At 45.9% G+C, this 72089-nt stretch overlaps 2 protein-coding genes, 1 non-coding gene and 1 pseudogene across 3 annotated transcripts; all 4 read right to left on the bottom strand.

Moving 5' to 3' along the window:
* Positions 1–49302: 49302 nt before the first annotated feature.
* Positions 49303–50214, bottom strand: LOC133372765 (E3 ubiquitin-protein ligase RNF167-like). Its single transcript, XM_061601829.1, has one exon. It carries the CDS (start codon positions 50212–50214, stop codon positions 49303–49305), a length of 912 nt encoding a protein of 303 aa, XP_061457813.1.
* An 11532-nt stretch (positions 50215–61746) lies between these two features.
* LOC133373023 (5S ribosomal RNA) lies at positions 61747–61865 on the bottom strand (annotated as a pseudogene).
* Positions 61866–65179: 3314 nt separating this feature from the next.
* Positions 65180–65845, bottom strand: LOC133372764 (E3 ubiquitin-protein ligase ZNRF4-like). Its single transcript, XM_061601828.1, has one exon. The coding sequence runs from the start codon at positions 65843–65845 to the stop codon at positions 65180–65182; it is 666 nt and encodes a 221-aa protein (XP_061457812.1).
* Positions 65846–69281: 3436 nt separating this feature from the next.
* LOC133373030 (5S ribosomal RNA) lies at positions 69282–69400 on the bottom strand. The gene has a single exon (XR_009759608.1). It is a non-coding gene; the product is annotated as a 5S ribosomal RNA (ribosomal RNA).
* Between the last annotated feature and the right edge of the window lie 2689 nt (positions 69401–72089).

Below are 72089 nucleotides of genomic sequence, written 5' to 3'. Positions count from 1 at the left end.
AGTCAAAATTGTCTACAAAAATGTGTTTATTTGGAGAAATTTGTACTAAAATGCTGAGTATTTTCATGGGGATTTTTTTTTTTAAATAAAATTTAAAATTGCTGCAGACATGTGGAGTGTGGAATTTAAGACTGGAAAAATTAGAAACAGAACAAAAAATGAGCAGACCATTTCATCCCTAATTGCAGCATTAAGAGAAGAGTGAGAGCTGGTGGATAGCAGGTAAACGATGATCCCCACATTAATATGAGATGAGAGGCTTAGATTGTTCCACACAGGAATTTGCAAAGGTCAATACTTCAGATAAAGCATTCTCTCACAGCTGCAGTATGGGGAACACAACCCCAGCCTTCCTAAGTTGTTGTGAAGATTGTAGCAAAGTCAGGGACGCTGTGGCCTTGCAGGCGTTGCTGGACTACAGCCCCATTAACTCATGACCATTGATCCTGCTGGCTGCCAGGAATTGGAGTCCAACAACATTTGGGGGGCTGCAGAACCCCCATCTCTAGGTTAAAAGACAATGGGTTGTATTCACTTGAGTACCCATTGGAATTAACGAACCAAAGTTAGCCACGTCTATTCACTTCAACAGGTCTACTCCGGGTAGGACTGGCATCAAATACCATGTAATGTATGTGAAACAGTTTGACCACCTGAAAACTTTCATTAAGTATTGCTGAGATTTGCTTCCAAGTAAGTGTTTCTGGGATTGCATCTCTAGAACACCCCCCCAAGTGCAATGTTTCATATTCCCAACATTTCTATTTCTTTGAAGCATTTTCTACCTCCTAACATACTCGCATAAAGAGGGAAGGAATCCTGTTGAACTACTTAATTCATCCTTTAAAAAAAAAAAAAAAAAGGAACCAAGCCTTTTAATATTTCATAAACGGCTGTAATGAGCTGTTGGTCTTTTTTTGTTGGGTTGTTTACGTGTCCTTAAGTCAGGCAGGCTGGGAACAAGATATTTTAATTTAATAGGGTTGCCCTGAGAGAGAGAAAAAGTCCTGTTTAATAAGAAGCAACACAGGTTCAGAGAAACGGCCTAGGGAGCTGCCCTAACTATGGGAAGCCAGCATAGTTTATGCCATCTTAAGTTAAGACAGCATAAGGTACGCCAGATCCAAACTTTGTTCATGAGTGGGGGGTGATGCCAGCTGAGCTGGTCCAAGTCTAACAGAGGGAAAACAAGCCTTAAAACTAGAGTTTGACTTCCACCACCCTTCTTGCCGGTGTAAGTTCTGCTGGGTTGCCAAGTCCCATGACTGAGATGGAGTTAGGATTCAGCATCAACACTGCCATGCCCCACGAACACCCTTTTGGGGGACTTATGCCAGCCTTGGCTGAGCTGGGGTGAAGGCCTTAATGCCAGTTTCTCTTCCACTGAGCTGGGATTGAGGACTTACCCCCGCTGAGTCAGAGACCCACTAGATCCTAACTCACTTAACCTGGCAGATCTTGGGTTTGGATTACTCCCCAAAGCACTGAAGTGGCATTTTTTGAATTCCAGCCAAGGGGTACCTCTCCTGCTGCCTCCTGAACCTGCCCTTTTAATGGGTGCTCCGAGCTGAGTGCGAGTCAGCTGGCTCTGTGGGAGCTGCCATCTTCATTTCCCACTATGTCCCAGAAGGACAGTAAGGGATGGGTGAGAAACTAGACTGAGTTCGCGTTTCAAGCCGAATCGATCAAATTTGGACTTTCCCAAACAACACAAGAACATGAAAATTGCACTTACTCGGATTTTGCAATGCAGTTTGCCAACCAAACAATGTTCACAAAAAACGTGTATGTTAGGGGAAGCATGCATAAAAATGAAGATATGAGTGAAGATAACAGAAATGCATTCTGTGATAAGAAATTGCTTGCAAAAATGTGCACATTAGTAAAAACTGCCCACAAGACTGTATTGATTAGGAGAAATTCGCATTAAAATCGCTGCTGCAGAAATTTGGAGAACTGAATTTAAAATTTGAACAATGAAAATCTGAGAGAAGTGAAGTGGACAAAACTTTCCATCCCTAGAATATATCAGGGGGATTTTTGGAAATTAAATGGTGGTTGCATCCAAGCACGAGTGCCCATACTGGGTGCTATTGACACAGGAGGTGGCTGACCAGGGGGACTGATGTTTAAGATTAGCAGGGTGGACTTTATGGATTAGGGTGCAATCAAAACCCTGGTTGCTGCCGGGGAAGATTAGCGGAGCTCATCTGCAAGCCTGCTGAGCATGTCAGCCAGGTGGAAGGAGGGGTGAGGCAGACAGACTGAAGGGACACAGCCCAGTGGTTACAGCATCTGCTTTGCATGCAGAAGGTTCCAAGTTCAATCCCTAGTTGCATCTCTAGGTAGACCTGGGAGAGACTCCCCACCTGGAACCCTGGAGAGCAGCTTCCAGTCAGTGTAGACAATACTGAGCTACATGGATCAAAGGTGTCTCAGTATAAGACAGCTTTCTGGCTTTCTGTTTAAACCAGTCCTTTATTAATAATCATGAGGACCGGAGTCTCACTTCATTTTTTATGATAAGGACCATAGAGGTCTCAGGTTCAATCCCTGGCACCAGGGGTGTACTCGCCCAGGGCTTCAGGGGGCCTTACACCCTTTACTTTTTGGGAGGAGGGTCCTTATGTCTCCTGTATCCTGCAAACTAATCAGCACGAAAGGGGTGTGTGTTAGCCACTGAAAAGAGTCTTCTAACATGCTTCCTTGTCCTTTCTTGTGGATTGCAGCCAATCAGACTGAAAGGAGGCGAGCCAGCCACTGAGAAGACTCTTCTCAGTAGCTAACACTCTCCCCTTTCATGCCGATTGGCTCCTAGGGATGTCTGCAGTTGTGGAAGAAGGCATTAACAAGGATATTATTCTCACTTCAGCAGCAAAAAAGGGGGAGGTGGTGGCTGCGACTAACACGAAGAGACTCTGCTCTTCTGAACTTGCCACTACACTTGGCACCTCCGGGTAGGGATGGGAAAGGGCTTTCTGCCTGAAACCCTGGGGAGCCCCTCCCAGTCAGTGTAGCCAGTACTAAGGTAGGTGGACCAATGGTCTGACTTAAGGCAACTTCCTATCACCGTGCCAGCCTGGAGCTGGTACAGCAATCAAGCCCAGATTGGGCCCGATGCCGTCATGATGTCTGATGCCATTGAATCCCGGGCTGTCCTGTTTTGAGGCTTCCTGTTGCTGAGCTCCCCAGAGGCAGCCCTTTCACACACACCCCACATTCAGTCGGCAGAAGAGGGAGTTCCGCGTCAGTGGGGTGACACCAGCATCCCTGCTGGAAAGACCTGGGCAGAAGGACACCTTTGCCCAATGCAACCCTCCTTCCTTCCCTCCCCCCAAGCGCCAGATTTATCTGTTTGTTATTTATTTATTAGATTTATATCCTGCCTTTCCTCCCAGTAGGAGCCCAAGGTGGCAAACGGATGCAAGTGGGGGCCTGGATCTCCTGGCATATATATATATAACGCCTTTATTTTCGAGAAGCCACAGTATTGTTGTTCGTTTTACTTTTTAGGAAAAAGGTGTCTCGGAAAGAGGAAAGCAAGCTGAAGGCAGATTCATCCCCAAGAGATGGATTTATTAATTAATTTATTTATCGGCTCTGCCATTCCGAGAAAGCTTTTAAGCCTCAAAGATTGGCTTATCTCCAGTTTTTGAGAGGGGGAGAGAGAAAGTGAAAGAGGGATGGAAGGTTTAGCAACAGCATTGCAGGGGTGGAAGAGGTAAGGCAACACTATTTTCCGCTTGAATTATGCACCATCTCTACAAGATAAAGTGCAGTGGTGAGGAGCTGAACGCTACAGGACAGAGGCTTGTCATGGCGATCATTTTCTCTGAGAAACTGAAGCTCTTCTCCGAAAACTTATGGATGAGCCCCGTCATTTTTCAATTCCAGTCATCCTCCCTCGCATATAAAAAGGGAGGCTTTTGGCAAAAAAAGCAAGGAAAAAACCCAGAGAAGAACCTAAATTGAAAGCAAATCGCAAGTGGGGCTTTTCTGGGTGATAAAAACTCCCATTCCGTCGCTTCCTTGTACAATATTTATTTTATCCTCCTTGTAACTACCCAGGCTGTCTCTACACGTTATTAAAGTAATGCATTTGCTTAACCTCCACTTAAATTCTCCTCGCGGCCCTCCCTCGCCTGATTGTGCATCTCCCAGCTACACAGTTTCCAACTGCTCATACGCCGCACTTGGACAATTATATTAACAGCCTCTATCTGCAAGGACAGTGAATCATGCAGCAAGCCAAGGATGTGAAAAGCGTACCTCCATTGCACGGGAAGGTCTCCGGTCAGTGGGGAAATTATTGTTATTCATTGGATTTATTTGTCGCTTGTTATCTGAAGGTCTCTGAGCGACTCACAACATTGTCAAAAACAAGCATACCATAAAATAAAAGAGCAAATCAACGACCCCTGTACAGCCGCAGAAAGACATGGCAGGGCACTAGCAAAACATCATCTCAGCTTATCAGAAGCCTGGGAAGATAGATAAGCCTTTACTTGGTGCTGAAAAGATGTCAATGAAGGCGCCAGGTGGACCTCACCAGGGAGCACATTCCACAGATGGCAAGCCCCTAACATACAAGATAAGAAAAGCAGCCACAGAAGTACAATTACTAAAACAGTACAAAAGTTTAAACGCACTGCACTCGCTGTTCTTTACAGACAGACTGCGGACCAACTGAATGAAGTTCGCGGACCAGTGGTGGTCCACGGAGCACAGTTGGGAACCTTTGCAGGACACGGTGACAACTCACCGGGAAAGAGACCTTGAAGTCATGGTGGAGGGCCCAGTGAAAACCTACTGTGTGGGCAGCTGTGAAGAATGCAGATTCTACGCCAGGGGATGAAGGATTCAGGGGTGGGAAACCCATCCATTGTGTCATACTGCTGCACAAATCTAAGAGGCAGCTGCACTCTGATTGGCAGCAGCTCTCCTTTGGCCTGATCTAGCAGCCAGGTTCACTATACGCTCACAATATTCAGAGGCAGGGTTTGGAAGAGTGGCGGAGTGGGCTCCCTTCCTCAGTGGGGCTGTCACTTCCTCCTCTCTTCTGTCCCCTACATTAGAAGAGCCTGCTACATTAGTTGCTAGGAGATTCCCTAATGCCCCCACCCTCCAAGCTATAGTTTCCAGAATTGCCTGGGAAAAGGGACCAATTGTTTAACCACTCTGGGAATTGTAGCTCTGTGAGGGGAATAGGGAGTCTCCTACCAATTATCTGCACCGTTCACACACCACAGTTCCCAGGATGCTTTGGGGGGAACCATGACTGTTTAAACCGGTATAATACAGCTTTAAATTATACAAGGGGGAGTCTCTCTAGAGCCCCCATTTTCCCCCCTCCAACAACAGCCCTGTCAGCCACTTCATCGCAAAAAGGGTCCACTGAAGACAAATGCCAATTTTCTCCACAATTTCCTCTCACATCTTACTGCAAAGAGCAATGCTCCTTCCCAAGTGTGTCCTCTATCCTTCATGCCTAGCCTTCTTTGAAAGGGATGCAACGATTCCCTTTCTGAGCTCTTTAAAAAAAGTAAAAGAAAACTTAAAAATCTGTAGCCTTGGCTAATAAGAACAGATAAACCAGTACTTCCAGGCCCCAACACTCTCAAAAGCGTTCACTCCTAAGTCATTGTCATCCTATTTCTGCATTAATCAGAGAATTTTTTCTTTGAAAAACAATCTACACAAAAAAGCACCTTGAAGTGTGCTTTAAATAGGCATTTTCCGTCCTGAGACTCATTTCTAAAAATTCTCCCCTCATATTTCTAGAATTCCCACACACACACTTTGAATTCCAAATATTTTTTCCCTTCGCTACACACATTTCCAAACATTTTGCCCTCACAATACACATTTCTAAGCATTTTCATTCACAATACAGATTACCAGGACTTTTTCGTGACAGAATCAAGCTGACACCTTTTTTCGCTGCCTATGGCAGCCATTTTGTATTGGCATCCACAACACTTATCAACCAGCACCTCATTCCCCCCCAAAAGCACTGCACCTTAGTAAACATTTTCCCCTCATAATACACATTTCTATACTTTTCTTTCCCTCACAATAAACGTTTCTCAGCATTCCCCCCTCACAAGAATACACATTCATTTTTTCCCCTCACACACAAGAACACTTTGAAACATATTTTGACATAGTTCTTGAGCAGAGAAACATGTCGGAACATTTGGGAAGTGGGAAATCCAGTGGATAACTACATCCCAATTGGGGATGGGCAAGAAATTTGATTCTGTCCACATTTCAAGCCAAATCTATCAAATTTGCAATTTCCAAAGCATGAGAACGGAGACATAGCCATCCTCTGAAATTCACACTTACTCGAATTTTGCAACGCACTTCACCAGCCAGACAAATGTTCACAAAAATGGGAGAAAGAGCTTGCAAAAATGTGTATGTTTGTCAGAACTGCCTACAAGAACATGTTTTATCAGGAGAAATTCACACTAAAGAGCTGAAGAATTTTCAGGAGGACTTAAATAAAAAAATTACAAATTGCTGTAGAAGTTAGAACTGAATTTAAGATTGGAAATTGAGAAACTGACAGAACTGAAATGGACAGACCTTTCCATCCCTAACGTATAGTATTATGCTTTAACTGGCTCTTGATTGTAATTTATAGTTTGCAAACTAACTCAGCTTAGTTCTGTTTTTTTCTGTTAAATCAAATGGTTTATAAGCTTTGTTAAATAAATAAAGCCCTATCAGAAACAGTGAACCTTAAAATCAGCCTTAATTTTAGCCTGGGCTTAATGGTCTTCTAGGGTACTGTTCTTCATCCTTAGGTCCCCAGATGTTGGACTACAAGTCCCATCATCCCTGACCATTGGCTAAGCCAGCTGGGGTTGATGGGAGTTGTAGTCTATCGACATCTGGGGAAGACCAGTGTTCTGGGGAGACTTTGGTCTTTAGATGGTGACGTGTATCACTCCATTTCAAAACATCATCATGCAGGTCTGCTGGGTTTGGGGGCCCCTCTGGCCCGTTCTGCTGGGCAATTCCCTGAATTTGTGCCCTGACAGAACCACTCCCTAAACTTAACTGCTGCAGCTTGTTAGCACCATTTCCTTTCATCTCCTTTCCCCTTGCCCTCACTGTCCTTGCCATCAGTTGCCCACAGTACCATATAACCCAATCAACCGCGTTTTACTGACGAGACCATTCGTGACATCACTGCAAATTGCATTTCAATGACCGATGCCCACTGTTTTAAAATCAGTTTGATGCGCTATAGTATCAGCAGGATCAAAATGAGCTGCCATTTGTTTGGACTGCAATGCTATGTTTTGAAACGAATAGGTACCAGATCAGAGGTTCCTAAACTGTGGCTCAAGGACCACCAGTGGTCCGTGACTTTCATTCAGGTGGTCCACAGTCTGTCTATGAAGAGTGGCAGGTGCAGGACATTAAACATGCATACTGATCTTTAACTGGTATTACATCTTTCATTTCTTACATCGTATTTCATATGGCATTGCATGGAATTCACATTGCAATGCAATAAAATCCAATATAAGGAATAAAAGAAGGAAGAGAAATAGAATTAAAATCATACAACTCCTAGCAGAGCGCATGACAACGGCGACAATAGGCAGAAAAACAATGACGCAGTCTGCGAAGACAGTCAGCAATCTTTGGGAACCCCTGTACTGGACAGTGGATTGCAATGGCCCTTTGACATGCATGCCTGCTCTTGAACGCTTAGTCTTATGCTGTGCTCCATTTCAGACACATTTATGCAAGGATACTAAGACAACAAGAAGAGACAAAGTGGCACCTTAGAAATACAGGAGTGTCATCACTTACCACAGACAAGGACAGTGTTGGCAAAGGAGGCTGAGGGCAGTGGGAACAATGAAAGCCAGAAATGGCTGAGAGAACACAATTGAAACAAAACTCACTGGGTGACCTCAGGCCAGTTGCCACCTCCTAGTCTAACCTACCTCCCAGGGTTGTTGTTAGGAGAAAAAGGGTGGAAGAAGAACCACACATGCCCCCTTTGACTTCTTGGAGGAAAGGCAAGATATAGCCACCATGCACGTGCCAAAAAAAATAAATGGGAAGCAGTTTTTTGACACATCTGTAAATGAACTCACAATGAATTGTTTCTGTGCAGCCACACCCAACCTGGAGGGCGCACAGGAAGTGATGGTTTGGGTCCACCTTCCTACCCACTAGGCAGCAACCATAAGAACAACAATGAAAGCCAAGGAGAATGTCTGCAAAACGTAGAAGGAAACAGAGACAGCTGTCAGATTAGATCCAAAACGTCTGCTTGCAATCAGAGTCGGACAGGGCATGTCACTCACCCTGATTGATAGGCAGGCTGCCATGGGAAAAACATTTCTAAATTAGGCTAAATAAGTGCTGATTCCTTAATTAATTAGCATGGCTGGAAGCTAGAGGAGCAAGGGTGGTATAGAACAATAATGTGGCCTGGTGGTGGAAATGTTATGAGGGATGGGCTGCGTTCCAGGTCTTGGTCTTAAGTGCCTCGGTCAGTGGTAAGCAGGGAGGTGGTTTTGTTTTTCCCCAGAAGAGTTTGAAGTGGGAATTCTCCTGGGAAACCTTCCCTATGCAAATGAGCCTTATTTGCATAGGGTAATTTGCATGAGAAAATTTTCATTTTGCTCCACAACATTTTGGTGGAAATTTCATCTAATAAACACATTTTTAATGCAGTTTTGACTCATGCACATATTTTTGCAAGCAGTCTCCCTGAACAGAATACATTTTGTATGCTATTTTGACTACCACATTCATTTTTGTTAATACACACTTTCCTCTCATATATTTACTTTCATAAACGTTATTTGAGTGCAGAACTGCACCACGGCATTTGGATAAGTGCAGACTGCGGTTCAGTACTCTCTTTCAAATGTGGGAGGGACACACTGAGGTTACCGTGAGTTGCATGCAGGAATAGGCCCAAAAGTGAACAACCACTGGGAGTACAGTTTGAATTTATTGAGGGTTTAACACTTGCTACGGACTGGCACTCCCTTTCCCCAGGCACCACAAATCTAAACTCCCACATATAGTGTCACAGCAACAAATCCTTCTCAAGGCCTTCTGTCTGTACTTACACTTTACTGGGGTCCTCTCCTGAGACAGCAACTATAGAATCCCCAAGTTCCACCTGCTTCAGGTGTCCTGGGTGGGTTGGGGCTAGAGCCTTCTTTACGCCTGAGTCCTGTGCGCTCTGCAGTAGGCCCTTTCTCAGAGCGATGGGGCTTGGGAAGGGATAAGTCCAGAGGTCCACTGGCTGGCCCATTTGTAGGATTGCCCCCCGGGGGTGGGTTGGGTGGTCAGGGAAGCCTCATCCTCAAATCCCCTATACCTCCCAGTTAGTAGACAAAGAAGCACTAAGAGATCCCTGGGCTAGCAGCTCCTCCAGGCCCTTCTCCTCGAATTCTAACTCTAGGCTGTTTATGCCCATCGGCTCCAGGTGGTAGCAGTTGCTCTCTGCCCCATCCATCTCCTAGCTTAGCTGACTGAGATGCTGTCCTGGCCCCTACAGAAGTGGATCAGGGCCTTCTTAAAGGGGCCATGCTGGTATAGGAGCCCTTCGGCCCAAGGCAATCCCCCATGGACCTTCACAATTACCCTTGCACAGTAGACTGCATCTGTGCAGAGATTTCCAAATGCACATCTCTCCATCAATCTAGGCAAGCAAGAGGCTTCATAGCTGTTCAAGGTCACATTCCACCTGGGCAAAAACACCCAAGGAGGGTATGAAGACAGGCTAGTGAGAGGCCTGACCTGAGGATGGTCTACAGAGAGAGTCCCAAAGGCCAGATGGAGAGACCTGAAGGACCACCTATGTCCCCCTGCCCAGAGGTTCCCCACTCCACCAAACTGTACCACTGGCCAGTCTAATGGGTGATCACCAACCTCAGGAACCTATAAAATACTTGATTCAAAAGCGGAACCCAGGACTGACCTGAGCGCAGGGCTGAGGGACTGCAGAAGCCTGCAGAGAACGAGAATGTAGAGTGTTCATCGCCATCATCTTTCATTTAGTGAGGCTTAGAAGTGTGCAGGATTCTAGTTTTTGCAGTTTGGAACCCTGATTGTGCAGGATTCTAAAACTGTGATTTAGAACCCTGATTGTCCAGGATTTTAAAGATGTGATGCAGAACCCTGGTTGCCCAGGATTCTAAAGTTGCGATCTAGAACCTTGATTGTCCAGGACTCTAAAAAATGAGATGTAGAATCCTGATTGTCCAGGATTCTAACGCTGTGATTTAGAACTCTGTCCAGGGTTCTAGAGTTGTGATTTAGAACCCTGATTTCCAGGATTTTAAAGATGTGATGAAGAACCCTGATTGCCCAGGAATCTAGAGCTGTGATCTAGAACCTTGATTGTCCAGAGTTCTAATGTTGTGATCTAGAATCTCAATTGTCCAGGATTCTAAAGTTGTGATTTAGAACTCTGTGCAGGATTCCAGGGTTACAATTTACAACCCTGATTGTGTAGGATACTAAAACTGCAATTCAGAACCCTGATGGTGCATGGTTCTAAATTTCAGGGGGAGTCTCCATGAGTCCAGCAGGATTTCATTCACCCTCCAATGTGTGGAGGGGGTGGTGGAATCTGGACAATGGGAACACAGCAAAGGGGGCAGGCCAGTTAGCAGATCCCTGGTATCTCACATGTGTTTCTGAGTGTGTGAAGGAACTGAATGCCTGAACAGGGCTAAAGGCAGCTACTATTCTGATAGCATATTAGGAAGATCTAAAACTCCAACTGTTAGATCCTGCGAAACTGAGAGCAAAGACCTGCATGAGCGTCCTGAAAAAACAAGACCCCTTTCAGGTCTATGGGATATAAAACAGCAGCTTAAGTATTGCACCATGCTGAAATGCCTCAAACTCATTTATTTTGTGTCCGATAGAGAAGGTAGATGAGATCATTTTGATACCGTGATTTTTAAAAAAATATATCAATATTGTCATAAGTATAACCAAATGAGCGTAAATAATTGGACTGGGTTCCTGAATAATTAAAATGGCACTGGAATATAACTGGGATTACGTTGCTATTGGGCGGTTTGTTTGTTTTTTAAAAAAAGCTATGTAACTATTGGATGCATTTTAATATTTGTAATATCTATATGGGTTGCATCCAACACTAGTCATACTGAGATTGGACACATATCAGCGGCTCTCCAGAGTTTCAGGCAGGGAGTCTCTCCAAGCCCTACCCAGAGATGCTGAGGATTGAACCCGAGGCCTTTTGCATGCAAAGCAGATCTCTAGCACAGAGCTATGGCCTTTCCCCATCGGGGCAAACTGGGGCTTTTGCAGTCACCCCCAAAGCTCAGAGAACTTTGCTGGTGCTTCTATTGGCGATGCTTCCTTCCTCTGCTGAGAGCCAGGAATGGGGGGGGGGGGTTTCCATCTGCTTAGTTTAAACTTATATTACAGGGGAACAAAAATAATAACAACAAATACAAATACAGTGTCTGAAGCAGCACAGGAGACTCACAGTGCAAATATTAGGCCCCGTTGGCATAAAATAAATTCCAGATACGCTACTGTGAGCGCTTGCATCACAAAGTCTGTGTCTAGCGAAGACAGCCGTCTGTCCCTGCAGCCAGCATGCCCAATGGTCAGAGATGACAATGGGAGTTACAGCCCAAAGACACCTAGAGGACCTCAGGCTCCCCATCCTGGCATTCGAGACAAGGGGAAGGAAATGTGCCAACACAGGGGTGTGGTTTTTATCGTTTTATAAAAAGTATTTAAAGTCCTCCTGTAAATTTTCATAATGTGCTAGGCGTGACCTGTCGAAGCCATGCCTGAACCGCGGGCCGTGAAAGGAGAGGCTTGAATGCCATGAGAAATAAACAAGCTGAAATCATTAAAGGCTTGGGGAAGTCCCCAAACAGCCACCTTCTGAGGAGGGTGTCCACTACCTGTTTGAGTGACTCGCTGCTTTTGGCAAAACCAAAGCATCCACATACAGAGGAGGGTGCCTGCTGCCTCTCTTTGTGACTTGCTGCTTTTGGCAACCCCAAAGCATCCACATACAGAGGAGGGTGCCTGCTGCCTCTCTTTGTGACTTACTGCTTTTGGCAGTCCAAATGCACCCAGCTACAGAGGAGAGTGTCTGCTGCCTCTCTGAATGACTTTTGACAATGCTTTTAACCTGGGAATGGGACATTCTGCCATGTTTGGAACTGGGAGGATTTGAGCATTTCTGATGCAGGGGTGCAATGCAACAGGTGAGCGGGAGGTGTGGCTTGAGTACAAAGCAGGGCCTGCTCTATCCACCCATCGCGTGACCTTCACCCACTCCATTGTTGGTGAAAGCAGTTTCCCTTCCAGAATGGCTAATGAGAGCCTCCACCAGCATGGTGTCCTCCAGCTATTTTAGACTGTTTATTATTATTATTATTACTACTACTACTACTACTACTACTACTACTACTGCTACTACTACTACTACTACTACTACTACTACTACTACCCACCCTTCACCAGTAGGTCCCAGGGCAGCTGTGGTGGCTGGTGATGTCAGTGGCAGTGAATCTGCCTTGGGTTTTACTCCAAACTTTCAAGGAGCTGTCCGGGGTGCTGATCCCTATTTCCAAGCCAATGGCAGGCGCAGCCCACTGTTTCTACCTCTGACCACCATCCTCTTCCCTGCTGAGTTCTACAAGGGGCAACGCTGAGCCTGAAGGGGAAGGAGTTGGCAGGCAGTTCCACCCCCTGGACCGGTTCTAAGTAAGGAGGTAGGCAAGTGAGCTGGCTGAGAGCAGACTGAGGTTGGTGTGGCAGTGCCCTGTAGCCCTAGCAGACCAGCCTCCACTGACAGTCAGTGCATACAATCATAGAGTTGGAGGGGGCCTATAAGGCCATCAAGTCCAACCCCCTGCTCAGTACAGGAATCCAAATCAAAGCAGTTGTTGGCCTATTAAAGAATTTACTGAAATCCAACTGTCTTTATCATACCCCAAGAGAGGGAGGGAGGGAGAACAGACATTAACTGATGGCAATGGAAAATGAAACGAGGGATTGCTCAATGCCCCACCCTCAATTAGCAGAGAAAGGCAAGAGGAGGGGAGAAAACCCATTTGCCCTCTCCCAAAAGCCCACCAGTAACTTTCACCCAGCCCTTTTGAAAACACCATAATTGCTTCCAAGGCCTAAATGGTTTTGGATTTTATGGCTTAGCTTCTTCTCAAAAAGGAACCCCCCTTTCGGTGGTTTCTTTCACAGCCCCTCCTATCTCCACCACCCCCTCTCCTCTCCTCTCCTTGTGGCTGGGTGGTGATCATCGTTTAAAAAACTAAATTGGCTTTGTACATTGATGTTGCTGCATTCACCCTCTGGGAGGGGGAGGATGTTCCTCAAACATTTACTCCCATGGGGCGCCCCACTTGACGCCAGTGGCGTGACTCACACAAGTAAAAAGGCTGAAAGGTTGAATCGGCAGACTGCTCTCTCCGTGGACTCTCTCTCAGTCTTTCTAATGGGCCTCTTGGAGAGGGAATCAATTGAAATCAATGGAGGTGATGCCCAAGGAAACGTCATCAGGATTGTAGACCAGGAGAGCAAAGAGAAAGATGGTGGAGGATGCCAAAAGTCATCTAGACCACCCCCTGCACTGAGCGGTGTCATTACGGTGCCATACGACAATGGAATCAATTACCTAGAGAGGTAGTGGGCTCTCCGACACCGAAGGCCTTCAAGAGGCATCTGTCGGGAATGCTTTGATTTGAGTTCCTGCATTGAGCAGGGGGTTGGACTGGATGGCCTTGTAGGCCCCTTCCAACTCTACTATTCTATGATTCTATGATTGCCTGCCAGTAGGTATGGGGGAGAAATCTACTGTGGCAAACCTACCTAATTTGAACTTAGGTACTCAGGAAGCTGCTTTCACACTCAGTCAGATCAACATAGGAAGCTGCCTTAAAACAAATCAGGCCTCTAGCTCAGTGTTCTCCACAGTGCTAGAGAGAAGTCCTCCCCCCGCATCATAACATTAAAACTCATGGACATCCAATGAAGCTGAATGTTGGAAGATTCAGGACCGACAAAAGAAAGGACTACTTCACGCAGAGCAGAGTTAAACTACAGAATTCGCTCCCTCCAGAGGCAGTGACAGCCACCATCTTGGAGGGCTTTAAACGAGGATGAGACAAATTCTTGGAGGATAAGACTACCAATCTGTTCAAATTTTGACAAAATAATTGTCAGCAAATATAGAAATCTAAACAATGGCCCACAGACTGGAAGCGTTCAATATACATCCCGATTCCAAAGAAAGGGGATCCCAGAGAATGCAGTAACTATCGAACTACTGCCTTAATATCCCATGCAAGTAAAGTAATGCTGAAGATCCTACAATAAAGGCTCTTACCATATATGGAGTGAGAAATGCCAGATGTCCAAGCAGGATTTAGAAAGGGAAGAGGCACCAGAGATCATATCGCAGGGTGGTTTACAACAGATGCTATTGGAGGTCGCTGATTCATACGGTAGCCATAAGTCGATGAAAATCAGCACGATGAAAATGTCGACCCAGTGTGCGGCAGCTGTGAAAAAGGCAAATTCCATGCTAGCGATAATTAGGAAAGGTATTGAAAATAAAACAGCCGATATCATAATGCCGTTGTATAAATCTATGGCGCGGCCGCATTTGGAATACTGTGTACAGTTCTGGTCGCCTCATCTCAAAAAGGATATTATAGAGTTGGAAAAGGTTCAGAAGAGGGCAACCAGAATGATCAAGGGGATGGAGCGACTCCCTTACGAGGAAAGGTTGCAGCATTTGGGGCTTTTTAGTTTAGAGAAAAGGCGGGTCAGAGGAGACATGATAGAAGTGTATAAAATTATGCATGGCATTGAGAAAGTGGATAGAGAAAAGTTCTTCTCCCTCTCTCATAATACTAGAACTCGTGGACATTCAAAGAAGCTGAATGTTGGAAGATTCAGGACAGACAAAAGGAAGTACTTCTTTACTCAGCGCATAGTTAAACTATGGAATTTGCTCCCACAAGATGCAGTAATGGCCACCAGCTTGGATGGCTTTAAAAGAAGATTAGACAAATTCATGGAGGACAGGGCTTGGAACGAGTGGTTGCTGGCCAGCTCCAGGCGCTATTGGATGAAACTGATTATCTAGATCCATTTCAATCGGGGTTTCGGCCTGGTTTCGGCACTGAGACAGCCTTGGTCACCCTGTATGATGACCTATGTCGGGAGAGGGACGGAGGGAGTGTAACTCTGTTGATCCTCCTTGATCTCTCGGCGGCTTTTGATACCATCGACCATGGTATCCTTCTGGAGAGGCTTGGGGAGCTGGGAGTTGGGGGTACTGTTTGGCAGTGGTTCTGCTCCTACTTAGCGGGTCGTCTCCAGAGGGTTGTGCTTGGGGAACATTGCTCGACACCGTGGGCTCTGCAATGTGGAGTCCTGCAGGGTTTGGTTCTGTCTCCCATGCTTTTCAACATCTATATGAAGCCGTTGAGTGCGGTCATCAGGAGCTATGGAGTGCGTTGCCACCAGTACGCTGATGACACGCAGCTCTATTTCTCCTTTTCATCCTCTTCAGGTGAGGCTGTCAATGTGCTGAACCGTTGCCTGGCTGCGATAATGGACTGCATGAGAGCTAACAAACTGAAGCTCAATCCAGACAAGACTGAGATGCTGCTGGTGAACGGCTTCCCTGATCGGATGGTGGATATACACCCTGTCCTGGATGGGGTTACACTCCCCCTAAAGGACCGGGTTCGTAGTCTGGGAGTCTTTTTAGATCCTTCCCTGTCACTTGAGGCCCAAGTGGTATTGGTGACACGGAATGCTTTCTACCAGCTTCGGCTGGTGGCCCAGCTACGTCCCTATCTGAGCAGGGAGGACCTAACATCAGTCGTACATGCTCTGGTAACCTCGCGACTGGATTACTGCAATGTGCTCTACATAGGGCTGCCTTTGAAGACAGTTCGGAAGCTACAGCTTGTCCAAAATGCGGCGGCCAGATTAATAACGGGGACCAGGCGGTCGGAACACATAACACCTGTTCTGGCTCGCTTGCACTGGCTGCCAATATGCTTCCGGGCTAGATTCAAAGTGTTGGTTCTAACCTATAAAGCCCTATACGGCGCAGGACCACAATACTTGTCAGAACGCCTCTCCCGATATGAACCTGCCCGTACACTACGCTCTACATCGAAGGCCCTCCTCCGAGTTCCGTCTCATAGGGAGGCTCGGAGGGTGGTGACAAGATCTAGGGCCTTCTCAGTGGTGGCCCCCGAATTGTGGAACAGTCTCCCCGAAGAGGTGCGTATGGCGCCGACATTGTTGTCCTTTCGGCGCCAGGTTAAGACCTTCCTCTTTGCTATGGCGTTTTAATATGTAACTTGTTTTAGTTTTAAATTTTGTTATAATTGTTTCTGATTTCTTGTTTTTACATATGTTTATGCTGTATTTTATTATGAGATTTTGAGATGTTTTTGTATTTTTATATTTTGTTGTACACCGCCCAGAGAGCTAATGCTAGTGAGGCGGTATAAAAATCTAATAAAATAAATAAATAAATAAATAAAATAATATCAATGGCTACTAGCCGTGATGGCTGTGCTCTGCCACCCTAGTCAGAGGCAGCATGCTTCTGAAAACCAGTTGCCGGAAGCCTCAGGAGGGGAGAGTGTTCTTGCACTCGGGTCCTGCTTGCGGGCTTCCCCCAGGCACCTGGTTGGCCACTGTGAGAACAGGATGCTGGACTAGATGGGCCACTGGCCTGATCCAGCAGGCTCTTCTTATGTTCTTATGTCGTAATTAACTTGAAGGCACGTAACAACAAGACTACCAATGGCTACTCGCCACAATGGCGATGCTGCCTCTGAAGACCAGCTGCTGGAAACCGCAGGAGGGGAGAGTTGCTGTTGCACCCAGTTCCTGCTTACAGGCTTCTTCCCATTGGGGCATCTGATTGGCCACTGTGAGAACAAGATGATGGACTAAATGGGCCACCGACCTGAACCAACAGTCTCTTCTTATGTTCTCTTCTCCAGCTAAACATACCCAACTCCTTCAACCATCTCTCACAGAGTTTGGTTTCCAGTCCCCTCACCATCTTTGCTGCTGTCCTCTTGGCAAAAGATCTGAATCTACAGCCAATTGATTTCAATGGGTGACCCCTGAACTCTAATGTTATGAAAGAGTGCGTGCGGGGTGTGTGTGTGAGGAGTTCTGTTTCTCTGTCTACTGCAGGGTTAGGGAACTCACAAATCTCTGAATATTGTTGGACTCCAACTCTCAGCTACTATCATGGCCAATGGTCAAGGAAAATAGGTGTAAGATTCCAACAACATCTGGTATGACCTATACCTTTGGGGATCCTTTGGGACCTCCAGGTGTAACTGGGCTATAACTACAGATACCATCTCATCAGGAAGTCTGTTCCGTACAACATAGGAAGCAGACCTTTATTGGTGTGACACCAACCCTTGGAATTCCCTCCCCCTTAAATAACAGGTGCTGTCTCTGTTGTCTTTTCAGTGCCTGCTGAAGATCTTCCTCTTTCAACAAGTCTTTGAAGTAGAGACTTTTATCCCAGTCTGCATCTGCATCAAATTTTTTTTTTAAAAAGTTGTTTTCAAAGATGATTTTTTTTTTAAAAAAATGTGTCTTTAAGATGATTTTGTTTTTAAGATTTTTTAATGCTTTGTCACCTGTTTGCCACCCTGGGCTCCCTTTGGGGGGAAGGGTGGGATATAAATTTAATAAATAAAGAAATAACCCATCATTCCTGGCCATTGCTTGGTGGGGCTCATCAGAGTTGTAACTCAGAAACATTAGAGGGCCATTCCTGCTCTAAACCATTAAATCACATATGTTCTCCCCTGCCTACCCCCTGTGGTGGTACAGTCCAAGCAGTTTTAAACACACCACCTACTGTCGATATGAACTAGTCCACTTGTGTTAAGAACTTGTAGCTATGGGGGGAAAGGGCTATATAGGCATCCAGGCATACTGCCCTATAAAATCACAAATTCGCTCACTCCCCCCCTCCAGATTTCCAAAAACTTCACACTGAAATAAAAAAACAAAACAAGTTTGCCATTGGAAGCTTCCAGCAAATTTCTCCCTCTCCAGGTACCCTCCTAATGAAGCCTTCCCAGCGGGAGTAAGTCTGCTTTCTCTGGAGAAGAGATTAAATAGTTGCATAAAACACTCCATGACCCAAACTGGCTTTATTTTTACCCCCTTCCCTCCCGGAATGTGTTCGCTCCGCTGGCACAGATGTAATACCTGCTTTTAAATTCAATTAACAGTGAGTCAATTGTGCTGCCTGAATACATTACCACAGCTTGAACTGCCTCATGTTATTCTTTTAAACCATGAGGAAGGGCTGGTGCAATTTCCCTAAATGCACTATTCCCACTCTCCCCAATATGTCATGCACCGCTAACAGCGCTTGACACCAATGTGTTGATTTGGGCCCTCACCCATTCAGAGCTCCTTCTGTTCCCATTGCAAAAGCATCAAGACAAAGACACTCCATGCTAAGACCTCTGAGAGTGCGCCGAAAGCCCATCCCAATCCACCACCTATTAGTTAAGAGGTGCCTCAGACATTTGTGCTGATTTCAGTTATGGTAGCTCAGAGGAAGGCAATGGTAAACCACCTCTGAATTCCTCTTACCATGAAAACCCAATGAATAACATAATGAGAAGACACAATTCACTAGAAAAGACAAGAATGCTGGGAAAAACAGAAGGGAGTTGAAAAAGAGGAAGACCAAACAAGAGATGGATTGATTCCACAAAAGAAGCCACAGACCTGAACAAGGATCTGAACAAGGTGGTTCACAACAGATGCTCTTGGAGGTCACTGATTCATAGGGTTGCCATAAGTCATAATTGATTTGAAGGCACATAACAACAACGACAACAAGATAGCTAGAGGTTCACCTCGTTGGTCTTACTATGTTGGGTTTGGCAAAGGCAAGTGGAAAGGATATTTAATGAGGTGCAGGGCAAATGAGCCGGGTCTTGACTTTAGAATCTGAGAGGCCCCACCTCCAGTGGTGTAAAATGTCTTCACATGGGGTTCCCTCACTTTGAGACTCTCTGGATTGTGTGACTTTGTATATTGATCTAGTGCCAGAAAACTTTCAGCCTATTGATTCTGTATTAGGGACAATTCATTTTATAACAAATTATTTAATCTATTTCTGTTCAAATGGCTAGCCCACTCTCACGAACCTAGGCTGTAAATAGCTGAAGGACTACCTACAGTCAGATTTTACCATTAAACTGGGATCACACCTTTAGGGAAATCAGACCTAAAAAGTAATTCCTTCATCAAGCTGTGCCTGCCTCATCAGTTAGGAAAGGGATTCAAGGGTTGCGACGATGTCTTCACTTGAGCAGACCTGCTCCTTCACGCCTTGTAGTGATGTTAGATCTTGTAAGCTGTACCCTGACCTACGTTCAAGCTGTGTGTTAACCCATGGATTAAAGCCTCTGGTGATAATCAAGCCAGGTGTCCTTGCCAACCCCTCGTTGGAATCAGACTTGAACTCCCTGCTGTGTTTTTCTTTAATTATGTTTAATGCAAAACTCAAGCTTTGAGCGTTTCATAGCTAAGCTTACAGACTACACAGGTCTCTATGCTCTACAAAGCACTGGCCAGGCATGAATACTGAAGCGAAGACATTGTTGCAGCAATTTGGCACACCCCCAATGACCACTTATAAAGGCTCAGAGCGGTTTCGCTCTTTGCACTTGTTTTCTCAGATCAGGACCGGGTCAGCCAACCAGCACTCCTCTGAACAGGTTGAGGAGGGTATCTCATCTGCTCACCTCTGTGCAGCCAACAGCACGTCCTTGGCAGTGGAGATGGAGACGCTTCAGCTAACTCATCCTCGGTTCCCACTGTTGGCTGGGCTCTAGACTTCTTCTAGCCATGAAGGAAAGCGGGAGGCAACTCAGAGGGCAAGGCAGGGTTGGGAGAGGGAATGATGGCCAGCTTGCTGTTGGGTACCGCCTTGTCTACTGTAACTGGAGCCGTTGCTGCAGGGTGGTCAGTGTCCAGACTACCGTAGTCTTCTCCAGTGTCCACCCCCTGCCGTTGCAAACCACTGGGCCCTTCCTCGGGATCCCATTCCTCCTCCTCTTGATCACTCTGCCAGGAGTTCTCTATGGGACCAAGAGTCTTGCATCTGATTCTGTAGGCGGGAGCCAGGATATCCTCACTTCCTGGTCTAATACACAGATAAAAATATACTTACCCTCTAGTTTCCACACCCCTCAAAACTTTGTCATGGACTCTCTGTGTGAAAAAATGTACTGAAATGCCTCACATGAGCCTAAAGGCTCCCACAGTTCAAGGTTGAACAGCTGCTGACAGGACCAAGTGGGCTTCCCAAATGGGGCACCTGGGTGGCCACTGTGAGAACAGGATGCTGGACTAGATGGGCCCCCTTTGGCCTGGTCCAGCCCCCCTATGTTGATCCAGATGTTCATGGGGTGACTGCAATACCAACCTCTGCCCTGTGGAGGCAATGAAGAGAAAAACTTGGCTTTTCGAAGTAGGAACTAACTGGAAATCTTTTTACTCTGATTGGCTCCAATCAGCAACAAAGAAGCAAGTTAGGGGACTCTTCTCGGTGGCTAACACACTCCCCTTTCGTGCTGATTGGCTCGTATGACCTGGAGACTTAGGGATCCTGCTGGGACCTGGGTCTCCCAAATGTAAGCAGTCTAAGACCCCTGAGACCCTGAATGATTGCACTCCTGGGTTCAAGACTCCCTTTGCCTTGCACATATAGCCCTAGGAATATTCTTGGCAAGGCTTGCTACATTCCTTCTTTCTTTGGCTCAAAGACTGGGATTTAAAAAAAACTCACAGAAACTCACTGAAATGGCTGCTTAGTCTTCCGCTTTACCCCCCCTCTCTTTTTCTCACTCACTCATCTCTCCAAACAGGATGGTTTTGTCGCCTAGTTCATCCCCCTCTGATTGACCTGAAACAGGATAACAAATAAGAAATCTATGAAGCAAAGGAGCATTAAATCAATGAGCCGATGCGCCTGCTGCTAAGATAAGCACAGCGACCGGGGTCTCTTCACTCTGTCATTAGCGCTGTAAGATTTTCAGAGTCAGAAACCCGGGGAGACTCATTAGGATGGAAGCTGCATTCCTTGCCAGATCTACTAAGAGCCTTACACTCTCTCACTCTCTCTTATTCTTTCACTCTCTCACACACACTTTCCTACCCTCTTCTCACTGAAGGAAGGAAGACTTTCTCTCTTATCTGCTGAGTTACGTGCCTGATCTGGAGAGCTTTCAAGATCTTAAAAGGGGAGGGGGTGAAGAGAGAACATCAAGAGAGTATCCTTAGCCTGGAGAAGATAAGACTGAGAGCAGACACGGTGGCTCTCTTCAACTCCCCAAAAGGGCTGTGAAAGAACGCAAAGTCTTGCTCTCCCCTGTCTGTGGGTCCCCTTCCAGCCTGCGATTTTGAATCTGTCGATTTTGTACTAGAGAGACCTGCTGAACTGGTCAAACCAGGTTCTCTCATAAGTTTACAGTTCTGGTCAAGCCAGTTTCTTTGTTCGGCTGATTTACGTGTCTAAAGATTTGGTCCACGGCTGTCCTGTTATGGTAGGAAGTCTTGCAGGAAAGTGACACCTCCCTCCCCAGGAAGGAGACAGAGAGAGTGTGTGTAAAAAGAGACAGAGAGGCTTACTCTCTGTGCTGAATCTATGGCTATGGCTTTGGGAAGCCTCCCTTAGAAGCTGAATGGAGAAGCAAGATCTGTTAGGGTGGTAATGCTGTGAGCCCCTCTATCTTATGCTGAGGTTGTATGTATGTGTAAATAAACCCTAAAGACACCATAGTCTCCAAGGACCTTCATTCCAACATTGGGTAAGTGTTGAAACCTCTGGAAGTCTCTCACTGCTTGCAAGAATATGTCAGTTGCAAGACCATGACCACAGCCCAGTAGCTGTCTGACAGCCAGTGTAAGTTCCTTCGCTCCAGATACTCCTCTCAGCAACCTGGCTGCAGCGTTCTGCACTGGTGGCAGCTTCCAGAGTAGTCTCAAGGGATGCCTCACATAAAGTGCATGACAGTAGTCCAGCTGTGAGGTTACCAACCCATGAATCACAGTGATCAGGTCCTGTCCAAAGCCCCCAATGACTTTTGAATTGGGGGGGACTTCTGCAGTCCCTGAGCTATCCTAGAGCTTCTGAGCAAGGAAGATGAGCGCAAACTCTGAGCTTATTTTAGCAAGCTCAGGGGAGTTCCCCAGCACGAGTGGGCTGAACCTTTTGCCGACTCCTTTCAGACACTCTATGTGAGCTCATAAATACAATTCCTGTGATAACACCTGCCCTCCAATTTCTTGAATGCCATCTTCCTTGGTGAAACAGGCTTCTGGTTCCCCCCATCTCATTCACAGGGAACTTAAGAATTGCGATGAGTGTGGGGTTGTGTTTGCCTTATCATTGCAAGGGAGCTGTCAGTGCTATGTGCGCTTTTCTTTCCATTAAACCTTTCTCTGGTGTTTCCTGAGCTAAAAAGAAAAGACCTGTGGGAGAAGTAACTTCATGGTATCTTCCCTTGAGCTTTAATTGAAGTGTGGGAGGTTGGGCAAGCAATGCACCAATGCACTTCAGTTCAATGCACTTGACACTTTTTCTTCTAAGGTAAGTCCTTCCTTCTACCTTAAAAAAAAATCCATACCTCTTTAAAAATAAAAAGACTTCACTTAAAAAGAAACACAGAGCCATCAGGAGTTTGGTGGACAGCCTGCCAGTTTCCAGCGCTTGCCCAGCCAAGTTTTTTTGGGTGGGGTTGTTCAGGAAGAGCGGATACTCGGGCAGACTGCAGAATGCAGACCACCAGAGAGATGATTTGCAGAATGAAAGAAAGGACACTCTCAAGACCCCTTGGTCACCTTGAAAGCAAAATGGATGCAACAACAACCAAAACACCACACTCCATCTATGAGAGCATTTTCTCCCTCACTTTGATAATTACTGAATGCAGTTTCCTCTCTTATTAATTAAAATCACTCAGCTCCTGCTTTCAGGCTTCCCAAAGGCATCTGGTTGGCCACTGTGAGAACAGGAAGCTGGACTAGATGGGCCATTGGCCTGAGCCAGCAGGGCGCTTATGTTCTGGTGCAGTGAAGAAACAAGGCAGGTTTCAACACCATGGATAGCTTCTGATGAGCAAGTTGCTCCAATACTGGACTAGGTGTCAGAGCTGCTTTCCCACCTTAACATGGGGAGATGTGAAGGACCACAACTGGTGCTCAGGGCTTGAGGTGGCAACCTTAGGAGGCAATAGGGGCAGGCATGGGGGCAATTGGGAAACAGTAAGTCCTTGCTGGGTTTTGTACTGGGGCATGCTGGGAAGTTGAACCATGACCTGGCCAGAAGCAGGAATCAGTGGGCATTTCAGGACCTTGGAGAATTCTTTGCAGACACGTTATTCCAACCATGTTAGCTCAGCTAAGGCCTTCTATCCCTCTTGGGCTGAATTGTCACTCCCAGGCTCCTTCCTCTTCCGGAAGTGTGGAGAGCCTTCAAGAGGGAGTCACCCCTCAGTCAGCCATTGAGGCTGGGTTAGTTCCTATCTCTCAGCCTAATACCTCACAGGATTGTCATGATGATTTTTTTAAAAATGGAGAGAAAATCATGTCTGCCACCTAGAACTCCTTGGAGGAAAGATGAGACATATATAAATGGACACACTTGCATTCACTGTGCATAACCAAAATCCAGAATTAATTATTGAAATTTTATCCCAGTCTGCAGCTGTGTTGAATCTAATTTTTAACACTGTTTATATGTTATACGTGGAATTGTTTTTAAATGTCTGCATTGATTTAATATATGGAATTCTTTTTTTAAATATTGTTTTATATTGCATAATATTTTACATAATAAGGAACTTTTAAAAGAGAGGTTTTGCACTTTTCTTGTTTTATGGTGGGACCTATATTATTTTGTGTTGTTATGTGCCTTCAAGTCGATCTTGACTTATGGCGACCCTATGAAGCAGCGACCTCCAAGAGCAGCTGTCATGAATCACCCTGTTCAGATCTTGTAAGTTCCGGTCTGTGGCTTCCTTTATGGAATCAATCCATCTCTTGTTTGGCCTTCCTCTTTTTCTGCTCCGTTCTGTTTTCCCCAGCATTATTGTCTTTTCTAGTGAATCATGTTTTCTCATTATGTGTCCAAAGTATGATAACCAGAGTTTCATCATTTTAGCTTCTAGTGATAGTTCTGGTTTAATTTGTTCTGACACCCAGTTATTTGTCTTTTTTGTGGTCCATGGTATCCACAAAGCTCTCCTCCAGCACCACATTGCAAAGGAGTTGATTTTTCTCTTACCCGCTTTTTTCACTGTCCAACTTTCACATCCAGATTACAAAGGCCAGGCCGGGCATGCATGCGTGGGAATTCCAGAACTTAGAGGCTGCCACAGTTAGGGATGGAAGGATCTGTCTGTTGTGCTTCTCTCAGTTTCTCATTTTTCCAGTGTTAAATTCAGTTCTGTACATTTCTGTAGCAATCTGCAAATTAAAAAAAAAATCTCCCATGAAAGTTCTCCACCATTTTAGTGCAGATTTCTCCAAATAAACACATTTTTGTAGGCAGTTTTGAAAAAGGTACACATTTTTGCAAGCCATTTTTCATCACACTTTCCCCTAATATATGCATTTTTGTAAATATTGTTCAATTGGCAAACTGCATCCCAAAATTCTGAGAAATGCAAATTTCAAAGGATGGCTGCTTTCCGGTTCTCATACTGTTTCGGAAATTGTGAATTTGATAGATTCGGCTTTAAGTGCGAACTGAACTATAATTCTCACCCATCCCTAGCCATGGAGAATGCCTTCTTCCAGGCCAACACCTCCCAAAACTTCAGAGGATGGTGGAGCTACCAAGAGAGACCACTCTGCTGATCTCAATGCCTGAGAGGTGGTTGTAGGGAAAGAAGCCATCTCTCAGATATATGGGGCCTAACTCATTTAGGGCCTTCAACACTAGCACAAAGATCTTGGATTGGGCCTGCAAATGAAGTGCCAACTAGCTCAGTTTAAATAACACTGAGGTGGATAGAGCAATGGTCTGTTTCAGTATAAACTTCCTATGCATCTACATTCCTACAAGATAATGATCCGCTTAGGGGGTCACTGGAAAATTCAGCAGGTTGGAAACACGGCAGATTGGGGGGGGTCTGCTATCCTAGTGGATAGTTGGAGCAGACGTGGTCTCTGTCACTCTGGAGGGCCAGATTAGAACAAAATGGCAAGGAAGTAGATTCCAGTCAAAGGCTGGCAGAAACCTCCTCACCTGCTTGAAAGTGGAGCAGATTCCCTCAGGAGATCGAGAGCTCTCCTTTACTACAGATAGTTAAATGGAGGCTGGACAGCTGTCTGTCAGGGATGCTGTGGAAAGGGGCGGGGAATATTTCTGCTCGAGGGCTGCATTCCCTACTGGGTAACTTTGGGGGGGCACATGCCACAGGTCGGTGGGGCCAGAGGCCAAAGCAGGGCAATGTATGTAAACGTTACCCTGTCCTCCATCCAAGCATGCAAGCGAGCGTTCAGGGATGCATCCCAGTCAGGCAAAAGCACTCAAGGAGAGTGTGAAGCAGAGCCCACAAGGGGTGTGGCCTGGGGAAAGTCCCAAGGGCCAGATAGAGAGGATTGGAGCACCACATTGGCCCCTGGTTTCCCACTCCTGCTGCAGTTGCACCCCGTTACTGGCCAGGGGGTTGGGCTATATGACCTTCAGAACCCCTCCGGGCTATGCAAGCCACATTTCTTATTTGGCAGAAGGGAGGAAACACAGTCAATGCTTGGAGTTAAAGTCAAATCCCGAAATACCTCTGGAATCATGCTCTTTCCCTCGGCTTTATTCACAGCGAATTGGGTCCCCCAGGAGCTAAAAAGCCACTTAAGCTGTCAGCTCCAATCCAGCGTGCATTGGAGGAGAATCTCATAATTATATAAACATGGCCGTGGAGATGAAAAAGGACTGCCTGCCATCCGAGGGCTCCCGTCTTCTGCAGCTGTCACTCAACCACCTGACAAGGAGAGAGGTCCAACCCCCCCATTTTTGTTCTTTAGAGCTCGATGAGCCAGGACAGTCTTTGCCAAGCTACTGCCCTCCAGATCTTGTAGGGCTACAACTCCCATCAGCCCCAGCCATCGCTGACAGACCACTAGGGATGGGCACCTTAGGAACATAGATAGCGGCTTTGTGCCAAGTTGCATCTTTGGTCCTCCTGGCTCAGTACTGTCTACCCTGACCGGCAGCGGCTCTCCAGGGGCCGGTGTCCTTGGAGGACCAACAGCTCCAAGGATCCTTCAGCCGGTCTCCTACCAGAGGGACCCCTCAAGGGGATCCTCAGCACTGGGTCCAGGAAATTCTGCCTGCTCCTCAAGGTTATTCACCTGTGGTGTGCCTGGTTCATCGTCCAGGGACTCAGGTCTGACATCAGGCCAGGGTTAAGCATGCCAGCCCCTGGGCCTGAGGACCTCTCTCCATGGTCTATGTAGACTGACAGATGCTCTCCAGGGTCTGAGACAAGAGCCTTCACTGCCCAACCTAGCTTGGAGCTGGGGCAGAAATGGGGAGAACTCTCACACACGAATGTGGGCATAGTTCCCAAGAGCACCCACGCCTTGGACACCTGTGGCTCTAATGTCAGCGGGGCGGCAAATCTGCTCTGTGTTTTAGTCCACACTTTCAAGGAGCTGTCCAAGATGATGAAACCAAATTGGGGGCCTTGTACAGCCCTACCCCCACCACCACCATTTTGACAGGCCTGGACTGCTCTGAGTGGACCCAACCCAGAATGATCCAGGGGTGCTTCAACTCAGTTTGGATAAACCCTGGATCTTCCCAGTTTGGTTCAGGGTCTGGAGTTTGTCCAGACCAGATGCGCAGCCTTAGTAAATATGATTTACTTCTTAGTTATCTGCTCTTCACTGTCTTGCCATCACCTGCTGGGTGTTTCCAAATCATGAGAAGTATTAGTTTCCCTCTATTCAGCACTGGTTAGGCCTCATCTTGAATACTGCATCCAGTTCTGGTCTCTGCACTTCAAGAAAGATGCAGACAAACTGGAACAGGTTCAGAGGAGGGCAACAAGGATGATCAGGGGACTGGAAACAAAGCCCTATGAGGAGAGACTGAAAGAACTGGGCATGTTTAGCCTGGAGAAGAGAAGACTGAGGGGAGATATGATAGCACTCTTCAAGTCCTTGAAAGGTTGTCACATAGAGGAGGGCCGGGATCTCTTCTTGATTGTCCCAGAGTGAAGGACACGGAATAATGAGCTCAAGTTGCAGGAAGCCAGATTTCAACTGGACATCAGGAAAAACTTCCTAACTGTTAGAGCCATATGACAATGGAACCAATTACCTAGAGAGGTAGTGGGCTCTCCAACACTGGAGGCATTCAAGAGACAGCTGGACAGCCATCTGTCGGGAATGCTTTGATTTGGATTCCTGCATTGAGCAGGGGGTTGGACTGGATGGCCTTATAGACCCCTTCCAACTCTACTACAGTATTCTGATTCTATGAGTGACCCCCTTTCCTTCCAAACCGGAGCTCCTCCCCATGCTCTTCCACAGCTCCCTGTGACAACAGGAGGAGACCCACACAAAGCCCAGCTTCATCAAAAGCAAACTTTTTTAAATAAAAAAAGGCCTGGACACTGAAGCTTGTAAGCGCTTTCACAATCCCAGCAAGCCATGCCAAGAACTTGTGGGCAAACCCTCGTGAAGAAATCAGCTCCATCATTCACCTTGATTGGGCCATATGGATACAATTAGACTTTATCAAAGGGAAGCCATACGCAATTACCTCTTCCTATTGCACTGACAATCTCGGCCATCGTGGCCCATTGGTACAGCCTTAGGGAAGGAACGCCGAGCAGGGGAGGATTCCGGAAAACACCGGGCAGAAGTTAATTATACGATCATTGCTGATAAAACTGAAATGCATGGGAGGGAGGAAGAGAGGGAGGGAGGTCTTGGTTGGTGCATCGTCCATAAAACTAACAAGGATGGAATCCTCCAAAAATCCACATCAAGCTTATCCCCACAGATCTTTTCTCCTTGATCTCGATGAGAAGCGAGGTTCCAAACTGGAAAATATGGAACAATTCTCTCGTATCATCTGCATTATTAGGAAACTCCGTGTTTCCTAAAGTAACCAGCAAGTAAGCAGATGGCACAAGACAATGCACAGAACTGTGTGAAAATACTGTACGTTGAAAAGGACGCTCAAGGAATGTAGTGCAACATGGAGTCTGACTCTTCTATGCATGTTACATTTACAATATAAGGTTCTTGGTAGCTACACCTCGCTCAGATGTTTGGGGGATAGCGGCCCAGGAGAGGGCCTTCTCTGTGGCAGCCCCTAAGCTGTGGAAGTCCCTCCCCGCAGAGGTGACTCTGGCACTTCCACCGTACAGTTTTCAGCGAATGCTGAAGACACACCTCTTTACCCTGGCCTCGGGCACTTGAGATGTGTGTTTTCAAGACTATTACTGTGACTGTGTTGTTTTTAATACTGAAAACTGGGGAAGCATCATAGTTCAGTGGCAGAACGTCTGCTTTGCATGCAGAAGGCCCCAGGTTCGATCCCTGATGGCTGGAAGAGACTCCCCGTTTGGAACACTAGAGAGCTGCTGCCAGTCAGTGCAGACAACACGAAGCTAGATGGACCAATGGTCTGACACAGGGCGAGGCAGCTGTAAACCTCCCTGGGGCCCGCTGGTGAAGAGTGGGTCACAACAGTGGCAATCGCTATTCATGCTCAGGGTAGACGTATTGAAATTAATGCCTTGCCAGCCTGCCTCTGCTTTGCCTCCAACTCCATGGGATCCAGAATCAGACTGGAACATGATGGTCCGACACAATCTGGAGAAACCACAGGTTCTCCCATCACTGGCTTGGGCCTTAACTTTCCTTCTGTAAGTGGCACACAGTTTACATCAATGGAATGAGTCATTCCTGCCTCTTTCTCTGTGTAGCCCCCAGCACTTCCCTCCCCTCTATGTACTCATCGGCTCTGGTTAATTGTTTGGAAGGGCCATTGTTCAGTTCTGCATGCAGACGACTCCCTCATTCAATTTTTGGCATCTGGGAGGGAAGGGGAAGAGCCTCCTCTAAACCCTAAAGAGCTGCTGCCAGTCTTTCATGCACAGACAATAACACAGACATCAGAAGAGCCCTGCTGGATCAGGCCGATGGTCCATCTAGTCCAGCATCCTGTTCTCCCAGTGGCCAACCAAATGCTGCAATAGGAAAGCCCACAAGCAGGGCCTGAGCGCAAGAGCAACTCTCCCCTCCTGCGGTTTCCAGCAACTGGTATTCAGAGGCATTCTGCCTCTGACCATGGAGGTAGTACATAAGAGCCTGCTGGATCAGGCCAAAGGTCCCTCTAGTCCAATATTGGAGCAACATGCTCACTAGGAGCTATCCACGGTGCTGGAATGCCCTGGAGCCACTCGCTAGGAGCTATCCACGGTGCTGGAATGCCTTGGGGCATCTTGCTCTCTGGGAGCTATCCATGGTGCTGAAACACCTAACCTGCCTTGCCCCATGGGCTCCTCCACTGCAGCAGAACATAAGAACACAAGATGAGGCCTGCAGCTGGTTCATGCCAAGGGGGGCCCCATCTAGTCCAGCATCCTGTTCTCACAGTGGCCAACCAGATGCCCCAAATGGAAACCCTCAAGCGGGACCTGAGTGCAAGAGCACTCTCCCCTCCTGTAGTTTCCAGCAACTGGAATTCAGAAGCATGCTGCCCCCAACTATGGGTCATGAAGAAATGTGGAGAACTCAATTAAGATAGGAACACTGAGAAAGGGAGAAACAAGAGCAGACAGACTTGCTCATCCCTACCTCAGGCAATGGATGGGGGAGATGTTTGATGCAGTTCACATTTAAAAATAGAGTTTATCACATTTGCACTTTCCCAAAACTGTATGAGTACTGAGACACAGCCATCTTTCAAAATTTGCACTTCTCCAAATTTTGCGATGCAATTTTCCGACCATCCAATGTTTACAAAAATGCATACATTAGGGGAAATATGAATACAGGGACTATATTGGAGAAGATAACATACAAAAATGCATTATGTTATGACAAATTGCAAAAATGTGTACCTTAATCAAAACTGCATACAAAAATGTGTTTATTATGAGAAATCCACCCTAAATCATTGAAGAGTTTTCAGGTGGATTTAAAAAGAAATTGCTGCAGAAATGTGGAAAACTGAATTTATTGGAAAAACAAGGGATGGAGAGAACCATAATTGCCAGATTTTTCCTTCCCTACCTCAGGCACAGCCGAACCTGACTGGAGCAGACAAATATGTAATGGTGTGACACCCTGATCTGGAGATGTTTCAGCACTGAATTCTGAATCCTTTCCCTTGAAGGCTACTGGAAGCCTGTGCTCCTTCCTCTGGAGAGATTAAACACTGCCCTACCTTTAAGACCGCAAGCCAAGCACTGTGCTTTGCCAAATGGACTGGTGTCCGAAGTTTGATTTGCTGTTGGCTTGCAAGCCTCGGGGCTTTGCACGGAGATGTTAATCATTAGTCCTTTTTTGTATTTTCAGCAAAAAGCAAGCAGCGGAGAGAAATGGGGCACAGACACACACACAGCAACAAACTTATCACGCATGACATTAATTATTGCTCCAGTGGCCAAGTATTAAACGGCCAACAAGTACCCAACGTCAACCTCAGCTATGCAGCAAGAAAAGCTTAGTTTTATACAGGATGGAAAGGGCACAGAGTTTTTAGGAAAACCTGAAAAGCAGGGCAGGGCTGAAACTGACTTCTGTCTTTGAAAGCTGGGCCTCTAGGCAGCATTTCTGAATTCTGTGCTCTAGATCTGGACCATCCAGGTTTGTATCAGCCTAAGTCCTACTTAGAGTTAGGGACAGAGAAGAAATTCAATTCTGTCTGCATTTCAAACTCAATCACATTTGCACTTTCCAAAACAATATGAGAACCACAACATAGCCATCCTTTGAAAGTCGCACGTATTTGAATTTTTCAATGCAGGATGCCAAACAAGAGTTACAAAAATGCGTATGTTAGGGGAAAGTGTGCCTAGAAATGAATCTGTGGGTGAAAATAACATACAAACATGTATTATGCGATGAGAAATTGCTTGCAAAAATGCCTGCAAAAATGTGTTAAGAGAAAGCAGCATTACAACACTAGCGGGTTTTCATGAGTATATAAAAAAATCAACGAGGAGAACTGAATTCACAATTGGAAAAAGGAGAATCGGAGAGAAGTAAACCTGGCAGATCTTTCCATCCCTACTCAGAGTGGACTAGGGTTGCCAGGACCATGGCCTGATCCTGATCCTGTGTATTTAGAAGAGAAAGTCAAGCCAAGTGCAAGTGTTCTTGCAACTCTAATGGGAAAAACCACAAGGTGGAATTCTCCCTTCCCCCTCCACAATTTGTAAAGATACAGAAGACCTCTTGGAGACCGGGCCTGGCAACCAAAAGGTCTTCTGTATCCTTAAAAGTTGTGCAGGGGGAAGGGAGAATTCTACCTTGTGGTTTTTCCCATTACAATGTTGCAAGAACACCTGCAGTTGGCTGACTTTCTCTTCTCCTAAAGATACAGGATCAGTCTCAGGCCAAGAACCTGGCAACCCTAGAGTGGACCCTTTGAAACTAAGGGACCTTAGTCAGTCATGTCTATTAATTTCCATGGGTCTACTGTGGTAGGACCAAGACTGGATACAACCTAGTTCTAGCCCATCATCTCATGCGCAAGCAGGCTGCTTTACATCTTCCTCTCCCGCTGGCCAAGAGTTCATGAAACAGCTGATTCACATGCAGCAGCCGAAAAGCCATGCTCTTTCCCCCCTCCTCGCATGCTTTCATCTGCCTCCCACTTTCTCCCTCCCCAGCAGAGAGATGAGACTAAGCAAAGCTTCTTCTCCTTTTGCCTATAGGCTGTTATGTGTCAAGAGCCAACATGCTGTAGCAGCATTGAGAGTCTCAGGTGGCAAGAGATGCACAGCTGTCTGTACCTAATTAAATTCTTAACAAGCGATGTTGCAATTATTCATGCTGAACACTCCTACACAGCAAGCTCCCAGCTGGAGATCTTTTGGTGAGACCCAACAGCGGGTAACCTGTGCAAGCCCTAGTGGAGGTTGGTCTAGTGGGGCAGTAGCCCACCAACTTCAGTCTGCCCTCAGCCAGCCCACACCTGTCTCCCTTCGTACTTACAACCAGCCCAGAGTGTATCTGGCCCTGTGCCTTGTCTTCACCAGGCTCCTGAAGAAGCAACAGATGTCCCAGCAACACCAGTATGGGCAACACCACAGCAGTCTCTGGGGCCAGTCCAAATTCAGGGTCCAAACAAGCAGAGTCTACAACAAAGGGTCCAGCAAGACACAAGGTCATGCCAGTCCAAAAATCAGGATCTAAGCAATCCATGAGCAAAGCACATCAAGAGGCATGTCTGAAGTCAAGAGGAGAGCAACAAACAGGGCTGGTACATAGACATTGTTCCAGTAATTCTTTGAGCCTAGTCCTCAAATTTTTGAGCTGGAGCTGCTGGAACCACACTCCAAACCTCAACTGACTCCTATCAACCACCTTCAGCCAGACCTTTACTCCTGAGGAGGCCTTTACTTCCGAGGAGGCCTGGCCTACAATCAGGCAGTCCTCTGCATGGGCCAGGTCTCCAACAGGCATTTGAGGCAACTCCTCTCCTGTCCAGGCGACCCATCCAGACTCGGTGTCAGAGGCTGAACCTGCCCCAGATGCAAATAGCCCTTCCTCTGCCTTGTTGCAGGACCCTGGCTCCTCACCTCTTCCAGATGAAGCCTGATCCAGGGCTGGGTCCAAGACCAGAGCCTCCTGATCTTCCTCTGATGAGGATTCCCCTAAGGAGGACTTCTATGGCTGGGACCTGACATCCTGGTTGTCATTTCTGCTTTCTCCTCACTCTCAGTGCTGCCCATTGTAGGACTCAGTTGTGGTGTGAGGGGTCATTGCGGGGGCCCATGTGAAGTGTCCTTGGTGCTGGGTAACTCTAAGGTGACAGCAGGTTCTTCAAGGTCAAAGAGTCAGTTATGCAGTGGAGGCTGGCCTATTAGATGCCAAGATGTTGAGAGGGTCTCCTTTCATTTGTGAAAGAAACCCTCAGGGAAAGAACTGAAGGAACAACTAGGCGTCATCTCTGTTGTCTTTTCAGTGACTACTGAAGACCTACCTCTTTCAACAAGGCTTGTAAGTGGAGACCTTTATCCCAGTCTGCATCTGCACTGGGACAGTTTTGTGCAGGTCAAAACAGTTTGTGTTGGTTTTAATATGTTTTTTAGCACTTTATCATTTGTTTGCCGCCCTGGGATTCCCTTGGGAGGAAATGTGGGATATAAATTTAATTCATCATCCTCATCATAGACGAAAAGAGATCCATTAGGGATCAGACCAAAGACTTCCGATTTCCCACAATGTCCTGCCACATGCCTGTGGGAAGACCAACAGCAGAACATCATCATCATCATCATCATCATCATCATCATTATTATTATTATTATTATTATTATTATTATTATTATTATTATTATTATTATTATTATTATTTAAATATCATTCCTTTTCCACATAAAAGTCTCAGTAGCTCAAGATACTTCCAGGCAACCTATTTATTGAGCGTCCATTCTGATTTGCCTAGACAAAGCTTATGCAAAAGTAAGAATGAGCGAGAGATTTGATTTGGTTCTCATTCAAAGCCAAATCTATCCAATCTACACTTTCCAGAACAATATGAGAACTGAAGACACAGCCATTCTTTGGCATCTGCACTTCTCCAAATTTTGCAGTGCAGTTCTCTAACCAAAGAAGGTTTACAAAAAATGCACGTATCAGGAGAAAGGGTGCATAAAAATGAATAAAAGAGTGAAAATAACGTACAGAAATGCATCCTATTAGGAGAAACTGTTTGCAAAAATGTGTGCCTTAGTCAAAACTGCATACCACAGTGGGTTTATTAGCAGAAAATTGCACCAGAACGCTGCGGAATTTTCATGAGGTTTTTTTCTTTATTGCTGCAGAAATGTGGAGAACTGAATTTCAGATTGTAAATATGAGAAACTGAGTTAACCGAAACTGACAAACCCTTTCATTCCTAGCACGGGCTATACAAAGCTAAATGGGCCGAAGGTGGTTTCCAAGTCCAAACATTAACATCATTTTTCACCCTAAAGTTTTCAATACGTATTTGGCTAAATGTATTTTAAACATTGTCAACGGCTATGTCAATGTGTGTGCGTGCATTTTCCTTTTTGCAAGAACCATAAACCATCCTTATCTTTTGAGATAAGACTGAATAAAAAAGCAAATTAGTAAACAAGTAATTAGGAATGGACAGAACACTGCCCCCCTCCACCCCAACCCCCCATGGAGTGGGCTCGATTAAAATTAATTAATTTGGAAGGTCTGCCAGATGCTTGAAATTAATCTGATTTTAAATGGAACCCATTCAAAATTGGCACAGCATCCAGGACCTATAGTGTATATCCTGATTACATCTGGAGACCATCACCTGAAGAGAGCCCTCCCAAAACGCTTGAGAGGGGTGAGATGGCACAACATCCATTCAGAAACTGCCACTGCAGTAAAGCTTGTTGTTGTTATATGCCTTCAAGTCAATTTTGACTTATGGCGACCCTATGAATCAGCGACATCCAATAGCATCTATTATAAACCACCCTGTTCAGGTCTTGTAAGTTCAGGTCTGGGGCTTCCTTGATGGAATGTAAGCTGCCTTGGGTTTATATCATGAAAAGAAAAAATGTAAATGTACTGCCTTCAAGTCGATTCCGACTTATGGCGACCCTACAAATAGGGTTTTCATGAGGCTGAGAGGCAGTGACTGGCTCAAGGTCACCCAGTGAGCTTCATGGCTCTGTGGGGATTCGAACCCTGGTCTCCCAGGTCGTAGTCCAACACCTTAACCACTACACCACACTGGGACAGCACCTGCTTTGCATATAGAAGGTCTCTACCTAGTATCTCTAGGTAGGGCGAGGAGAGACTGTCTGCCTGAATCCCCGGAGAGCCGCTTCCAGTCAGTGTAAGCAATACTGAGCTAGATGGATGGTCGTAGTCCAACACCTTAACCACTACACCACACTGGCTCATGAAAAGAAAGGTGGGGTATAAATAAATAAGTAAGCAATATAACAACAACCTGTTCCTGTGACTAATTTGTTTTGAACTGTTTTCAATATTTAAATTGTTGCCCTGGGAAGGGCAGTTACCAAATCAATCAATCAATCAAACAAAATGTTTTTGGGAACCCTACGGCTGTACAGAAGCACAAACATTCTTATTCTTTTAAATGAAGGGAGCAAAACTTGAACAAAAATAGACCAATGAGGACTGAGCAAGCGCAGTATCCACAGAACATTGAGTGTCAATTGGAAAGAGAAATGGAAAACCTGGCAAACAGCAGAATGGCCTGGTTGGGGGGAATGGGTGACTAGAACACCGAACAGGATCATGCTTGTTAGAAGGAGGAAATTACATTGCAAGATTTGGTTGTAAGTCCCACTTGTGGGTATATCTGTGTTGTGTTGTTTTTTTTAAAGTTCTTTTTATTTTAAATAGAGTAGATTGTGCTAAGAGGTGCCATCTGGTCTAGATTCCACACCAGCAATTGGCAACAGAACAGAGAGGTGGGAAGTGGTGGAAGGAGAGAGTAATCCACTAGTCTGAGTCACTGGAACGACCTTTGAGAGACAGGAATTGGCAGCATGTCCTGGAGTGAAAGTGGTTTCCCACAAGCAACTGGTTGCCCACTGTGAGAACAGGATGCTGGACTAGATGGGCCACTGGCCTAATCCAGCACGGCTCTTCTGACATTCTTATGTTCTGATTCACTGGAAGAGATCAGGGGCCAAGGCAGGATAGATGTTTCAGAACCATGGATAGCTCCTAGTGAGCAAGTTGCTCCAGAATTGGACAATGGGGACCATTGGCCTGATCCAGCCACAGGTCTCTTTGTATGGTCTCATGGTAAGTCCAGAACAACATGCTCCCACACCTGACTTTACAAAGCCCAGGGATACACATCATCCCAGCCTCTTGGCTTGGTGGCCCTGACTACTCTTTACCCTACTTATATTGGGGAGGGAAGGGAGGAACCCTCCTTCCCCCCCACATCTTGGCGATTCAAGGTGGCATTTGAGAGGAATGGTTCCCTTTAGCATAGCCGACAGCTAATTTGTGTAAAGTTTAATTACAGCGAGCATTAATTAACTGGCAGTGTGTTGCAGTACTAAAAGGAAGGCCATCTGTTCCTGGAGAAATTGTCGCTGTCTCCTCTCCCTGCCCTCCCCCCCGCCTTCAGATTTCAGCCTTAATAATGTCATCGCTGCAGAGGATGTTACATCGGATGCAACGTAAGACGAAGTCACTCTAGGAAAAAGTTCGTTCATCATGGAAGATGGAAAGGCTGGCAACTGAGGAGATGGATGGCAATTGTGTAGGGACCACCTTTTAGCGTATCATACCATGGAATCTGTGGGTTATCGCCAACTAGATTCTATTCAGAGTAGACCCATTGAAATGAATGGACCTATATAAGTATAACCCATTCATTTCAATGGATCTTGCTCGGAGCAGAATTTAGCCAGATACAACCCATTAAGTTGAAACTAATTCAGTCAGTCATAACTTGTATCTAATTAAGTCCTGCTCAGAGAAGAACTATTGTTGTTGTTGTTGTTATTGTGAAGCAGCCCAGGGCATCACATATCAACAAAACATTTTTAAAGTATTCTAAAAACTGTTAAAAACAATCAAAAACCACTTACAGTGAAAAACATTCTTCATCCAGGGATCTCCAGGTTACTAGGAACAATCGCCTTCAGCCATCCAGAGTGTGGGTAAACAGGGATGCTTTTGAATTCCTAAATTAATAGACCTAAGTAAGTAATGTCCATTAATTTCAATTGGTCTACCCTGAGTAGGGCAGCTGGAAACAAGCCCATGTCTTTTAGTTTCAACGGCCCTACCCCGGGTATGACTATGTTGGGTACAACCAAAGGGCCATACTTACAGTAGACCCATTGCGTTATAACCCCCCTGCTGGATGAATTGCACTGGCTACCTATTAGCTGCCAGGCTAAGTTCAAGGTGCCGAAGCTCCTACTGGGAGGAAGGGCGGGTCAGAAATCCAATAAATAAATAAAGAAATAAAATAAAGGTGCTGGTTTTGGTGTACAAAGCCCTATACAGCTTGGGACCAGGATACCTGAAATATCATGTGACCCCTCATATACCCAGTCAATCACTGCAGTCTGCAGGTGAGGGCCTCCTGCAGATACCATCTCATCAGGAGGTCCTTTCCGCACAACATAGGAAGTGGACCTTTAGTGTGGTGGCACTTACCCTGTGGAATTCCCGCCCCTTAAATATAAGACAGGTGCCGTCTCTGTTATCATTTCAGTGCCTCCTAAAGACCTTCCCCTTTCAACAAGCCTTTTAAGTGGCGAATTTATCCCAGTCTGTGTCTGTGTTGGAATTGCTTTTTAATATGTTCTTAAAGCTTTTTTTTTAAAGATGTTTTTAAAGATGTTTTATTATGTTTTTAAGGATGTTTTGTTGCAATATTTTTAAAGGCTGTTTTAATGATGTTTTAAAGTGTTTTTAGCCCTTTTTGTTTGCCGCCCTGGGCTCCTACTGGGAGGAAGGGCGGGATAGAAATCTAATTAATTAATTAGTTAATTAATTAAATGTTAGAGCAGACTATGACATCCTTCCCTGTCTCTCCCTGTCAGGTTCCCACCTGCTTGTGGCTACTGCCTTTCACTAGGCACCACCAGGGATGCCACCAGTCTGGACCGTCCTTTATATGGTTTCTCACTCCGCTCTAGCACAGATCTCACTAGATCCCCAATACCAGGGATACCATTAATTCCAGTGATCGACTCTGAGTAGGACATAGCTGAATCCAAACACACTGAAATGAACGCTTCTAAGTTGGTCGTGTCTAATCATTTTGGAAGCACCACTGGTCAGTAGGCTGGAAGTTACCACCTATCAGCTGATGGGCAGTGATTTCAAGGCTGCTGTCTGTGGGGGTTGACTGTGCAGCTGCACTCCCCATGGAAGAAGGGCCATAACTCAGAGGCAGAGCGTATGCCTTGCATGCCAAAGTTCCCAGGTTCAGTCCACAGCATCTCTAGGTTAGAGTGTCGGAGTATGACCTGGGAGGCCAAGGTTCAAATCCCTACTTCGCTCTAAAGCTCACTGGGTGACCTTGGACAAGTCACGGCCTCTCCGCCTAACCTACCACACAGGGGTGTTGTGAGCAGAAAATGGAGAGCGGGGAGAACTGGGGATATAAAGTGGGATATAAATGCAATAAATAGATAAAATAAGTAAGATACCCAGAATTGCCAACATCTGGAGCATTATGGGTGAATAATGTGGCCACCTGTTGGCAAAAGAGGACATTTCTTTATTTATTGAATAGAATTTATATATCCACTTTATCATCAAACATCTAAGCGGTTCACATGACATATAATATATATTAACATCACTGATAAATTCAGGTATTTAAAAAGTCAACTTTTTTTTGTTCATAATGTAAATAAAAACAGCCTTAAAAAATGTCATAAAATAATATTACATGTTGGGATGTACATCTAATTTACATGCCTGGGTCAGCTTATTAGAACAAAAAGTTTTAGGAAGCCACTGAAAACAGTACAGGTTTTCCTCCCCATATTTATTTGTACTCCTGCAAATTTTGGGTCGTCCCCCCAGTATACGGATACCTCTTTCTTGTGAATGGATAATGATGTTATTTTGGATACATAAAAGATGGTACTCTGAGAACTGAGATCTCTATTAATATGTATCATAAAAATGGAAGCCATGAGCCACTTTGACTGGCTGCTTTTCCAGGGGGTCTAGTCCCTCTTAAAATTATTTAACAATGCTCTAAACTTTTAAGTAGTTTTAAAAGAGCTGTCTATCTGCCCCGGAAAAATGGCAATGGTGCAGTCACTCTCCCGGCCACCTCTCCCAGAATGTGTCGCTCTGAGGAAGGACCCCCTTTCCACCTCTTCCATGAAAAGGAAGGAAAAACATTCCTCCCTTGCAAAGGTGACTTTAAAGTTTATGGGCTGGATCCACAATTGGCTCGTTGAAATCAATAGACCTAAGCCACATTATTTTCAGTGGGTCTAACTCGACTAACATTAGATGCAACGCAACATTTTTTAGCAGAGAGTGGGAAAACACAGCAGTAGGAGTGGCAAAATAGCAGGGTGCCAACAAATTTTGAGATACGTGTGCACATGCACAGAGAGAGAATCAGCTCCAGCAGCCTTTCCCAGTACAGGAATAACTAGGGACTCCAGGAAACAAACTACTTTTAATTAGAGCAGGTGCACAACACCAAAGGGGCCACAAACATTTACCTGAGCCAGTGAAACACCCGGGGGAAACAGCAGGCACAATGCCATCCAACCACCTTTTTCCAGAGAGGCCCCTGGTAACACTGAAACAATCTGTCCAAGAAAATATTAAGTGTTTGTTTGGAGGGTTGTTGTCCAGGTTTTTTTTTTTTTGCTAAACATAAGAAGAGCCATGCTGGGTCAGGCCAGTGGCCAAACTAGTCCAGCCTCCTGTTCTCACAGTGGCTAACTAGATGTCCATTATGGGAAGCCCATAAGAAGGACCTGAGCGCAAGAGCAACTCTCCCCTCCTGCCGTTTCCAGCAACTGGCATTTCAAAGCATCCTGCCTCCAACCTTTGATACCATTGTCCTCCATTGTCCTCCATGAATGTGTCTAATTCTCTTTTAAAGCCATCCAAGTTGCAGACCATCCCTGCCTCCTGAGGAAGCAAATTCCTTAGTTTGTGCTGCGGTGTGAAAAAGTATTGCTTCACTGGATGTCTACAAGTTCTAGTGATTTTGAGAGAGGGAGAAAAAGCTTTTCCCTATCCACTTTCTCCCCCACAGTTGGTGGGTTGTTCTTGTTTTGATAGGGATGAATGAGAAAATGGATTTTGTTTGTGTTTCAGTGAGAAACTGCCTGCTACGAATACATGGACCGAATCACAGCTGTCATTCAAAATTTGCAATTCTCTGAATGTTGTGAATTTTTGCACTTCTTTGAATTTTGCAATGCAGTTCTCCAACCAAACTAATAAAATAAAATAATAATAATAATAATAATAATAATAATAATAATAATAATAATAATAATAATAATAATACAAACCCATCCTTCACCAGCAGGTCCCAGGGCAAGTTACAATTTAAAATTCAGTATTATATAGGAATAAGACGGGTCCTGAAAACACACTTCTCAGATGTCAGGGTAAAATCAAGGTAAAATGGGATGAAAAGGAAAAAATGATCATACAAATACATATATTGGTGAAAACAACTTACAAAAAAATGCATTATATTAGATGAAATTGCAAAAAAGAAAACATGGTGAATATTCATCCAAAACATACAGACATGTGGCTATTAGGAAAAATCTGCACAAAAATGTTGATGAATTTTCATGAGGTTTTCTTTAAAAAAAATCAGTAGCCAGTGTGGCGTAGTGGTTAGAGTGTCATACTACAACCTGGGAGACCAGGGTTCGAATCCTCACATAGCCATGAAGTTCACTGGGTGACCTTTGAGCCAGTCACAGCCTCTCAGCCTCAGAGGAAGGCAATGGTAAACCACCTCTGAATACCGCTTACCATGAAAGCCCTGTTCATAGGGTTGCCATAAGTTGGAATCGACTTGAAGGCAGCCCATTTCCATTTTTCAACAAATTGCTGCAGACTGAAATGGACAGATTTGTATTTTGGATATATCAATTTTATCAATCAGGATCCTACATAAATGCTAGAATTTTCATAAGACAATTTGATTAAGCTGTATATCTGCTCTTTATCATTTTTATATATTCCCACTGCAGTGTCTCATGGCTGATGCAAATAAAGGATCTGATCTGAAGATTCATCCCCATTTTTGGCATTGTAGAGGGATCACATGAGCATGGGTTGTGGACGGGTGTTTCTGAAAATTGTACTTATCCATTTAAAAGATTACTATTGCCCTGGGGTTGGATTTCTTACAAGCGCAAGACAAATATTTTGTGGCACCTGCAAACAGTGCCCATCCTGAAGAGTGAAGTGGGCATATATGGGATAACGTGATCCCTCAGGTAAACTACGTAACAGTAGGGCCAGGACAGCTTGTGCAGTGCTGAGAGGGGAGAATGAATTGCCTGAGTTGAGATGATGTGAGTTCCTGCCGCTGTTGGTCTTCATGCCACAGTCATCCACTGCCTGATTTCTCTCTCTCTCTCTCTCTGTTCAAATCCCTGGGCTTCCCCCTTACTCCTCCTTCAATATTTCACACCTGGAGATCCTTCCTCAGATTGTTTTATCTCTATTAGCCTCTCTGAGTGGATGACAGCTGAGTGCAAACGAGGGGAGAGAGAGGAGAAGGAGGGCAAGGAGATAGCGATGGTTCTCCCAGTTGCTATTTCAGAGGCACAGAATCATTTATGATGGTATGGCAGTGCCTTCCTACAATGCCTCTTTAAAAGCATGGGTCATAAGAGCATAAGAATGTAAGAAGAGCCCTGCTGGATCAGGTCAGTGACCCATCTTCTCCAGCATCCTGTCCTCACAGTAGCCAACCAGATGTCCCCAACGGGAAGCCCACAAGCAGGACATGAGCGCAAGAGCAATGCTCCCCACCTGCGAATCCCAGAAACTAGTCTTCAGAAGCATATTGCCTCCATGCAATCATCTGACATCATAAGGTCAGCAGGTGGTTGATAGATGGGTTGTCCTGCTGGCTTGTCAAAATTGTCCCACGGGGCTGGAGACAGGATGCTTCTGAATACCAGAGTCTGGACACTACAGGAGGGGAGACATGCTGTTGCGCCCAGGTCCTCCTTGTGGGCTTCCCAAAAGAGGCAACTGGTTGGCCACTGTGACAGCAGGAGGCTGGACTAGATGGGCCCCCTTTGGCCAGATCCAGCTCTGCAGGGCTCTTCTTTGGTTCTTCTGATCTGACCCGCTGGGCCAAAATAGCATCTCTTTTTAATTTTCTGCTCGAATTGGATGCCAATTGCAGTCACAGTCGCCCCTTCTGAGAGGGATGAAGCCTGTCAACATTTCAGAAAGCTAGGTGATTCCGTGATGTCATTTTTGATAGTGCCGTGGTTTATTCTCTCATTCCCTCTTCCAAAAAATGTTTGCAGCTGAAGCTAAACCTGCACCTTGCCATTCCTTTCCTCTTCCTTGGTTCCTGTAGCAGATGCGGGCAATTGCATTCACGTTCCTTCCGTTTCTGTCTCCTTCAGTCTTCCGACTCTCACAAGTCACACCTACGAGCTAATTGTGGTCTGCTGTCCTCCCCTCGCTGCTTTTTCTTTTGACATGTTCCAAGGAAATTACAGCACAAAGGCCTGTTTGATAGCGAAGGAGGAGAGGTGGGGAAATGTGATTTGACAAGCCTTCCCGAGGAGAGCCTCAAGAGGAATTTCTTTCTGAGGGGCCCTCAGTGAAGAATTCTAATCTGGTTTCAAGTAGAGGCACGAGGAAGCTGTTCTTCAAAGTGACATCCTCCTTCCACCCTTTCCCTTGATCAAGATCGTCAGCCGGTACCCTTGACAAGAGAGGACTGCAAAATCTAGCTGCATTTTGCTGAGTAGTCTTCCATTCAGAAATGTCCTGGTTTGGCCGGGCTGTGAGCTCTACCGGACATTAGGAATGAAAGGATCTGTCCATTTTGGTTCTCCAAGTGTCTCATTTTCTCCCATCTTAAATTCAGTTCTCCACATTTCTGCAGCGATTTGCATTTTTTTAAAAAAAAATCTTCATGGAAATTATTCAGCAATTCAGTGCGAATTTCTCCTAATAAACATATTTTTTGTAGGCTGTTTTGACTATGTACACATTTTTGCAAACAATTTCCTGTAATGCATTGTTGTAGGGAATTTTCATGAATATATTCATTTTTATGTGCACATTCTCCTAACAGAAGCATTTTTGTAAACATGGTTCGGTTGGGAACCACATTGCAAAATTCAGATAATTGCAAATTTCAGAGGAGGGCAGTGTTTGGTTCTCATGATGTTTTGGAAAGTGCAAATTTGATTGATTCTGCTTTAAATACAAACTGAATCAAATGTCTCCCCCTTCTATACTGGACACTGGATCAAATCTGCAGGGACTGTGCTCCAGCACGATTCATCCACAAATGAGAAAGTCTGGGAACACTGGCATCATCAGGACCTCAAGCAGAATCCAAGCATCCTGGACTCTGAGCCTCTTTAACAGTTATCAGTTAAATGGGGCCAGAGTCAGGCAGCAAGGTCTGGAACAAGCAGTGCTCAAGATCAGAAAATAGCAGCCCTAAGATCAGAGGAGCTAGACCAGTTTAGCTAGGAATGATGGAGAAATTTGATTCCATTTGCCTTTTTTTCCAGCTGCATCAGATTGCTGGCTCATGTTCAGACTTGGAGATTATACCCTTGTACCAAGATTTGCACATGTGTGGTGCAACTCCCAGGTGAGGAAAGGCTGCGGCATATGGGTCTTTTTAGTTTAGAGAAAAGGTGAGGAAGAGGTGATATGTCAGAAGTGTATAAAATTATTCCATGGAGAAAGCGGATAGAGAAAATCTTTTCTCGCTCTCTCATAACACTAGAACTTGTGGACATCCAATGAAGCTGAATGTTAGAAAGACAAAAGGAAGTACTTCTTCACACATGATCAGCAGTAGTACACTTTTGAATACCAGTTGCTGGAAACCACAGGAAGGGATAGTGCTCTTGCACTCAGGGCTTCCCAAAAGAGGCATCTGTTTGGCCACTGTGAGAAGAGGATCCTGGACTAGATGGGCCATTGGCTTAATCCAGCAGGCTTTGCTTAGATTCTTGTGTTCCGTTCTGGTATAGTGGAGGAACTCATGGGGCAAGGCAGGTTAGATGTTTCAGCACCACAGATAGCTCCTAGTGAGCATGTTGCTCCAGTACTGAACTAGAGGGGCCACTGGCCTGATTCAGCAGGCTCTTCTTATGCTCTTCCTTTCTGGGACCATATGTCCATATCAGTAAAACACTGCACAAGAAGAATTGTGATGCAACTCATATATATGATCACATCAAGATTGCTTTTTGGGGGGACATATCCATGTGCTTGGGTGCACATCAGTAACACAAAGGGGAAGGAAGTTGTGAACAAACCAGAGGAACTTAAGGTTGTATCCCATTTTAATCCTACTCAGAGGACACCCCCTGAAATTAGTGGACAAAGCTAACTTAGGTCCATTAATTTCAATGGGTCTGTTCTGGGCAGAACTTAGTTAGAGACAATTCTTAAAGCTATGGCACATTGCACATTCTCTTCAACACTGGAGACTTTCAAGAGGCAGCTGGACAGGCACATTTTGGGGGTGCTTTAAGCTGGATTCCTGCATTGAGCAGGGGGTTGGACTCAATGGCCTTCTACTATTCTATAATTCTATGATTCTCCTATTCTGCAATTAACCAGAGTGCAAAGTTGGACAAAGCAATGCTGTCAAAAACCATCATCGTCAGCAACAACAAAATGATCAGGGAAAATAAACGAAACCCTCTCATCTCTACAAATGCTGAGAGTTCTAAGTAACATTTTGTCATAAACTGCAAAAGCCAGGTCAAATTCAGTGTTGAATAAACACTCTCTCTGTATTTTCTGAGGCATGTCAGAAAGGCCACTGACGCTGTGGAGCAGAAGAGATTGTGGCAGTCTTCTACAGATGAACCTCCACCATTTTCTCACCGTTGGTTCCTACCCATACCCCCCATACTCCACCATCTCCTCCAGTCCTGCCTGGTTGATTTCCCTTTCCTTGGTCTTTCCAACAAAGGTGTCAGGCCCTTCTATCTTATCGATTTCCTTTCCTTTTTTTCAGAATTGAGAAGGAAGCTGTTGCGGGAACAGCAGACAAGCTCGTTGGTCAAGTGCCGGATTGGCTTTGCTGGACCACAGGGTCCAGCGGTTGTCCCCCGCCCCGTCTTTCCACAACCTCACTGCTTGCAAACGGGTCACCACCATCACCTTCTGCATGCAGAGAGGACAGGTCTTACTTCTGGTTTGGGTGATATGCCACAGGTCGATGCACTTGCTATGAAAGGCATGTGAGCATGAAAGGACCTTCAGGCTATCACATTCCATGTACTTCTCCAAGCAGATGGCACATTCTTGATACCTGGAGCTGGTAAAGGAGAAGCTGGCCTGCCCCTTCCCGTTTTCTTGGAGAAGCTGGTTTCTCCCCGTCTTCCATTTTTGGCACCGTGATAGGTATTTCTCAATGAGCAGCATGGCAATCAAGGCAGACAACGGGACACAGAAGAACAAACAGGTGTGCAGAGAAGCAATCTGGGAGCAGGGGCTGGGCAGCTGGATGTGACACTGGCAAGGGTACGAGGAAATGTGTCTGGTCCCAGAAGCAACGTTCCAGATGAAGTGGAAATTCTCAGGTACCAGGACCACTGACCTCAGCTTCCCAGAGTGATGGAGCCGCTTCAGAACCTTGGAGGCCATGTCTGCCGTGAAGACAGCTGGAATACGGATGTGGTGACTGGCATCCGGCTCACTCACCATGCTCACAAGTGTCTGGGAGTCAACGTTGTACACGATGGCAGCATGGAAGCCAGCCTGCTGGGCATGAAGGACCTTGGTGGCGAAGGTGCAGTTGTATCGGCGGATGAGCACAACAAAGGCAGAGGAGGAGTTTGGTGGGCCTTCAATGGGGTAGCAGCCATTCACAGGCTTTGCTTCAACCAGGAACCCTGTGAGTCCTTCTGTGGGGAGTGGGGGCCCAAAGAGAGCCGGCAGGGCCCCAAAATCTAGGGTGGTGGAGTTATGGCCACAGATGGCATGGATAAAAGCTCTCCCAGCTGGGACTTGGAGGACCAAGTATATCGTGACCATGCGGAAAGGTGGTGAAAAAGGAGACCACATCCTGGCAGAGGTTGTCGGAGATCTTAAGACAGGGCTTAATCCTACCTTGGGGTTGACCGAACTGGGGGCTGGCTTCAAGGGGAGCTTTGTAAGTGTCTACAAGAGGAGCTGTATCCTTGAGGTGGCCACCTGCATTTCCATGAGACTGAATTGTGGCGGTAGTGGTGATACGTAGATCTGGCCAGGTGCTTTTGTTTTCCCCTCCCCCTCTCCACAGGCTGGGCCTGCTGCTGCTCCTAAATGATTCCCACACACTTCCTTCACTTGGCCTCCTAGAACTTTCTCCCAGGGGGCTTTGTGACCTCACTAGCTTGCTTTCTCCACCATTTCTCTCTCTCCAACCCCAATGGCTTCTGGGAGTTAGCTAAACATGTTCTTCTTGCAGAGCTGCAGGAGTATGGAGACACACTCACCATTACCACCACCATCTTCAACCCTGCCTAGTTTCCTCCTTGAGCTGGCACAGACTGCACCTGGAAGGAACAAGGGACTCCCCAGTAATGGGCTAGGGGTGGATGGGAAATTTGATAAAGGCGAACTGTACATCAGACTACCCTGCAGTTCACATGTTCACAGTAAGACTGAATGAAGCTTATGGACCACTGGTGGTCCATAGACCACAGTTTGGGAACTAGATGAACTGTGACGGGTTGATGAAGAGGGTCTCTCTCCCTCTCAAGGAATGCCCACCCCCCATGCATCACAGAGGTGTAAGATTTTATTTACAACATATGATGGTTTACAACATATATAGAATCATAGAATTATAGAGTTGGAAGGGGCCTATAAGGCCATCCAGTCCAACCCCCTGCTCAATGCAGGAATCTAAGCTAAAGCATCCCCGACAGGTGTCTCTCCAGCTGCCTCTTGAAGGCCTCCAGCATGTATAAATACATGTGTTTATAATATAAATGCAATTATTATTATTATTATTATTATTATTATTATTATTATTATTATTATTATTATTATTATTATTATTATTAGATTTATATCCCACCCTTCCTCCTAGCAGTAGCCCAGGGCGGCAAACAAAAGCACCAAAACCATTAAAACAAGCTTTCAAACACATTAAAACAAAACATCTTCAAAAACGTTACTTAAAAAAAGCTTTCAAAACATCCAAGATTAAAAACATTTTAAAAAAGGTTTAAGAACATATTAAAAAGCAGTGTATATAAATACATGATAAAACCACGTCCAATTTTGAAATCAGCAGTCATTAATATTGCAGAAAGGTATTTTCTCAATGGCCTGCATTAGCCTAGTGACATAGAAAAGGATTCTGCAAGCATTGGATTCTGCAAGCGCCTGTTGAATCTCTAGTAGCAGAGCATTCCACAAGGCCTGGCCAATGACACTATAGGCTCCATTCCTTGTTGTTGTCAAATGAGCCCCATCAACTTGGGGGGCGGCCAATGATTCTCCGGAAGATGACCTTGGTGATCGAGCTGGAATATTAAGGTTCAGGCAGTCCTAAGGTATCTTGGACCTCGGTTGTTCAGGTGTTTGCAAATGAATACAAGGACCTTGAACCTGGCTCAGTAGCATATGAGCAGCCAGTGCCCATGTTTTAGGAAAGGTGTCACATGGTGTAGCCAAGCCACGTGCCCCCATTAGCAGGCTGACCGCTGCACCACCTGGAGCTTCCAAACCAGGCCCAAGGTCAGCCCCACACAGTAGGTGCGGGAGTGAGTAAGATGGGGGTGACTTTCTTTCTCAGCATCTGGGCTCCTCGTCCCATCACATTCCCAAGCCGCTTCAGTGCATCTTATCACATTACCAAGAGGGGGTTTGATTTGTACAGCTGTAGGGAGCAAATCTCAGAACCCTTGTCCAATTACCCCAGAGAGCAGCATTTGCGGCGTACCTGCTTAGTCTCTCTCCTAGAGTGCAAAAACATCTCCGGAGGCAGGAGGAAGGTAACTTGATAGAAACATGCAATGCATTACCAAAAGAGTGAGCAGTGGGGAGGGAAAGGGAACATTGTCTGCCAATGCTGAAAGACCATAACATTGGAAACAGAACATGACAGTGGCCGGATGCAGAGAGAGAGAGCTGTATGAAAGTGGAGAAAGAGAGACAGAGAATTCTCTGGGCCCTTAAGAACAGAAGAAGAGTCTGCTGGATCAGGCCCAAGGGGCCCTGTAGAGTCCAGCGCCCTCTTCTCAAACGATGCCCCAATGGGAAATGCACAAACAGGACCTGAGTCCAACAGCAGCTCTCCCCTCCAGTCTCTCGGGCCAGAAGGCCTCCTCTGGGATGGCAAGCATTAGCAGGCACCACCTCAACAAGGTCACCAAGAGACCCGTTTGAGGGAACGGAGGGCCGAAGCAGGCAGGGACAGCTTCAAGGAGGTAGAAAGTAGCCCTTGGGGCCGGTAGCCATTGCTAGCTTTATACCCTCCACGAATTTGCTTCACGCTCTTCTAAAGCCGTCCAAGTTGGTGGCCATCATCACCACCTCTTGCGGGAGCAGGTTCCATGATTTAACACTGCACTGTATGTAGGAGGACTTCCTCTTTGTCCTGAATCATCCAACGTTCAGCTTCATCGGGTCGAAATTGCAGGGAATGTGCAGTGCAGGGAATGTGCTGGTCAAGGCAGCACCCAGCAGGATTGAATACAGGGCCTCTTTCTTCCCACACCTTCTCTTAGTTAGCATTTAAGAGCCTAATGAAAGATTAGGGCTAGCCCCCACATTGATTCAGGGCTTGGATCCAGGTCTGGTTGGCCTTGGAGATCATCTGGAGTACCAGATAACCTCCCGGATCAGATTGCAGGGAGGGGAATGTGCACAGCACTAGTTCTCACCTGTCCTGTAGCCTCTGACTGTCCTTGTTCCTCAGCCAGAGAGCTTTGCCACTGTGGGTAAAGCCAAGGTGCTTTCAGGGTGCCCTTACTTTTGGAATGGCTTGCCAGCTCATCTGTCAGCCAAGGTGTCACCCATCCACCTGGCCTTATCCCCCTCCAGAGCGCCAGAGCTTCTAAGAGACATGCACTTTTATTTTTATTTTTTAAAAAAGAAAAATCAAACCCACCCCAAACGCTGATAACATCTGTACCTAATTCTGAAATTTAAACACTGCATCTCAATAAAATGAAGGGGACAACAGCTGATGTTTGGGAGAATTTTGTTCGTTCTGATATTTCATGTTGGGTCTTCCTTCCTTGCTTGTTTATCTTCCTCCTCTTCCTCTTCATTCATCCACCAGCATCTCTTCCTGGATTCCTAGATTGCAGTGTTGACTTTCTGCTTGCAGATTGGGCAGGTCCTCCCAGTTCTGGGCTGGATGAGAAGCCAAGTGTTGATGCAGGTGTTGTGATAGGCGTGGGTGCACGGAAGGATCTTCAGCAGGTCGCCTGTTTCATATTCAGCCATGCAGATCACGCACAAGTCATACCTGTCGCCTCTTTTGAAGGTCTTCACCCTGATGCCTTGGCTCCGCCTATACCATTTCATGAAGCCCGCAAAGAACACAATGCTAATCCCCACACTGAGGAGAATCACAAACCCAAACTCTTGGATGAAGGCAATGATCATTTGCTGGGTACAGTATCCCGGCCAGAACTTCAGGTAGCGCTGTGCTGGGTCCCAAACGGAGATATCCACATTGTCCCAGCAGGGATTGTAGTAGCCTAGAGGCACCACCGCAGTGACTTTGGTACCATTCTCAGACCCGACCAGCCTTCTCAGAACCTTGGAGGCTGAGCCTCCGATAAAGAGGGAAGGAATCAAGATCTGCCGTCCTGCGTCTTCTGCCTCAATGGCCATGCTCACCAACGAATCCGAGTAGAGGTTGTGGATGACAGCCGCTTGGTAGCCAGCTTGCTGAGCATGGAAGACCTTGATGCCAAAGGGACAGCCATACCGGCGGATGAGAGCAATGAAGCCCGGTGGAGACGTCTTTGGGGCCGGAGGGCCTCCTATGGGATGGCAAGCATTAGCAGGCACCGCCTCAACAAGGTAGCCCGTGAGACCCGTTCGAGGGAACGGAGGGCCAAAGCAGGCAGGGACAGCTTTGAAGTCAAGACAGGTGGAGTTCTCAGTGTAGACCAGATAGACAAACGGCTTCGCCAAGGTGGCCTCCAGAACCATGGAGAAGACCACCAGTGAAGGAGGCGAGAGAGGGGAAAGCTGCATGTTGGAGATTACCTTTGGTGGATGGGGATGATGGCATGGAGAGTGTGGTGGAACATCTGGGCTTCATCTGGGCATCTTGGAGAGCGGTTTGGGGACTGTTGAAGCAACATCAAGAGCAAGTCCTAAGCGGTAGCAACGAGGGTGGTTCCTTCTCCAGGAACAGCTTTCAAAAGAGCCTTTTTAATCATAGAAGTTTGGTCTGGTCACCTCCCCCACACATACACTCACACCCTTTCCACCACAGTTCATGTCCCTCCAACCCACTCACCACGAGTTGTTTGAAAGTGCCTAGGCCCTTATGACATCACTCACTTCTTGAGCTATATCCCTGGCAGAGGCAAGAGGGAGTGAGGGGAGAGAGACAGAAGAAGGTTTAATGGCTTTAAAAGAGGATTAGCCAAATACATGGAGGATAAGACTGTCAATAGCTACTAGCCACAATGGCTGTGCTCTGACCTCATGGAATACCTGTTGCTGGAAACTGCAAGAAGGGGAGAGTTACTCTTGTGCTCAGGGGTCCTGCTTGTGGACTTGCCACTGAGGCCTCTGGTTGGCCAACCTGACAACTGCGTACTGGACTACATGGGCCACTGGCCTGATCCAGCAGGACTCTACTTAATGTTCTTCTGTTCTGGTGCAGTGGAGGAGCTCATAGAGCAAGGCAGGTTTGGTGTTTCAGCACCATGGATAGCTCCTAGTGAGCACGTTTCTCCAATACAGGACTAGCTGGGCTATTGGCCTGAACCAGCCCTTCTTAGGGTCACAGGATTCTCACAAGCCTGGAGAGCCTCCTTCTTCTGCTTTGTGGTCTAAGGAGTTATTCTCCTCATCTCCAACCACTTTTCAATTCCTTGCGAATTTAAGGCTAGATCACTCACCTTCACGAGTGCAGCATCAAGAAGATGATTTTGTAAGGACTTCTGGGATTCACATTGGGTCCCCGTGCCAGAAGGGCCATAGCTGTCATGACCTTGGAGTCTGCGTCGTTACCTTCAGGAGAAAAAACTATGTAGTTTAGTGACTAGAGTGTTGGACTAGGAGGTGGGAGACCAGGCTTCAAATCCCTACTGATGGACCAACTGGGTGGCCTTGGGACACTCACAGTCTCTCAGCCTAACCTACTTCACAGGGTGGTTGTGAGGATAAAATGGAGACGGTGGAATTGCTAAGTGATGAAATGGTTCCTCACAGAGCATTGGGTGGTATTCAACGCTGGTCCTAGTCAGTGTAAGCCCAATTGAAGTTAATAGACACAACTAACTTTGGTTCATTATTTTCAATGTGACGGGGAATTCTGGGATTCATTGAACTGGGGTTGCACGAGCATTACATCAGCATTACACAGGCATTACATAAACATTGCATAGGCACTGCATCAGCATTGCATTATGTTCTAGTCAATTTGGTAACATTCAAATGTACTTCACATACCAGTACATTTTTGCTATGAGCTAAGCATTTCAGTTAATGTCCTATGTCTTGGAGAGTACAGGGATGTCCAGTGTCTGTTCAGTGTTATCTTATAGAGTTCAAGCTGTACCATACAACCCAGCATAGTCAGGGAAGACAGCTGTGAAGAGAAAAAGGTTCTGGCTGGCTACTAAACTATTAAAATATATAGCTTTTAAAAAGGATATATTTTGCTTATTGTTTGTATATAAAGAATTCCCCATCAAATGAGTCTACTCTGAGTAGGCATCATTTGAAAGCAGCCCCTTATTTCCATCTTTTCATTTAATATTTAGGTAGCATTTGTGTCATTGGCGAGCGAGGGGCATGATCCGAGTTCAGGGACACAGTCCCGGGCAGGCAAGAACACTCAAGAAAGGTGCAAAGAAGGGTTGGTTAGGGGTGTGGCCTGGGGGAGGTCCCAAGGGCCAGAGAGAGAGGCCTGGAGGGTTCTCCATCCCTGCTAACAGGGTCATCATCATGTCACTGTTGGAGGGGGTGCCACATAACATGACACCTTTGGGTTCTGCATTCTGCAGTTGTGCAGCAGGTTCTGACAGACACCTCTGCACATGGCAAGAATTTGGCACTAAGGGTTTGTGGGTTTTTTTGGCCTTGTAGCTGCCTGTGATGCTTGCTCCAGTCCCTATGGGGCACCCCTCTCTTCCCAGTCGCCTCCAGCCTCCACGCCTCTCCCGTCCATGCAATCTCTTTGCTTGTTAGAATTCTGATTTATTTAAATGTCAACAAGCCACAGAGGAGATGTCTGTGCAAGAGAGGAGCAATTATGGAGGAAGAAAAGGTCCCACTTTGCCACTCGAAGGAAGAGCCAAACTTGGCGGAAAGGAGTAAATGCCCCCCCGGCTTTTTAACTGACTGCGTGCCAAAAAATTGTTTTGTTTGTTCTCTCTCTGCCAGTCTCTCCTTTTTTTTCTGGATACTAAGAAGTGAGATTTTATTTATTGATTTATTTGATTTATATCCTGCCCTTCCTCCCAGCAGGAGCCCAAGGCGGCAAACAAAAGCACTAAAAGCACTTTAAAACATCATAAAAACAGACATTAAAATACATTAAAACATAACAACTTTAAAAACATTTTAAAGACTTTTTTAAAAAAAGGTTAAAAACATATTGTTAAAAAAAGGTTTAAAAGCATATTAAAAAGTAAAAAAGGTTACAGAAGCAGCAGCGATAGTGATTAGAAATGTGGAGAGTTTCACCTCCTTGGAGACTACTTCTCAGGTCTGAGATGTGGGAATCCATCTGAGGTGATCCAGGAGTTGGGAACTAGGAGCTGTGGGATGAGCCAGGAGCCATGGCTGAAGGAAGAGTCAGGAGTCAGGACCAAAGGGCCAAAGAATGAGCCAGGACTAAAGGAAGAGTCAGGAGTCAGGACCAAATGAGGAGCCAGGACTAAAGGAAGAGTCAGGAGTCAGGACTGAAGAACTGAAGGATGAGCCAGGAGTCAGGACCAAACAACCAAAGGATGAGCCAGGAGTCAGGACCAAAGGAAGAGTCAGGAGTCAGGACCAAACGTGGAGTCAGGACCAAAGGAAGAGTCAGGAGTCAGGACCAAACGTGGAGCCAGGACCAAAGGAAGAGTCAGGAGTCAGGACTGAAGAACTGAAGGATGAGCCAGGAGTCAGGACCAAACAACCAAATGAAGAGCCATGAGTCAGGACCAAAGGGCCAAAGGATGAGCCAGGACTAAAGGAAGAGTCAGGAGTCAGGACTGAAGAGCCAAAGGAAGAGTCAGGAGTCAGGACTGAAGAGCCAAAGGATGAGCCAGGAGTCAGAACCAAAGGAAGAGTCAGGAGTCAGAACCAAAGGAAGAGTCAGGAGTCAGGGCCAAAGAATGAGTCAGGAGTCAGGACTAAAGGGCCAAAGAATGAGCCAGGACTAAAGGAAGTGTCAGGAGTCAGGACCAAAGGATCAGCCAGGAGTCAGGATCAAAGGAAGCGTCAGGATCAAAGGGCTGAAGGATGTGCCAGGAGTCAGAACAGGAGCACCTCTGAGCCAGAGGGCAAAACAGAAGGAAGGACCAAACAACCACCAAAGATACAGAAACACCACAGAGCTCAGGAAGACCTTGTTGCTTCAGAAAAGCTCAACTTCATGCCTACGAAGAACTTTCAGAGCTTCCTGTTTAGGCTGGGGCTTTTGCTAGACCAGCTATGGGATCCAATGTGTCCGACTCCTGGCCAATGACTCCTTCTGACTCCTGCCCAGAAGGATCCACTGGATCCAATGGCCAGGCATAATTGGAGGAGTCAGTCTGGAGCCTGCAAGTGCCTCTCTGAAAAGCTGCCGAGCTGCAGATCTGTGGCTCGCCACATGGGGCAGCTGTGCACACATCCAGCAGCTTCTGACGCTAGCCCGGGAGTAAGGAGCCTTTTTTTGCCCAACGGTCGCATTCCCTCAAGGGCAGATGCAAATAAAATAAAATAAAAGTAGGCCAATGGCCGTGACAGTACAGCACACTTTCTTGCAGCCGCACACAAGTCAAAGAGCTCAGCACATCCATATAAGTGAATTTATGCTCCATCCAGGCAAACATGAGACATGAACACACATTCTAGCCATGCAAAATCATTTGAGTTGTCTCCCAGCCCTAGCTGGAGATGCCATTGGAGGGTTGAACTTGGGGCCTTCTGCATGGAAGGCAGGTGTTCTAGCCCCAGCGCTCCTCTGAGCGGGACTTAGCTGAATACCACCCGATGTATACAATTATTTTTTAAAAAAACACAATTACAATTGAAATTGCAAAACACACACGACCGTTCCCAACAGAACAGAGCGGTCTAAATTCAGCAAAAGAGGTGGGCCCCACAAAACAAAACACCATCATTGCCAAAGGCCTGGGTAGAGAGGTCAGCGTTCAGCATGGAAAACCACGTACACCACCTTGAGTTCCTTGGACGAAAGGTGGTATATAAATGTACTAAATGATAATAATAATAATAATACTGCAAAAGCTGTATACAGCGAAGATGTGAGATGCATCTTCTGTGGGGAGGGAGTTCCACAATTTAGGGACTGCCACAGAGAAAGCCCTCTCGCCCAACTCCTGGGCCACCATTTCCCATACTCCTGAGGGTGGCGGAACTACCACGATAGGGATGGAAGGATCTGTTCATTTCAGTTCTCTCAGTCCCTCCTTTTTCCAAATTTAGCTCTCCACACTTTTGCAGCAATTCGCCATTTTTTAAAACATAAACTTCTTCAGCTTTTTACTGTGAATTTCTCCTAATAAACATATTTTGTGTGTCGTTTTGACTTCAAGTACCCATTTTTGCAAGCAATTTTTCCTAACATAATGCCTTTTTGTGTGTTCCCACAAATATATTCATTTTGATGCACACTTTCCCCTAAAAGTGGTTAGAGAAGTGTGAATTTCTAAGGATGGCTATGTTTCGCTACTCGTATTGTTTTGGAAAGTGCGGATTTGATAGATTTGGCTTTAACTGAACCAAATTTCCCGTCCATCCCTAACCAAGAAGAGACCCCTCTGAAGATCTTAACACCTGAGAATTGTCGGCTTCTCCAATGGCTGGAAGACCAATTAGACTTTTAGTAAATTAGCAGAGTTTAGATTAATGCATCTTGGTCAGCACTCTGTGTGGCAGGGGTGTGATGTCACCCGAGAGAAAGCCAGCTTTTTGTTGTTATGTGCCTTTAAGTCAATTAAGACTTATGGCGACCCTATGAATCTGCAACCTCCCGTAGCATCTGTTGTAAACCACCTTGTTCAGATCTTGTAAGTCCAGGTCTGTGGCTTCCTTTATGGAATCGATCCATCTCTTGTTTGGCCTTCCTCTTTTTCTACTCCCTTCTGTTTTTCCCAGCATGATTGTCTTTTCTAGTGAATCATGTCTTCTCATTATGTGTCCAAAGCGTGATAACCTCAGTTTCATCATTTTAGCTTCTAGTGACAGTTCTGGTTTAATTTGTTCTAACACTCAATTATTTGTCTTTTTCGCAGTCCATGGTATGCACAAAGCTCTCCTCCAACACCACATTTCAAATGAGTTGATTTTTCTCTTACCCGCTTTTTTCACTGTCCAACTTTCACATCCGTACATAGAGATAGGGAATACCATGGTCTGAATGATCCTGACTTTGGTGTTCAGTGATACATATTTGCCTTGGAGGACCTTTTCTAGTTCTCTCACAGCTGCCCTCCCCAGTACTAGCCTTCTTCTGATTTCTTGACTGTTGTCTCCATTTTGGTTAACGACTGTGCCGAGGTATTCATAATCCTTGACAAGTTCAATGTCCTCGTTGTCAACTTTAAAGTTACATAAATCTTCTGTTGTCATTACTGCTTTAGATCACTCAGACCTAGTTTCAAAATTTAAAAAAAGACTACTTCATTAATAGAAATATATACTGCATAAGAAAAGTGCTACTTCTGTCTGAGATGGATTGATTCCATAAAGGAAGCCACAGACCTGAACTTACAAGATCTGAACAGAGTGGTTCATGACAGATGCTCTTGGAGGTCACTGATTCATAGGGTCGCCATAAGTCGAAATCGACTTGAAGGCACATAACAACAACTTCTGTCTACCTAGCTAAATTGGAGGCTGCAATGACCATGCCTGAAGGATAGGAGACCAAGAGAAAAATGGCTTCTTCTCCTCTGGTGGTCAGCAGAGAAGAGAGAAACAGGAAGGTGAGTCAGGGGGTGTTGAAGAGCTCCCTGAGACATATCAGTTTACCCAGAAGAAAGAGAGGCAGAAAGATGAGCGAGGACTCTCTCTCTCTCTCTCTTTTCCCACACAAAGAGGACCAAATGGGAGTTGCTTATCACAATTCCAACAAGAATGTCTGAACTGAAGTTCACGCCCATCCCTGCTAAGAGTGATCCAGGTGCACCCACAATCCTGCTTCTTTAGAAGAAGAGAATAACTAACTCCCATTGTCTCCCCTCCAAACACTGTTCTACCACCTTGGGTCCCCAGATGTTGTCGGACTACAACTCCCATCAACCCCAGCCAGCTTAGCCAATGGCTAAAAATGATGGGACTTGTAGTCCAACAACATCTGGGACCCAAGGCTGAAGAACAGTGCCCTAGAATAAACCTCATCATCTGACAGTAGAGCCCCCTTGTAAAACTCACATCTTATATTTTATTCTTGCTGTGCTAGGTTTGCCACATCTTAACCCTTGGGGTCGAGCCGTTCTTCACCCTCTCTCGCCCCCCCCCACGGCCGCATCTCCCCGCTGCCATGTTATTAAAAAGTACATGCAAGATAATCTTGTTTCTCCTAAAGCACACAGCCACTTACATGATTTGATAATAGCTTCTAAACATACCGAATCACCTCCGACCAGAGAAACCATAAAACCTCCATTATCTCCGCCTTTTTAATTTGTCTCTTTCAAACGCCCCTTAATCTCTTTTCATGATTACATGGGATTGAGACAGGCAGGTACATCCTTGCAACTCAACTTAACCTCAGAATTCCTTATCGTGAAGACTGATGTTCTGCTCTGATTCCCATAAGCACAGAGGCTGACGTTTCCCACCCATGCTTAAACCAGGGGTTCCTAGACATTCCCCCCCATGGACCACTTAAAAACTGAGGGTCTTTGTGGACCACTTCATGATATTTATTGTATTTGTACCCCACACTTCAGCCACAAAGGTACCACGAGTGGCTTACAAAAAGGAATGTGGTCGGGGGTGGGTTGTAGGCCTCTTACTTTTTTGGGAACAGGGTTCCAGCCAGCCCCCTATGCATGAGTCAATCAACATGAAAAGGGAGTGTGTTAGCCACTGAGAAGACTGCAGGCTTACGATTTAAAAAGACATGACACACAAGGGGAAAGGGGCAGGGGAGGGTCAAGGAAAAAAGCAGACTCAGGCACCAGTGCTTAAATGGCCATTCTTATAATGACCTGCTCTCAGGGGTAGGATGTGCCGGATGGGGGTGGTCTTCCAGCTGAGCTGATGGGAGGAGCCCTGCTTTTATGCCGGCTGCAGCCATTGCAATGGGCCCTGCTAGACGCTGTATGATTTTGAAATTCTACTTTTACGGCGTCTTCTATTCCTTATATTCAAACGGTAGAGCATTCAAATGCAATGCAGGAAATACAAGAAGCGATAAAAATTGCCACTAAGATTCAATAGGGATACTTCATGCAATGGGTGTGCCATCTCCCGTCTTCAGCTACAAATGCACAAGGGTACCCCCTGAATGAGGCCCACAGATCCCTGGTGCTCCATAGACCACAGTTTGGGAACCCCTGTTCTATACACACAGACACACACACTGTCCTTCCCTCCCTCCCTCCCTCAGTCACTTATTCAATGACTTTCCTGTCCAAGTCACCTTCCCCTTTTCTTGATCTCCAAACGGGATTCAGCAAGCAAGCAAAGCCGCTGTTCTGTTTGCCTTCACTTTCTAAGAAGCTTCAATCCATCTTACTACATTACCGAAACTCATGTTGATTGTTCTACAGTCCCAGGAAATAACAACGTGCACTTTTGCAGATTACCCCAGGGAAGCCATGCTTGCAGCTTAGCTGTGCTGCACATTTTTGAGAGGCCAGATCTGTAGTTGGTTGGGGAGAGGAGGGGGGCGGTAATGTAATTCGTCACAACAAGCTCCTGGGGGGAGGGAAGGTAGGTGACTTTTTTGAGGGGGCAGAGGGGCATTTAGAGATGAGGGCTCAACGTCTTCCAAGGGAAGCAGAAGGAAGCGAGAAGGTGACCTTGGCTAGAAAATGAAAATGAAAATAAAGAGAGGGCATGGGGAATCAGGGAGACTCAAGAGGATGCTGTAGGCTTATCAGATTGACTTCATTGTGGAACGTAATCTCATAGTCCCAGGCTATGGTCCGAATGCTGGGAGAAACAGAAGGAAGTAGAAAAAGAGGAAGGCCAAACAAGAGATGTATTGATTCCATCAAGGAAGCCACAGACCTGAACTTACAAGATCTGAACAGGGTGGTTCATGACAGATACTCTTGGATGTTGCTGATTCATGGGGTCGCCATAAGTCGTAATCGACTTGGAGACACGTAACAACAACAATGGTCTGAAGGCACATGAGGCCACCACCTTGCTGAAGCTAAGCAGGTCTGGGTTTGGTCAGTGCCTGGTTGGGAGACCGTCTGGGAACCACATGCATGCCACCTTTGGTTCCTTGAATAAAGAAAGGCGGGCTATAAATGTAATAATAAATATAAAAATAAACAAACTTGCTTTGGTCTATGTGGATGTTATCTCCAGCTCTCTTCCCAGTCTTGGGACTAGCCACAATGGCTATGCACTACCACCAGTGTCAGATCAACTGCTTTACACGCAGAAGGTCCTCGCTTCAATCACCAATGGCATCTCCTGCCTGGGCTGGAAAAGACTCTCGGCCTGAGCTGCTGGACAGCCACTGCCAGGTCAGTGTGGACAATATTGAGCTATGTAAACCAAAGGTCTGTAAGAAAGAAGGCAGCTTCCTGTGTTTTAAACAAATCAGCCCTTTCTTCAGAACCATGAGGACTGGACTCTTTCTTTGGGGAAGGGCTGTAGTTCAGTGCTAGAGCCAGAGGACGCTGGCAGCTCCAACATCAGCATAGCCATGAATCCACTCAGAGTCTTAACTTTTAGGGAGCTGTCCAAGGTGCTGAACCTGTTGGGGGAGACTTGAGTGCCTTGGCCAGCTCCTGGAAAGTCCTGACCAAACCCCAGAGCGGCTTCACTGCCCCACTGGTGTCAGAGCCACCAGTCTCCACCGAGTAGAGCACCTACATTGCATGTATACAGTCTCAGGTTCAATCCCCGGCACCTCCAGGTTGGACTGGGAGTGTCACTGGTCTGAAACCCCGGAAAGCCACGGCTTGTCAGTCTAGGTGAAACCAGCTAGATGGACCAATGGTCTGACATGGTACAGGGCAGCTTCTTATTTAAAGCAGGCCTTTGCTTAGGACCACAAAGACTGGAATTGCACTTGATCTTCAAGGGAAGGAGCATAACTCAGAGGGACAGCACCTGCTTTGCATATAGAAGGTCTCTACCTAGTATCTCTAGGTAGGGCGAGGAGAGACTGCCGGCCTGAATCCCTGGAGAGCCGCTTCCAGTCAGTGTAGGCAATTCTGAGCTAGATGGATGAATGGTCTGACTCCATTTAAGGCAGCTGCCTGTGTCCTCGTAGTCCATGGCTAAGGGCAACCTCTCAAATCCTCACTTTCCAAAACAACATGAGAAGCAAAACATAGCCATCCTTCAACATTCGCACTTATCTGAATTTGGCGATGCAATTCTGCATCCAACCAACGTTTACAAAAAATGCCTATATTTGGGGAACATGTGCATAAAAATGAACGCAGTGAAAAATAACTTACAGAAATGCATTGTGTTAGGAGACACGGCTCGCAAAAATGTGGACATTAGGCAAAGTGGCATTCAGACACGTGTTCACTGGGATGCCGAGGAATCATTGCAAGGATTTTTTTTAAAAAAATGACTTCGCAAATGGCTGCAGGAATGTGGAGAAATGAATTTAAGTTTGGAAAAATGGGGAAAGGAGAGGAATGAAAGGGGTAGATCCTTCCACCCCTACCCATGGCCGACAGTGGTGACCTTTCCCCACCTCCATCATGCGCTTGCAGAGCTGAGCAAGGCACATGACTGCCTAGTGGAGGGGTTTCTGTGAGCAGCAGTCCCAAGGCGGCAGAGTGGATGTCAATGCTAAACTGACCATCATTCTGCTTCTCTGCGGTGCTCAGCATCAACATCCAAATGAAGAGCCAAAACAAACAAAGAAAGGAAGAGTAACCAAGCCTGAAGCAGTGTGATAGCTGCGGTGTTTACCCATTGCAACAACCCAATTATTTTAAAAAAATGGAAGTGTTCCCCCCAGTACATACAGAGAGGTGGCTGACGGAATTGTACAAACTGCTCAGGGTAGTATTCTGCCTCCAAATGACCCTGGTGGTGGGATACTCCTGATCAGACTTTTGGCTCTCGCCATCACAAGCTGAGCCCATCTGCCTGCCTGATGCAGCTGTTGTTTGCTTGCTTTCTGTGATTCTCTCTCTCTCTACTTTAAAGACCCAGCACGGGTTTGCTGACCGGGATGGCAAAGGCCCATTTGGCGACAGCTGTCAGTATGGCAGCTCTACAAAGTAGGGAGAGAGACAGAAAGTCAGTTAATTATTTCAACTACTTGATGAACTGTCTGCTGCCTCTCTCACTTGGGGCACATGGATTTTCACTCGCTATGTCCCACGAACCAGAGCAAACAACCTTGGATGCCTCAGCTGCTGTTTGTAAAGGAGGGCTTTCCCCACAGGGAGGAAAGGAAATTATCATGGGAGGAATATTGCTCAGAGGTAGGGCATTTGCTTTGCATGCAGAAGGACTCTGATTCAATCCGCGGCACCTCCAGGTAGGACTAGGAGAGCCTCCCTGCCTGAAACCGTGGAGAGCCGCAGCCGGTCAGTTATGGATGGAAGGATCCGTCCTCTTCAGCTGACTCCGTTTGTCATTTTCCCAATCTCAGTTCTCCACATTTCTGCAGCAATTTGCTATTATTTTTTAAAAAAAATCCTAATGAAAATTCATCAGCATTTTAGCGTGATTTCCCCCCCTACCAAACACATTTTTTGGCTGTGCTTTTTACATATTTTTGCAAGCGGTTTTCCTTAACATAACCCAATTCTGTGTGTTATTTTCACAACTGTGTTCATTCGTATGCACACTGCCCCCTTAGTCGATGCATTTTTGTAAACATTGCTTGAAAAGCAGCATTGCAAATTTTGGGTAAGTGCAGATTTCAAAGGACGGCTGTGTTTTGGTTCTCGAACTGTTGGGGAAAGTGTACATTCAACAGATTTGGTTTTAAATACAAACTGAATTAAATTTCTGCCCTCTCTCTACAGACAGTATAGGCAATACTGAACTGGATGGACCAAAGTTTGACTCAGTATAAGGCTCCTATTTAAATTTGTTGTTATTGTTATATGCCTGCAAGTCGATTACGACTTATGGCGACCCTACGAATCTTTTTTGGATATATATCCATAGGATTTTCATGGTAAGAGGTATTCAGAGGTGGTTTTCCATTGCCTTCCTTTGAGCCTACAGCACCCGGTATTCCCAGGTGGTCTCCCATCCAAGTACTAACCAGGCCGGAGCCTGCTTAGCTTCCAAGATCAGATGAGATCGGGCATGTTCAGGGTAGGATGGCTGTACGTCCCTATTTAAACAAGTTCCCTTCATTCAGAACCATGAGGACTGGCACCTTACTTTATTTTTAAGGAAAAGACTGGAGCTCATTGTTGGAGCATTCGCTTTGCGTGCAGAACGTCTCAGGTTCATTCCATGGCTTCTGCAAGTAAGGCTGGGAAAGACTCCATGCCTGAAACCTTGGTGAGCCACTGCCAGTCAGTGCAGACAATATGGAGCCGGGATGATCAGAGATCTGACTTGCTATAAGGAAGCTTCCTATGTCCAGCCAGACACTTCTGAGAAGGCCACAAAGAGGCATGAGGGCAAGAACTCTCCCTCATTGCTTGCGAGTCTCTGCAGTGTTCCTGTGTGGAAGAAGCAATCCTGCCTGTGCTGGACAAATAGTCCAGAATAGTTGAGAATAAACTGAGAATAGTTGGACCTAGGCTGGCAGCTCCAATGTCAGTAGGGCAGTGAATCCACCCCAGGTTTTAGTCTGAACCTTGGTTAGCTTTGTGACAGTTCAGACAATCTGGAGTGGATTCACTGCCCCACTGCCTCCACTGCCTACCGGGATTCCTTTCCCAGAATGGCTTCCGTTGAAATTCTCAAGCCACAATCTGCTCCTGACTGGGACAGTGAGTCATTTCCTGTGTCGCTGAATAGCTCACTAGAAGCAAATGCTCAAGCCTACTTTGTGTCCTTTGATTCCTAACATCTGTTCCTGCCCCCTTCCCAAAAAAGAAACAATTTTGGCCATGGATCCAAGATATTTTCCTGCAGCATGCAAAGAAGATTCTTTATATTCCATCAGGGCTGCTTTTCTGTAATATTGCTTGTTCCTCCCGCCCCTTCAAATGATTTTGTTTTAACCTAGGCTTGTGCCAGAGTCCGATAACTTCCACAGACAGGGATCGATAGTTCTCAGAACTGATAGAAAATTAGGCAGGTTTAATAAACTTCATCCGCAGCTTCCTATCAGGGCCGTATATCAACAGAGAAAACAAATATATCGACTCGCTATCCCTTAGAACAGCACTTATAAGTCATGCTGGGGCAATATTCCTATCATTAAAAATGGTGATGAGAAGCCGAGTTTAAAGTAGGGAGGCCTGGAAGGAAACAAGCACTGAGACATGACCTTGAAGAAGAAAATTTGTAGGCAGTTTGCAAAAGAAACCAGCCAGCCTGTTCCTTGGTAACAGTGGCTTTTAGCCAGAACTTTTGCGGCACTGTCCAAGGTGCTGAACCCATTTCAGGAGTGGGCTTCAGCACTTTGGACAGCTCCTCCAAAGTTTGGACCAAAACCTGGAGCATATTCATTGCCCTACTGACTCTGGAGCCACTGGTTTCCACCGCTTGGTAATCCCCCACGCTCCTCCAGTGAGGAGGTCCTAGCCTACAGGAGCACAGAGTTGCCTATAACCCCTGTGCCAATCTTACCCCAAAGGGCAGCTGGATCTTTCTGAATGTGTGGATCATCCACCTGGAATAAGAAAAGCAGGACTGTGCAGTGAAGGACAGGGGAGAAACACAATTCACTTTGCATTTAAAGGTGAACGTACCTCATGTGCACCTTCCAAAGCGATATGAGAATGGAAAAATGGACATAGTTAGGAGTTTGCACTTTTCTGAATTTTGCAGTGCAGTTCTCCAGCTAAGGTATGTGTACAAAAATGCAAATGGTAGGGTTAATTGTGCACAGAAGTGCACATATTGGTGAAGATAACAGGCCAAAAATATATTAAGGAGAATTGCTTTGCCTATACATTAGGCAACATGATGTACAAAAATGTGTGTATTAGTAGAAATTTGCGTTAAAAGGCTGATGAATTTTTCTAGATTTTTTTTTAAAAAAAACAACCTCTAACTGATGTGGAAATGTTTAGAACTGAATTTAAGATTGGAAATCTAAGAGACTGGAAATCTGAGAGAAATCTAAGCTGACATTCTCACCCATCTTTTTGGACAGATCATCGTTTCAGGCCAGTTTCACATCTGCTCAATCAGAAGTCCATTCCATGTCATTTTCTGGGGTGGGGGGAGGAAAAACCCACATTTAAAAGGTATGCATTTCTTCTCCCCAATATATATTGTGTGTGTATTTCCAGCTAGCAGAAACAATTTTGTATGTTTTTACATGCATTTTCCTCTAACATGCACATTTTATATTCATTTTTTCCCCTGGAAAACATGCATTTTGTACTCATTTTCAAAAGTCAAAATATATTTTGAGCCTGGAAGGACAAATATTCACCAACTACCATGCAACAGCTTGATGTCCTCAACACCCATCTTTTCCAAGAAGCATTTGGCTAAATTTCTATCCGTTTGTACTGATGTTTTTTTAAGGATGTTATGGATTTAAATTTCTGTATGGTTTTATGTGTGCTTTGGATTTTTAAATTGCATTCTGGGTGAGAGTTGGGCAACAAAATATTATTAATTATTATGATCATCATCGTTTTTAATATTACCCTTGCTATATGTGAGCATACCTTCTATAAACACCAACTTTGTCTGGTTACATATTATGAGAGACAGAGGAAAAACCTCTCTCTATCCATGGATAATCCTATACACCTCTATCATGCATAGATATAGGCGGGATATAAATCAAATAATAAATAAATATCATGTCCTGTCTCTTGCTAGCTTCCTTTCGTTATTTTGTTCCTTAACTAAATAGCCCCAAATGTAGCAAACTTTCCTCATAAAGGAGTTGCTCCAGCCCTTTGATCATTTTGATTGCCCCTTTCCCAGCCCTTTCCAACTCTACAATCCTGTTTGAGGTGAGGCAACCAGAACTATAGAAGAACATAAGATAATTCTTATAATTCCTGGCTATCAATGGTCATCTAGGATTTTTAAAATAAACAGATGAACTGGAAAAGGCATAATGCAATGTCAGCAATGAAATCCATGGGGATTTAGAGCAGCCTTTCTCACCCTGAAGTCTTGCAAGTGTCTCGGACTACAACTTCCACCAGCTCCATCCAGCACAGCCATGCTGGCCGGGGGGTGATGGGAGTTGTCAGCCCAAATAGCTTTATTAGCTGGTGCTGATGGGAGTTGTAGTCCAAAATGGCCATGTGTTTCTGCGGTTGCTGGGAATTACAGTCCAAAATGGTCATGTGTTTCTGGGGCTGATAGGCATTGTAGTCCAAGATATCTAGAGAGCACCAGGTTGGCGAAGACTGATGTAGAGAATGGAAACAAGGGAGAAAGAACCCTCTGAAGATCTTGTTTGTGGACAATGTATCAATTTTGCAAGCTTGCAGAATAAAGGACCCTGGAAAACATTTGACAAGCCATGGACCGGCTTCCAAACCCAAAGTCATTACAAACAGCACAGTACGTACAAAGCCACCCCCCAGATGACCAGCGTGAGGCCAAAAAGCAGGTAATGGATGTGGCTGAAGAGATGGCAATGTGTCTGGAAACAGGGGAAAGTCTGCTTCGGAAGGCCTTGCCTAGACGTTTGAGGATTTGACTGGCAGCTGTATCTGACATCCCAGCAGGAGAGCCAATGGCATTCTGGAATGAGGATGAGATAAGCGGTTGGGTCATAATGGAAGATCCTTCTGAGCTGGGTGGAAGCCGATTCACTGATGAACAGAGAAGGGATGTTGACCATCTCTTTCATATTCTCCTTTTCACTCAGCATGGTCACCAGGGCTTGCGAGTCGACATTGTGAACAACAGCAGCGTGATAGCCAGCTCGCTGGGCATGAAGGACCTTGGTGGTGAAGGGGCAGTCATACCTCTGGATGAGAGCGATGAAGGCGGCAAAGGACCCATTGGCAGATGGAGGAGCGTCGATGGGTTGGCAGGCATTGGCTGGCCTGGCTTCCATGAGGTAACCCAGAAGACCTTCACGGTGGAGGGAAGGCCCGAAATGTGAAGGCAAGGCATCAAAATCTTGGCTAATGCCATTGTGGTTGTACACAGCGCGAATTAAGGCTTCACTGGTGGGCATATAGAAGAGGAAGAGGGGGATCACCATAGCCACATGGAAAACAGATGGAATATCAGCATGCATCCTTGCACAGATGGGGATGTCTAATGTTGGAGAGTGGGAGCATCAGCTTGGTAGCTCCTACTAGATTGTCCATGAAACCAGATAGTTGCTGGGCAAGTGGAAGACGCCAGGTCTTAGGAAAGCCCTCAACCTTGATGTTGAGTGGTGTTGGATGATCTCCCTCAAGAGCATCAGGGCTTTCTGGTGGGCAAGCCTCCCCAGAACATTTGCCCTGAGGCCTTTGTGACCTCATGACCTCACTCAGGCACCTGCATCCACCCAAGGAAACATATTCAATGTGAGTCCCCAAAAGGCTTTAGCCCAGGAGCTGGGAACTTGGGACCTAGGGTGATATCAAGAGCCCTCTGCTCTTTCATCCACTATCAGCTTTGGGTGGAAGCCCCTGTCAGTTTGGGTTCTCTTTCTCATTTTTCCACCCCTAAATTCAGTTCTCCACATTTCTTTAGCAATCAGCATAAAAAAACTAACAGGGAGGGAGGTACAAGGAGAACCCAGGAAGGGAGTGCCTTGCTTCAGGGGAGACGGAGGCGGAAGAAAAGAAACGGCAAAGACCAGGAAGGCTTTTCAGGCAAGGGGTAGAGAGAAGACACCAGGGGAGTGTGTGGGAGAAAAATCACACCCCAAGCTCCAAGAGGCCTGCCAGGCACCTCTTTGCGCTGATCTTGAGATGTATATAAAAATTGCTTTTTTAAAAAAATGTGTTTTTAAATTTGTGTATTTGTTTTTAATATTTTTAATTGTTGTAAACTGCCCAGAGAGCTTTGGCTATGGGGCGGTATACAAATGCAATAAATAAATAAATATGTTTTCGGGGCCTACCCTATTCCTGCAAATGCAATGCTTTTGAATTGTTTTTAATACTGTATCCTAAGCTTCTGTAACCCACCCTGGGACCTCCTGGTGAAGGGCAAGCAGTAAAGATCGCTGCCACCACCATCATCTCTGAATTGAAGAGACAGCCTGGGGATCTTTGGGGCCCATGATAAGGGGAAGTCTGACAGTGGGTCTCAGGTCTGAAAAGGCTGAAGATGAGTAGCCCAGGAGGAAAAAAATAACGTTCCCCTCCACTCTCTCACACATCACTTCCTAGCAAGCGTCTCTCCAGCACCTGCTGACATCACGTCCGGCTGAAGGGATCATTTCCATTCTCCACGCTGGAAGCCATTCTTGGCAAAGTGGCATCGTTCTTCCACGTCCTTTACGCATCTGCTTCCTGGAAGGCCTGTTTACAAATTATGATGCCGTGGGAGTGTATTTTTGGGGAATGAAAGATGTGGCTGTCCCGGACCTGGTCTGCCCCACATCCTGCAGAGCAGCTGTGCACTGACCCCCACGCTGACAGTGGACCTGTAGAGGGGATGCATTTGGAGATTTGAGCTTTTGGATTCCTTCAGACCACCCATTTCGGAGCACTGGGGGAATCTTCACACGCAATCCTAAAAGCACATTTACGCTTCGTCTACGCTGATGCAACTGCCAATATGTCTGTCAATGAGGTTGAACAGGAAGCAAAAGGAGAGCTTTATAATTTTTTAAGTTTCCTTACAGATCTGTAAGCAGGGCTGGGTTTATGTTAGGGATGGGGGGAGAATTCAATTCGGTTCACATTTAAAGCCGAATCTATCAAAAGTGCACTTTCCAAAGTAATATGAGAACTGAAAGTCAAGCATCCTTCAAAATCCACACTTCTCTGAATTCTGTGACGCAAGTCTCCAACCAAGCAATGTTTACAAAAATGCATCTATTAGGGGAAAGCATGCATAAAAATATAAAAATAATTTGTGAAAATAACTTACAACAAAGCACTATATGACGAGAAACTGCTTGCAAAAATGTTTGCCAAACAGCATACAAATAAATGTGTTTATTAGAAGAAATCTGCACTAAAATTCTGAAGAATTGTCATGAGGAACTCCCTCCATCTCAAAACTCCATCAACAACAAGTTCATTAATTTCAATGGGTCTACTTTTCAGGGACTGCCTTAACACTGGGCCTTTTTTCTTTTCTTTTTGATAGGCCACTCTTTTTGGCTAAAGGGCAGGGTATAAATGCCACAAATGAATAATTTAAAATGAAATCCTGGATGCTCTACGCTGAAGTGCAAAGTCTGGGGAATGTTGGCGGTGTAGGTTTATAACAAATGCTATTGGAGGTAACTGATTCATAGGGTTGCCATAAGTCATAATCGACATGAAGGCATATAACACACACAGGTCTCTCCAAGAGTTGTCTGTGCCTGGTTTATACATGAGATACCTAGAAAACACCCACAGATGGATGACTGAATAAAGTTTCCAGTGAAAGCCAAAGGTGGAGCTTTAGCCTATAACTCCTTTTTCCACCCCTTCTAATCTCATAACTAACAAGCTAGGATAAACTATGCAAACTAATGAACAATTCTACATGAAAAACTAACCATGCATAATTTAGTCTGGGTGCAGGAGTCTGCTTCTGTTGCCACCAGATTTTGAAACACCAACAATGCACATTTTAATTTATTTATTTTTTGCAGAACTCCATCTATAGACGATGGATGTTATGGAGAAATACTTCCCCCATCAAATGAATTGAGCTCAGGCGAGAGATTTATAGCCCACAGGACCCAGGTAAGAAATCCATCACTCTAACTAGGTTCAGCAACAACCAGGACTGTTTTCTCAAGTGACAGAAAGGCTAACTCTGTTTCAAGCAATGATTCCCATCAAAACCTTCTAAATTTAACAAAAAGGGTTACTGTAGCACAGAAGGCAAGAAATATCACATTTAAGCAGAGAGTAACTCCCCACCCGGCACCTTCTTAAAACTCAATTAAAAACATGCAGGGACATATGTTTTCATCTGTCTGTCTATCTATCTATCTATCAATCATTTATTATTTGATTTATACCCCGGCCTTCCTCCCAGTAGGAGCCCAGGGAGGCAGATCTGTCTATCTGTCCATCCATCCATTCGTCCATCCTATGTATGCATGTACGTATGCATGTATGCATGTACGTATATATCCATCCATCCATCCACCGTATCTATCTATCCATCTATCCATCCACCGTATCCATCTATCTATCCATCTATCCACCGTATCCATCCATCCACCCACCCATCCATGCATCCATCCCATTCTATTATTCCCCAAATAGTTTCAGCACTTTGGACAGTTCCTTGAAAGTTCAGACTAAAAGCTGGAGTGAATCTGCTGTCCCACTGGCATTGGAGCTGTTCAACCTGCTGAACCTATTTTGGGAACATGTTTCAGCACCTTGGGCAGCTCCTTGATGATGTTGTTATATGCTTTCAAGTCCATTACAACTTATGGCGACCCTATGAATCTTTTTTTGATGTATTCATTGGGTTATCACAGTAAGAGGTATTCAGAGGTGGTTTACCATTGCCTTTTTCTAAGCCTACAGCACCTGGTATTCCCAGGCGGTCTCCCATCCAAGTACAAACCAGGCCTGACCGTGCTTAGCTTCCGAGATCAGACGGGATTGGGTGTATTCAGGGTAGTATGGCTGTAGAGCTCCTTGATAGCTGAAACTAAAACCCACAGCAGATTTGCTACCCTGCTGACATTGGAGCCACCTATGGAACGCCTCCCACTTCCAGACATTTCCCTCGTCAGCTTTCTTCTGCTTCCTCCTCTAGGTTCTTCGTCCTCCATCACACTCTCTACACACAGCTGTGCCAGAATCCAGAGGACAGGCTGGTTTCCTGCCAATGCAGCCCACATCCCTCTTCCCCCCCTCCCCGCTGCTCTGCCAATTCTCTGGGGATTAGGGGGCCAATGGGGCGAGGGACTGAGCTGAGACTAAGCCAAGTCCTCCATATGCATGGAAGGGATAAGGAGCTGACACCAGTGGCTTGTGAGGGGAAATTGGCTGATGCCTGCGCCAGGCCTGCCCCGCATCAAGTGGCAACTTTTTGCATTTATGCAGAAGATGAAGAAGTAGAGGAAGGCAGAATAAGCCGGGCGGCTGCCTTTCCTAACAGTGTTTCATCATTTCCTAATGACATCGGCAGCTCATGGTCAATGAAACTCTGCTCAGAGTAGACCCATGGAAATTAATGGCAGTACATTAGTCAGGTGCATTAATTTCAGTAGGCTTACTCTGAGGAAAGGGACAGGGGAGAGATTTGATGCAGTTCAAGATTCACTAGAAAAGACAATGATGCTGGGGAGAACAGAAGGGAGTAGAAAAAGAGGAAGGCCAAATAAGAGATGGACTGATTCCATAAAGGAAACCACAGAGCTGAACTTACAAGATCTGAGCAGGGTGGTTCACGACAGATGCTGTTGGAGGTCGCCATTTCATAGGGTCGCCATAAGTCGAAATCAACTGGAAGGCACATAGCAACAGCAAAACAAATCTGCAATTTCCGAAGCAATGTGAGGACTGCAGTGCAACCGTCCTTCAAAATTAGCAAGTCTTCAAATTTTGCAGTGCTCTTCTCCAACCAAACAGTGCTCCTGTGCTCCAGCAGGGGTTCCTCTGCTGACATCCAGAGCCCCCTGGCCCTCCTCCTCTGCCTCACCATCACTGCCTGCTTGTGCCCGCCTCTCCAAGTGAGGGAGCAAGTGAGAGCAGCAAGGAGAAAGAGCAACCATTGGCAGTTGCCTGTCCCTTTCCCCGTGACTGGTGGCATGGAATGACTTCAGATGGAGCCAGTGAGCAAGTGCTGGCACTGACGGGTCAAGAGGGGGCACAGGCATCACAGATATCAATCACCTTCACTTAGCACCAGGGTGGGGACACCTTTGCAGTCCGAGGGCCACGTTCCCTTCTGCGCCACTTTCCAAGGGCCACGCGCCACTGGTGGGCAAGGCGAGAGCCAAAAGTGGGCAAAGGAACGAATGTGGATTTTACCTTTGTACAGTAGGCTGGTTTCTCTCTCACACACCCATCTCTGTCTTCCATCAGGCAAGCAAGAGGCACGGATCTGCTGGAAGCGCTGGGATGCAACTCAAGCTTGCTGGGAGGTTTGTGTGGGTTAGAGTAGCCACAGAGAGGAGGACTGCCAAACTTCCTAGATGGTCTCTCTGATCTAGCTTCTGCAGACCTTCCTTCAGGTGCTAGACTGGTACCCTTTGGAGTTGCTGACTCTTCCCTTCTTTCCTTTCCTTTCTCTCTCTCCTACAGAGGTGAAGGAACATGCATGGTGCAAGTTCAAACCAGCAGCTCTTTTCTCTCCTGCAGCTATCCAAGTATGCATTTCCTGTAGGGGTGGGTGAGAAATTCATTTCGCATTTCAAGCGAAATCGATCAAATTCAGACTTTCCAAAGCAATAGGAGAGCCGGAACACAGCCGCCCTTCAAAATTCACCCTCATCCAAATTTTGCCATGCAGTTTGCCAACTAAACAAGGTTTACAAAAATGCATAGGTTAGGGAAAGTGTGCATCTAAACTGATATAGTGAAAATAAGACACCCCCCCCAAATACATTGCATGATGAGAAAGAGCTTGCAAAAGTGGGCACCTGAGTCCAAACGACCTACACAAATGTGTTTGTTAGGAGAAATTTGCACTCAAATGCTGGAGAATTTCCATGAGGATAAGATTTGAGGAATAAGAAACTGAGAGACCCGCAATGGATAGATCATTTCATCTCTAATTTCCTGTAATAAATTGAGCTTTCTTATTTTCCAGAACAAAAGTCTCCATCTGATTGAAAGGCTGCTCAAATGACATTCTAAACTCTGTGTTCAAACTCTGCTAAATTAATCTAACATTATCTAAGCTGAAGGAAATGTTCTAGCCAGGCAAAAACCCTTGGGGTGCAAAACAGGGCCAGCGAGAGAGAGTTCCAAGGGCCAGGCAGATATGCCTGGAGGGCCGGATCACTTGCCTGGGCCTGAGGTTTTCCACTCCTGCCTCAGCATCTGAGATGTGCTTGCCTTGTGCTCACATGGGCACCAAGTGCAGCAGTTGCAATGTGCTCTTTTTGATAAGGGGCACCAGGGGGGAGGGAGCATAGGCAAACAAGGCCAAAGTTTGACAATTAAGTCACGCTGGATCTCCGCCAGGTTCCAGGCTTCAGTGGGTGGGAAAAGCAACATGTTTTATTTCTTCTTGGAAATGAAAGACTACTTCTGCTCGGGAATCTGATCCCCAGGTTCCGATGAGATTGAGCAAATAGCGTCGGGCCTTGCCAACATGCCGCTAGGCCAGCTGCTCTTGGCTCGCACATTCATTGCATCCTGATCTCCAGG

Source organism: Rhineura floridana, chromosome 18 (assembly GCF_030035675.1).
Source record: "Rhineura floridana isolate rRhiFlo1 chromosome 18, rRhiFlo1.hap2, whole genome shotgun sequence".
Lineage (NCBI taxonomy): Eukaryota > Metazoa > Chordata > Lepidosauria > Squamata > Rhineuridae > Rhineura > Rhineura floridana.
The sequence above is the reverse complement of the archived record's forward strand: the minus strand, read 5'-3'. Positions and strand labels throughout refer to the sequence as shown.

Coding starts and splice junctions, on each gene's coding strand:
- LOC133372764 (XM_061601828.1), bottom strand. CDS start 65,845: ATGGTGATCCCCCTCTTCCTCTTCTATATGCCCACCAGTGAAGCCTTA.
- LOC133372765 (XM_061601829.1), bottom strand. CDS start 50,214: ATGCAGCTTTCCCCTCTCTCGCCTCCTTCACTGGTGGTCTTCTCCATG.